General features: G+C 36.2%; 1 protein-coding gene across 1 annotated transcript; it reads right to left on the bottom strand.

The window, feature by feature from the left end:
• Positions 1 to 45672: 45672 nt before the first annotated feature.
• LOC141517930 (serine protease inhibitor Kazal-type 6-like) lies at positions 45673 to 56518 on the bottom strand. The gene is made up of 4 exons (XM_074229426.1): positions 56457 to 56518; positions 53852 to 53877; positions 46689 to 46804; positions 45673 to 45873 (listed from the first exon to the last, which is right to left on the bottom strand). The coding sequence occupies exons 1-4, from the start codon at positions 56512 to 56514 to the stop codon at positions 45828 to 45830; spliced, it is 246 nt and encodes an 81-aa protein (XP_074085527.1). The 5' UTR covers positions 56515 to 56518; the 3' UTR covers positions 45673 to 45827.
• Between the last annotated feature and the right edge of the window lie 15571 nt (positions 56519 to 72089).

Here is a 72089-nt window from a genome sequence, read left to right as displayed (position 1 = left end):
GCTTCAGTGATGAAGTCACAGATGCTATGAGATCAGATGAGTTTCAGTCACTTAATAAATTCTCAACAATTGGGTAGATACCTGGGTTGATTCAAAGCTGCTGATATATAATTATGAGGACCTAAAGAGACTTATTGGTGAGGACAAGTTTGCCAAAAGTTATAAAGGTGATTTCAAAGCATGAAGAGCTGGTTATATCACATGCTACACAACAGGCCTGATCCTGATAGATGTGAACTCATTAAAGTCATGACTATTGTGTGAATTGATCTGTCCAGAGAAATAAGACTGGTTGGTAAATTTTATTTGAATGATGAGGAAACTGAGACCTGGTGGGGGAGGAATTCAAGAATCTCAAAGTTGGAAAAGTCATCAAATAAATCTCATATAACCCATACCTGAAAAAACTCCTGTAAAACAAAGGATCAGAGATTTAGAATTAAAAGAAAAATTAAAGGATATCTTTTCCAACTTCTTCATTTTATAGATTATAAAAGTGAAGTAAAATGACTAGCCCAAGAACAAGTGGCAGAATTGGAATTTGAACCAACTTATTCTAGGAGCTCAACACATTTTTTACTATCCCACTCTGCCTCAGGAAAACCCCAATGATCATCCAGTTTAATGTGAATACCTCTGGGATAGGGAAATTTGTTACCTTCCAGGCAAGCCATTAGAACTGGAGATAGTTCTAATACTTAATAATGTTTTTCTTATATAAAACTAAATTCTCCTCTCTATAAGCTGAGCCCAGGGTTGCCGTCTGGAACCAACTAGCACATGTCTCATTCCTCTGTCCCACATTATTCCTTTAATACATGAAGACAGTCTTCCCCCTCTTCTTCCTTACTCCAAATAAAATTGCCTTATAATATATATATATAAATGACATTTTACAGTTTGCAAAAACAGTTTAATACTTGTTGTCTCATAAAATGCCTGAGTTGGAATGAATTTTTGAATCACAGAATTAACAGATTTCAGATTTTGAAGGACTCTTCATACAAATAATATTGAAATATAAATATTAAAACATAAAATGGGATATCAAAGCCAGAGGGGGATTTGAGAATAACATATCCAAACAATGTCAATGAAGAGATCTAAGCATGATAGAATAAAAATAATATATCAGAGCTAGAAGGGATCTCAGAACATTGAATGTCAAAGTATAGTCTCAACTTGAGTCATAGTCTTTCTCTATTGTATACCACTATGAGAGTTGGTTTAGTCATGGGAGCAAGAAATAATATAAACTCACAATTTAACATAAGCCTTTGACCTTTGCAATTCATGGGATCTTGGATTAATTAGTGAACTTAATTAGCTCCCTCATCTATAAAAGAAGGGGAGATGAGGTTGGATGAATAGTCTTTGAAATCCTTTCCAGCTATTAATCTATTATTCTGTGAATTTCCCATTGACCACACATGCCTTTCTATTCTATGGTGCATGTATATTGCCTTTCCTAATTTTGTTGCAGTTTGATTGTAAGAGCATTATTCTAACTATCCCTCTGCCCATTTCCCAAAAGGTCTCTGTCTATATAATCCTATCATATATATATATATATATATATATATATATATATATATATATATATATATGCCTTCAAGATAGCATAGTAAAATAATTTTTGCAATGTCTTCCTCACTTTGGAATCTAATTCTTCTAGGGTCAAGCAACTAAAAAGTATTTATTAAGCACCTACAATATACCCAGCATTATGCTGAGAGCTAGGGATTTAAAGGGAAAATGGGTATACAAACAGGTACTCACAGTCAAAATCTTCTTTTCTAGACTACTACTAATAAAGTCTTAGAATATTACTTTGTTCCCTACCAATAATCTTAGGGCAGCTAGGTGATGCAGTGGAAAGAGCATTGAGTCTGGAATCAAGAAGTAAGCTTCATGAATTCAAATCTGGTCTCAGACAGTACTAATTGTATGATCTTAGTCAAGTCACTTGTCCTTTATGCCTCAGTCTCCTCATCCATTAAGTGAACTGGAGAAGAAAATGACAAACCACTCCAGTATTTTTCCCAAGAAAACCCCAAATGGAATTATGAGGAGTTAGGCACAACTGAAACCACTGAAGAAAAACAATAAATCTTATTGTATGATCCCTTTCTCCTTTAAACTATACAGATAGAAATTTTTAAATATTTTTTTCTTATTCTGTCTAATCCTAGTCAATGGTTACACATAGGAGTTGGTGCCTTATACAGTGATGGAATTTAGAAATCTTGGACACAAATAGTCTAGTCATTTCATTTTAAAGATTTGGAAATGGATTCAGAGAGGGAACAGGTCATACAAGGAGTAAGGGGCAGGGCAGAGATTGAGGTCCAGATCCTCTGAGACTCAAGTCTCCTTTGCATTATAGCACAATCACATAGTCTTCTTTCCTCTTGTGAAATCAAGGAATATCCATCAACAATAGTGCTATGTTCCCAGGACTGGGCTAGGCTCATGGAAAATACAGAGGATAAGAAAGCATAGTGTGTTCTTTCAAGAGGATGTAATTTAGTTGGAAAGACTGTCATTTCTGAAGCAAGAGGTAGAAGGTGTCACGTGGATTTTCAGAATTATAGAATGAATCTCAGAGAAGATTGTGATCATTATGAGGTGGTATAATGATCAGAGTGCTTCTTAACTAAGAATGACATCACTGATTTGAGTCATCTAATTTTTTTGCTGAGTTAGAAAAGCTATTATGTACTGGAATGGGAGTAGAAACCAAGAAGAGGCACTTCCAGATTGTGGCTTTTTGGGGGGAAACCTTCAAACAGATGATGAACTGTGACTTCACTCAGAAGGTAGATGACAAGGTCATACTTTGGCATAATGGTAGGATTAACCAAATCAAACAGAGAATTTCTAGGCATGCTTTAATGAAACAGCAGGGGGAAATTTCACCCTGATTTAATTTATTGACTTGGTTACCAGACTTGTTAACGAGGATAATGGAGATATCATGTGAGAGAAAGTCACCAAAGGTCCTATGTTATCTTATGGAGAAGATGAAAGAATGGGAACTGGATGGTAATACAATGAAGTGAATTTTGAATTGTTAAACGAATGAGTACTAACAATTAAAACTAAACATTGTTTTGCAGTACATGACCTGGGAAGTGGTCAATTAATAAAACTATAGGTAATGTAAGGGACTTCTGGACATCATACTTCATTCAACAATTATTAAAGACAAATACTTAAAATGCAAAGAACTTTTGACAACACAGAAATATCTTGATTTTTCTATATTTTAAATGTGATTAGAAATATTTCAAAAAAATAATCCTGTTTGTTTCTTTCTCTTATTCTTATCAGGAATTCTAAATGATCCATAAAGAACATTCAAATAAAGATTTTTATAGAGACGAGAAAGTTGGCAAATGAATTAATAGCTACTAATGTCTTCTTGAACACACTTATTTGGGTATTATTACCTTTTGTGATCTTTGCTATTCTTTTGGAATCTTTGCTTTTTAAAATCTCTTGGATGTCAACCCCTGAGTAACTTAGCAACTGTGTCACTTCCAGCTTAGAGTTCCTCAGTATATATTTGAATAAGTCCATTCATACTATTCAAATTCATTTTCATAAATAATATTTCTAAATCTTCAGGTAGAATTCTGGTTACTGAAGTGTTTCAGTCCAAATGTGATAGGTCTAATGGTATCACCAAAATGCATGTTACTCTAGAGATAATAGAATAATTAATTTCATATCTAATCCTTTCAGGTTATTCTATAAATTATATAAATGCTCCTAGGATGATGATACTTAATTGAGTCTTTCATCAAGTTATCTGAATGTTTTTTCTCATTACTGCTTTTTTACTTTTTTAAGAAGCAATACTACTCATAGTCTTCTGTAACTTTTGTTGCCTAATATTTTGTAAATGAATCTGTAGCCTTCACAGGTTTTAATCAATATTATTCCAAGATGAACTGAGCACATATTCCATGAAATGATGTTTATTATTGTCTTTGGGTAAATAATAAAGCAAATTCAGTCAACTACTTTACTTTCTATTTTGGAGTAAAATTTGTGAGTTTTCATTCAATTTAATTGAAAATTTTTTTTATGTCTTATGATTTGACTTATAGAAAAAAATGTTGCTGTAGATATGGTCCAGTTCATCTTATAGTAAGTAAGTTCATGGATCATTAAACAAGAATATAAATTTCTAGAGAACAGCACTTAAACTAATGCTTGGAGATGGGCTTAAAATGTGTTTCTTAGCACCCACAAGATTAATGTTGACATTTTATTTAGTATAGTAAAATGCAGCAAAAATGACCTCAAATAAAGTGTCTCTATGCTTAAGTTAATGATTTCTCAAAACATTCCTAAAGTGATATAACTTGAATAATAACTTAATTTTGTGATCCTCTAGTCAGCAGTATCTAATAAGGAACAAAATAGAACATAGACTTAACAAAGACAATAGGCACAAAATGTAGGCTGCATCTTTCAAATGAAGGAGAAAACCTTCCTACATAGAAATATTTTCTAGAGGTTCTTGTTTGTGAATGACATTGTACTGAATAGGTTGGGACTTCCCTTGAATATCTAAACTCACTCACCTTAGATCAGTCTCCCAATCTACAGGAAAAAACGTGTTCATTTCATCTCTTCCCTTTTAACTCTTGTAATTCTTTGTTTCCCCCAAGATTTTATTCTGGTAGAATACTGGTCCTGAAGTAAGGAGGATATGAGTTCAAATCTGACCTTGGGCAAATAACTTTAACCCTACTGCCTTTCAAAACCAAAAATCAACCAACCAACCAACCAACCAACCAACCAACCAAACAAACAAACAAACAAACAAACAAACAAATAAATAAAAGATTTCATTCTGGAATGGATTCTGGAAAAATGACAGAATAGGTCAGAAATCTGTAAGCTCTCAAGATTTCTCTATGGACCGAAAACCACTATGAAATGAACTCAGAGCAACAAAAATAAATGGGTAAGCAGTTTTGTTTTTAGGACAACTTCAGGGGACCTCAGAAAAGACTAGGCATCCAGGGACTGAGCTTTGATCAGTGTGAAGCATAGATACCTTCAGGACAATATTATTTAGTCAACAAGTACCCCATCCTGGAGCATCTGGAAGTAAATTAGTCCTCAAACTTCACCTTACTCAGGGCTTCAACAAATTTCACCTCTGGAACTTTTACCTCATAGCCCCAGGAACTTAACCTCATAAATGTTCATCTAAGGGAAAGCAGACAGCTGAGACATACAGTGCTGACCAGGTCCCTGGTTGTGGTTGTGGGTGAAGAAGAACTAGCACATGTCAGGTGAATACAGTTTGGCAAAAAACAAGAACATTTTTGGAACACCATGGAGTCCCTGAGTTTGAGCCCTGAGACAGAATTTAAAAAATAACAATAAGGAAGACCTGAGGCCTAGGGTAGCATTACCTACAACTGAGGATTGGAACTTGATTAATATTAAGCTGCTAAAATTAAAAAAAAATAAAAATAAAAATGAGTAGGTAAAGAAAAAAGAACCCAACCTTAGATAGCTACTTGGGAGTAAAAGAATATCTGGGTTCATATTTGAAGTAAGCTTAGTGAGGTTTAAAAAAAAAAGCCACTCCTACCCCAAAGAATAGCGTCAAATGCCCAAACAGAGTTCTTGGGAAAACCCAAAAAAGGAATTCCAAAATTAAATGAGAGACTGACGAAAAATTAGGAAAAAAATAAAAGCAATCCAAGAAAATCATGAAATGAAAGCTAATCGATTTAAAAAAAGAGAGATCCAAAATCTCGAGGAAGAAAATAATTCCTTTGAAAACTAGAATTGGGAGAGAAGAATAGAATGATGTTATAAGACATCAAGAAATAATAAAACTAGAAAAAAAATAGAAGAGAATCTGAAACATCTCATTAGAAAAAACAGCAGATCTGGAGAACTGATCTAGGAGAGAAAATTTAAGAATTGTCAGGCTACCCAAAAGTTATAATAATAAAAAGTCCTGGATACAATTTTACAAGAAATTAATGGAAATTGTCCTGAAGTTTTAGAACAAGAGAGTAAAGTAGAATACAAAAAAAATCTTTGCTTGAAAGATATCCTGGGAGGAAAACTTAATGTAATGCCATAGATAAGTTTCAAAATTCTTAGGTTAAGGGAAAAATATTGCAAGCAAGAAAGAGAAACTAATTTAAATACTGTGGAAATAAAGTCAGGAAACCTCATAGCAATGGCTACTCTAAAAGATCATAAATCATGGAACATTATATTTCTAAGAGCAAAAGAACTGGGATTGTGTCTAAGAATAACTTAGCCAACAAAGTCAAGTATAACCTTGAATGAGGAAAAAATGGACATTTTGATGAACTGAAAGACTCAGACATTTGTAACAAAATGACCAGAATTCATTGGAAGTCATCTAGGGCATCCCAAATGCTCATCTAGAGTTAACCTGAGGACTCCCTATCATGGGGAACTATTTCTTGTTTTGTTTTTAGGTTTTTTCAAGGTAATGGGGTTAAGTGGCTTGCCCAAGGTCACACAGCTAGGTGGTACCTCAAAGAAGCTTTAATTTGCATTTCTCTAACAAATAATGATTTAGAGCAATTTTTCATATGACTATGGATTGCTTTGATTTTCTCATCTGTAAATTACCTTGCATGTCTTTTGACCATTTATCAAGTGGGTAATGGCTTTTTTTAAAAATTTGACTCAGTTCTCTGTATATTTAAGAAATGAGGGGCGGCTAGGTGGTGCAGTGGATAAAGCACTGGCCTTGTAGTCAGAAGTATCTGGGTTCAAAACTGGTCTCAGAAACTTAGTAATTACCTAGCTGTGTGGCCTTGGGCAAGCCGCTTAACCCCATTTGCCTTGTAAAAAAAACCTAAAATACAAAACAAGTCCTTTGTTAGAAACATTAGTTGTAAAGATTGTTTCACAGTTTACTACATTTCTTTTGATCTTGGTTACAGTGGTTTTATCTGTGCAAGAGCTTTTTAATTTAATGCAATCAAAATCATCTAGTTTGTTTTTAGTGATGTTCTCCTTCTCTTCCTTAGTCATAAACTGCTTCCCTTTCCATAGATCTGACAGGGAAACTAGTCCTTGATTTTCTAGTTTGCTTATAATATTGTTTTTTATGTCTAAATCCTGTATCTGTTTGGATCTTGTCTTGGTATAGGGTGTGAGGTGCTGGTCTAATCTAAGTTTCTTCCATACTAACTTCCAATTTTCCCAGTAGTTTTTATTGAAGAGAGTTATTATCCCAATAGCTGGACTCTTTGGGTTTATCAAACAGCAGATTACTATAATCATTTCCTGCTGTTGCACCTAGTCTATTCCTCTGGTCCACCACTCTATTTCTTAGCCAATACCAGACAGTTTTGATGACTGAAGCTCTATAATGTAATTTTAGTTAAGGTAGGGCTAAGTCACCTTCTATTTCACTTTTTTTCATTAAATCCCTGGAAATTTTTAACTTTTTATTTCTTCATATGAATTTACATACAACTTTTTCCAACTCATTAAAGTAATTTTTTGGAATTTTGATTGGTAGGGCACTAAACAGGTAGTTTAGTTTTGGTAGAATTGTCATTTTTATTATATTAGTGCAATCTATCCATGAGTCGTTTATGTCTGCCCAGTTATTTAAATCTGATTTAATTTGTGTGAGAAGTGTTTTGTAATTGTTTTCAAAAAGTTTCTGAGTCTGCCTTGGCAAATAAGGTATTTTTTATATTTTCCGAGGTTACTTTGGCTTTTTTTTTAGTTTTTGCAAGGCAAATGGGGTTAAATGACTTGCCCAAGGCCACACAGCTAGGTAATTATTAAGTGTCTGAGGCTGGATTTGAACTCAGGTACTTCTGACCCCAGGGCCAGTGCTCTATCCACTGTGTTACCTAGGCGCCCCTCTGAGGTTACTTTGAATGGGATTTCTCTTTCTAGCTCTTTCTGCTGTATCTTGCTAGTAATATATAGAAATGTTGAGCATTTATGAAGGTTTATTTTATATCCTGCAACTTTGCTAAAATTGCTAATTGTTTCCAGTAGTTTTTTGGATGATTTCTTGGGATTCTCTAAGTATACCATCATGTCATCTGCAAAGAGTAAGAGTTTTGTCTCTTCCTTCCCAATTCTACTTCCTTCAATTTCTTTTTCTTCTCTAATTGCTGATGCTAACATTTCTAAGACAATATTGAATGGTACTCGTAATAATGGGCATCCTTGTTTCACCCCTGATCTTATTGGTAATGCCTGTAGCTTCTCCCCATTGCATATAATGCTTGTTGATGGTTTCAGACATATACAACTTATTATTCTAAGGAACAGTCCATTTATTCCTACACTCTCTAGTGTTTTTAGTAGGAATGGGTGCTGTATTTTGTCAAAAGCTTTTTCAGTGTCTAGTGACATAATCATATAATTTCTGATAAATTTGTTGTTGATATAATTAATGATACTAACAGTTTTCCTAATATTGAACCAACCTTGCATTCCTGGGATAAATCCTCCTTGGTCAAAATGCATCCTCAAACTTGTAATCATTTGCTAAGATTTTATTTAAGATTTTGGCATCTATATTCATCAGGGAGGTAGGTCTATAATTTTCTTTCTCTGTCTAACTCTTCCTGGTTTAGGTATCAGCAACATATTGATGTCATAGAGAGTTAGGCAGAGTTCCATCTTCCCCTATTTTTCCAAAGAACTTATATAGAATTGGAATCAATTGTTCCTTAAATGTTTGAAAGAATTCACTTGTGAATCCATCAGGCACTGGAGATTTTTTCTTAGGGAGTTCAATGATGGCTCTTTGAATTTCTTTTTCTGAGATAGGGTTGTTTAGGTATTTAATCTCCTCTTCATTTAACCTGGGCAACTTATATTTTGGTAAATATTCTTCTATTTCAATTAGATTTTCAAATTTATTGACATAAAATTAGGCAAAATAATTCCAAATTATTACTTTAACTTCCTCCTCATTGGTGGTGAGTTCACCTTTTTCATTTATGATACTAGCAATTTGGTTTTCTTCTTTCTTTTTTTAATCAAATTGAACAGAGCTTTATCAATTTTATTGGTTTTTTCCTAATACCAACTCTTGGTTTTATTTATTAATTCAATGGGTTTTTGCCTTTGATTTTATTAATTTCTCCTTTAATTTTTAGAATTTTTAATTTGGTATTTATTTGGGGTTTTAATTTGTTCTTTCTCTAATTTTTTAGTTGCATATTTAGTTCATTGATTTTCTCTTTCTCTAATTTATTGATGTAAGCATTTAAAGATATAATATATTCCCTGACAGAAGCTTTGAATGAATCCCATAGGTTTTGGTATGTTGTTTCATTATTGTCATTATCTAGGATAAAATAATTAATTCTTTCTATAATTTCTTGTTTGATCCACTCATTCTTTAAGATTCAGTTTTCAATTAGTTCTGGGTCTTTATCTCCCTGGCCCAATATTTTGTATGATTTTTATTGCATTGTGATCTAAGAAACATGTATTCACTATTTCTGCCTTTCTGCAATTTATTATTAGGTTTTTATGCCTTAGTACATGGTCAATTTTTGAATAGGTGCCATGTACTGCAGAGGGAAAAGGTATATTCCTTTCTATCCCCATTCAGTTTCCTCCATAAGTCCATCATATCTAGGTTTTCTAACAATCTGTTTACCTCCTTAACTTGTTTCTTGTTTATTTTATGATTCGATTTATCTAAATCTGAGAGCAGGAGGTTGAGGTCTCCTACTAGTAGAGTTTTGCTGTCTATGTCTTCCTGTAGTTCTTTTGGCTTCTCCTCTAAGAATTTTGATGCTATCCCATTGGGTGCCTACATATTCAGTACTGAAATCACTTTATTGTCTATGGTACTTTTTAGGAGGATATAGATTCCTTCCTTGTCTCTTTTAACATTATCCGTTTTTGCAGCTGCTTTGTCTGAGATAAGGCTTTCTACCCCTGATTTTTTCACTTCAGGTGAAGCAAAATATATTTTGCTCCAGCCTTTTACCTTTACTCTATATGCATCTCTCTGCTTCAAATGAGTTTCTTGTAAAGGATTCTGTTTTTTAATCCACTCTGCTATTCACTTATATTTTAAGGGAGAAGTCATCCCATTTACATTCAAAGTTATAATTACTAACTCTTTATTGCCCTCTATCCTATCTTCCCTCTGTTTGTATTTTCCCCCCTTTCCCCCTTTATCCATATTCCCTAGTAATTCGTTTCTGAATACCATCCACTTCAGTATGTTTGCCCTCCTATATCTACCCCTCCCCTTTCTTTCCTCTTTCCCTTTTTCCCTATTCCTTTCCCTTCCTTCTGCTAGTCCCCCCTTTTTCTCCTCCTCCCTGTCTCTGTCCCCCCTTCCCCCTTTCCCCTTTTTATACTTGAAAGGTAAGATGATTTTTAAGTTAACTGTGTGTGTGTGTGTGTGTGTGTGTGTGTGTGTGTGTGTGTGTGTATAAGTTGACTTTAAACCAAATCTGTTGAGAGGAAGATTCAGGTGTTTCTCATCTCCTCCCTTCTTCCCCTGTACTACCATAGGTCTTTTGTATCTCTTAATATAATGAGATTTACCCCTTCAATTCCCTCCTTCTTCCCATCTCCTTCCTGTCTCCCTTGTTTTTAGGTTTTTGTGAGGCAAATGGGTTTCAGTAGCTTGCCCAAGGCCACACAGCCAGGTAATTATTAAGTGTATGAGACCGGATTTGAACCCAGGTACTCCTGACTCCAGGGCCAGTGCTTTTATTCACTGTGCCACCTAGCCACCCCCTGTCTCCCTTTTTAAGGAGGAAGTATTTTTAAATCATTATATCTGAGTGAGTCATAGAAAATTCTGAGTATCCATCATTTCTGGCTAAGTATATTCTCTCTAATAGAGATACAGTTCTTGTGAGTTATTAGTCTTTCTCCCAAGTAGAGTTATAGCCAGTTTCATCCCATTGGATAGCAGTCTCATGGATAAGTCATGAGTGTCCATCACTTCTGGCTAGGTATATTCTTTCTGTTAGAGTTACAATTCTCAAGAGTTATGAGAATCCTTTTCCTGGGATATAGCCAGGTCAATCTTATTGGATAGCAGTTTTTTTCTTTACTCCCCCCTTTATTTACCTTTTTATGTGTCTCTTGAACCTCCTGTTTGATGTCCAAATTTTCTATTTAGCTCTGGTCTTTTCATCAAGAATTTTTGGAATTCTTCCATTTCACTAAATGTCCATTTTTTTCCCCTGAAAAAGAAGGCTCAGCTTTGTGGGATAGTGGATTCTTGGCTGCTTTCCAAGTTCCCTTGCTTTTCAGAATATCTCATTTCAGACTCTTTGATCCTTTAATGTTGATGAAGCCAGGTCCTGTGTAATCCTTACTGTGACTCCTTGGTATTTAAATTGTTTCTGGCTGCTTGCAGGATTTTCTTTTTTATCTGATAGTTCTTAAATTTGGCCACAACATTCCTTGGTGTTTTCCTTATAGGATCTCTTTCCAAAGGGGACCAATATATTCATTCAATAACTATTTTGCCCTCTGGTTCCATGATAGCAGGCAATTTCCCCCCACTAAATCCTGTAATATTAAGTTCAGGGTTTTTTCTCTTCAATGTTTTCAGGAAGACCAATAATTCTCAGATTGTCCCTTCTTAATCTATTCTTGAGTTCAGTGGTTTTGCTGATGAGGTATTTTACATTTTCTTCTATTTTTTCTACTTTTTGGTATTGTTTAACAGTCTCTTGCTGTTTCTTGAAGTCATTAGTTTCTGAAGACTCCATTATTTATTTTTTAGAGAAGAGTTTTCTACACTTAACTTTTGCAACTCCTTTTCCAGTTGGTCAATTATATTTTTGAAAGAGCTTTCCGTTTGACCAATTGAAGTTTTGAGAGAATTATTTTCTTTTTGCATTTGCCTAATAAAGTATCTGAGAGAATTAGTCTCATTTTGTATTTGTCCAATTATATTTTTCAATGATTTGTTTTCTTGTTGCAAGATGTTAATCTTCTCTTGGGTTTCTTTTCCCAAATTTTCCAATTGATTTTTAAACTCCTTCCATATTTCTTTAGGAAAGTCTTACTGTGCTGGATACCAGATTATATTCTCCTCAGAGGTTCTAGGTCTCTCTGAGTTAAGGTCTTTGCCTTCCAAGTATTTTCTATGGATCCTCCTTTTCTCTGGCCTTTCTTCATTTTGCTAAGACCTTGAATTGGGGAGGGGTTGGTTCACAGAGGTTTGGTGTTATGATCCCTAGAGGCTTTAATCACTGAATGTAATGTCTCCAACTGGCCGGTAAGGGGTGCTGGTTGCTTTCTCTGAAGTGTCTGTGACCTTGATTGAGGCCCTCTCCCTTGGCCTGGAGGGAGTGATTGGAGCCTTAAATACTTTTGTCTTCATTCAATGGTGGGCTATACCCTGGGGTGAGGTCATTACTCTTCCTGTTGTCAGCTGAGCTGGTTCTGCTGCATAATCTTAGCCTGGGACAGAATTGTAATTGTGTTTGTTCTGGGAAAAGGCTTCAGCTGGAATTAAGGTATGACTGCAGCTCTCCAGCACTGGAATGCTCCCCCCAGCCCTGTTATCAAGCTTCCAAGAGTCAGCGCCAATAAACTGCCCCCACCCCCCACAACCGTTCCTATGTACCCAGGGAGACTGTGGAAGACAAATCTTGAGATACATGTTCTTTCTCCTGGCTTTTCTTTCTTGGTTTTCTTGATCAGATTTCTGTTAAAGATGTTTGTTTTATAACATATATAGGGAAAGATCAGGAGATTTTAGAAATGTTCCTGTCTTCTCTCTGCCATCTTGGCCAGAAGCCTGGAACTATTTCTTGAAGATAGCTAATTCTACCTTCCAATTATTTTATTTCTTCTTTTTATCTTTTTCATTTGTTCACTCATCCTTTAGTTATTTATTTCTTTCCTCCTCTCTTCTACCAGGTCTCCCTTTCACAAAGGTTGGATGTTCAATGACCACTTATGGTCTTCTCCTTAATAGTGGTTGGCAAGGAAACTTTAACCAGCTCCCATGGTCCCTTCTCTCTCTAGGTGGTCCCTACCACCTCTGCTCTATGATGCTTAATAGCTTTATGTTAACCTTTTTGGGTCTCAGTTTCCTTATATGTTAATAGATGTGTTTGGACTAAGTTCTGTTTCTAGGATCTGATAATTTACCTTGTATTGGAGCAATGCCTTCCTTTCTTCAAGTCATCCCTAGCTTGTGGTTCTTCCCTCCTGGGTGAAATAGAAAAAATTTTATCCCTTTTATTTCTTCAGGGTATTGTCTCCTCTTCCCTTCCCTGTCCTTGACTTTTGAGATCATACTCAACTTTCAAGACCCAACTCAAATAAATGTTACCTCAACTAGTAGAATTTTTATCTACCACCCAGATCAAAAATAATGGTTGTATGAAATGAAAACCCTTGATTAAATGTGTATTTTGTGTCAGGCACTGTGGTATGTGCTGGAGATACAAAAATAACTGAGAAAATTCCTACTCTGAAGTAATTTACATTCTAATAAATTTAGAATATAATCTAATATTTTATGAATTTTTTTTTCTGTTTCCTTTACACCACAATTTATACTTTCCCTTATATTTTGATACTTCAGGATATCATGATTTCCTTTGTGTGGGTCTTCATTCAATGTAGAGTCTAGCCCTTTGATACTTTGCTGATTATGTTCATAATTATAGCTGCAAACTTGTCACCATGTAGCCAGTTGGTGACAGAGCAATTCTCATGCTATTGAAAATATTATTTTGTGTCTTGTAGTTATTGTATTTTGGAAGGGGGTGGACAAAGTCCACCAGTGCAGATCCACAATTCATCTTAAAGAATTATAGGATGATGGGGAACATTCAGAGCTTAAGTAACTTATCTTTGGTAAGGGTCTCAATCCTCCCAGGTATGGTGGAAAAGGGACAACATTTTTTATTTCTTTGTGTGTGTGGGGGGTGTTTGGAAATCTAATGTTTATTTGCTCAAATTTGAAAATATTCATCATGAATTGAACTCTAGGTTTTGTACTGGCTTTACCAAGGAGGTTCTTTCCTTTTTAGCTTCCACTTCCTCATACCTTGGTGTCTCTGTATTACAGGAAGACCACCTGAAGGAAGAGCCCCAAGTGGTAGCCGAGTACACTTCACTTGGAATAAAATTTATCTGGTCCCAATTCTCAGATCTTCCATTGAGCTTATTTCAGAACTTAACTGCACCTTGTTTCCTTATCTGTTAAGGAGGATGGGGGATAGGGGGGAGAGTCTCTGACACATGTCCTGAATGTATGACTTGTGGGGAAACATCCCCTCTTAGGCCTTTGGGTTGCCCTGGCTATAAACTCTAGAAGCCTGTATACAGAAGAGCTGGTAAGTTGTTGAAATGTCCCATGATATGTACATCAGACTATGTCTGGGTGCCCTTCTGGTAATTATTCTGATTCTGAAGTTGAGAATGGGATAGAATGGTAGGGGACTTCAGTGCTAAGGTCTAGGAATACAAAAAGAAATCAAAAGACAGTCCTGCTGCTCTCTAGAAGCTCACAGAATAATGGGAGATACACCATACTATGTACAATAAGCTATATGCAGAATAAATTGAAAATAAATAATAGAGCGAAGGAACTAGAATAAAAGATATTATTGGGAAAAACTTCCTGTTGTGAGTCAGCTTTAGTCTGAGTTTTGAAGAAAAATGGGAGGTGGTGATGAAGAGAGAGAGGATTCAAGGGAAGATGAAATCTGGAGTTGAAGTTTCTTCTTCCAGGAAAACTAATGCCCCAGTCACTGAAACAAAGAGTAGGTGGGGGAGGTAGGAGTGCAATATGTAAGAAAACTAGAAAGGAGAGAGGCAGGTTTTGAAGGACTTTGAATACCAAAACAAAGGAATTTATATTTTATTCTGGTGGCAAAGGGAAGCCACTGAAGTTTCTTGAGCTAGGGAGGTAACAAATCAGATACATACCTTAGGAAGATCACTTAGAAAACTGAATGGTATATGGATTAAAGTACAGAAAAATTGGGACAAGGAGACCAACTTAAAAGACTATTGCAATAGACTAGTACTAATAGAGAAAATGAGGTTCAGAAAGAGAAATCAACCTGCTCCAGGTCTTATAGCTGGTTCGTGGCAGATCTAGGTTATCCAATCCCCAACTCTGGACTTTTTTTGCTAAACAGTTCCCTCAATGTATTGAAATCAGACTAAAAGTCAAACAAGAACTTGATTTCTATGGAATTTATTTTATTCACCAAGAACATGTCAGAGGACCTAGATGTATATTGGTTTGCATTAGACCTCTTCCACAGGTTTAAAATCAGTAGATGTACATCTATGGTGTAATTTCTTGAAGAAAAGTAAATGCAGAAGATGAAAAGGAAAGACATCAGGACAAGGAAGGAGTAGAGACTGGGAAGTGATCTGCATACAACACCAATCAAGTATCAGCATTTTCTATGATGCTTTAATATCAACTTTCCCCCATTTTTCCTGTGAAAGAGAGAGACACAGATATGACAGTCACATAATGGCAGGCCTGAAAGTGACCTTAGAGCTCATCTAGTTAAACCACCTGATTTCATAGATGAGAAGTGAAGGGACTGGACCAAGTTCACACAGAATGTAAGATTCAAACACAGATCTAGGAAAACTCAGGTCTTCCAAGACCCAATCCAAGGTCCTTTGGCATAAGACCATATCCCACAGCCACAGTAACAGGGTAGATTGTGGAGCTAACCATTTCCTCATGTAGTTTAGGTATCTGAATCTAGCAATACCCAGGTCTAAAACTCTCTATTTAATAAATGTATGGACCTACATGGATATCTGTATAATTAAGTTCAATGAAAGTTTTACTTTTATTATTTTAATATTTTAAAGCTTTTTCCCTGAAAAATTAGTTTGAATTATTCCAAATAATTCTCTGTTTGATAAGTAAGAAGTATGATGTTTTAGAAGGAACAGTTGATTAAGATTTAGGACTCCTAATTGTAAATTCTGGACTTTTCAACATGCTAGCTGTGTGATCTTGGTTTTTTCCTTATATTCCCTGTGATTTAACTTTGAGGATGCAGAAACAGATCTTCTTTGAAGATCCTTTTAGTTCTAACATAGCAGTCTTTTGCAAACTGTAACCTATGCTTTGCCCACCAGATGGCAGTATTATAATAAGGTTGACTACAGGAGCTCTTGAGTAAACTTCATGGAAAGTTTGAGAATTTTTTAACTGGATAGGGACTGGAATATAGGGTGTCAGAGCTGAATGTCAGACTGGAAAGAATGTAAGTTATCTAGTTCAACTTCCCACTTTACATTCGAAGAGACAAAGATCAATTACTTACACACTGCTTTGCTAGAAGATGCATTTATTATAGTTCTGGCCATCTTAACCAAAGTAAGGTTTTAATTCTCTGCTGCAGAATATCTTAGGGTCTCAAAATCCATGGCAGTGTACCTAAAATACCATAACAGAAAGGAGTCTCACAGCATTTCTAGAGGTTCCCTGCCACAAAGTCAATATATTTTCCATGAAACTAAAGTCATGCCCTTTATGTGCCAGTATTTATGGTTAAGTCATTTGGGAGTCAGAGTTCTAAAATCAATCAAAATAGTGACTATTGATCATAATGTATTCTGCTAATCAGTAATGCTGGGTCAACATGATGAGTATTAATGTCATATAGGGATATATGGTGAGGGTGAGGTAAAAGGAGGTAGTCTTTTTTCCTGTATTGAATGACCCCAAATTGCTGAGGAGCTATTATATGTCCAATTTACCTCAAAGATGCTTCTTACTAAGCCCATTTAAAATGATTCTGAATTACAGTTCTTGAATTCAGAAACAATAACCATGTTTAAATGGTTCAACTTGTTGACTGATATTGGGAAGGGACCTTAAGTTTAAGTAGTGATATTGAGGCCGGTCAGAACAGTGATTTATCCAAGGTCATAGAGAAAGACAGTGGCAGAATAGAAATCAAAACCATATTTCCTCATGTTTGGCCCAATATAATAGGTTGGGTTTTTTTGGTTTTCGCAAGGTAATAAGGTTAAGTGACTTGCCCAAGATCAAACTGTAGGTAATTATTAAGTGTCTGAGGCTGGATTTGAAATCACGTCTTCCTGACTCCAGGGCCGGTGCTTTATCCACTGCACCATCTAGCTGCCCCCGTTTTGTGCTTTTAAAAGATGATAATTCCATTGCTGCATCATGTAGTCTTACACTATCTTCTTGATACTAATATCCCTCCTGGAACTTTGAAGTCCATCCATTTTGACAGATGAATATTTGCCTTATCTTTCCTGGACCCAGGTTTCCATGTCATTTGTTATTGAACTCCACAGTATGCCAACAGATGCATGCATAACTCCTCATTCTGACCACAGTCCCCTCTGGTATTCCTTTATGTGTTATTATCTTCCATTACAATGGAAGTTCCTTGACAATAAGGACTGACTTGTTTGCTAATATTTAAAGCCTCAAAGCTTATAATAATGCTTGGAGTATAGTAAGGACTTAAAAATATTCTATCTAGCACTCCAAGTTAAAGCACTTTGGAACTGTCAAAAAAACTCAGAAAGGAAGGAGGGAGAGAGGAGGAAGATATTTATTTAAAATATTTTTAACTAAAACATGCAGATTTTTTTTGAAAAACTTAATTTTTACCCACTTCATTTTTCTAAAGAATGTAGAACTTTGCACAGATCACAAAATCATAATGTTTATTGAATTTTTTATTATTGTTGTTGATTATAAGTATATAATTTTTATATAATACCATAAAGCAAATTTCATTATTCTCATGAAATGGAATGAAGAAGCTAAGGCTCAGGAAATTTAAGTGTCTTTACCTAAAGTTACAATGTCTAAGTAGTGCTAGAGATGAGATATGAATCCAAGTTATAATCAAATTTTAATACTACTTGTCATTGTACTATATCATTCTCTTTCATTTTATAGAAGGAGAAAAAAGCTCTCAGAAAAGTAATGACCTGTATCAAATCTTACAGGTTAAATAGAAGACCTACAATTGTAATTGCATATCCAGAGTCATTTCAATAATACTAGATTCAAGTTGCTGACTTGAATTCCTTGTTGTCCCATCAGAGGTTAGGGAACAACCTGTGCCACCAACATCTTCCTCTTCTCCAAACACAGGTAAATACACATATATACAAACACAGAGACACACACACAAACACACAGACACACACAGAGATACACATACACATGTACACACACACATCTGATACTTAGAAGAACAACAGCAGATTAAACTTGTGAAAATCAGGTCTGTCAAGTGGATTGGTAGAGAATGAAGTCAATTAGCAATTTATAATTTGAGAGGACTTTTTAATTCAATTTATTCCTCATATATTATTGTTTGTGATATTTAGAACTGGATACCCTTCTTGATTCAGGTTTAGGCTTCTAGAATGAAGGAAAATCTTCAGTTCAAGAGGAAGATGAAACAATTTTTAAACCCAAAGAGAAGATTCAATATCTTTCATCATAGAATGTCAAAACCAGAAAGGATCTCAAAACATAAATTTTAACACAGTAGAGACAAAAGGTAACTTAGAGTCTATCAATCATAATCACTGAGTCATTCATTATTTTCCTTAATAACTGCCCAAGATGATGCATCGAATTAAGTCAAGACTTGAAAGCAGAGGTGCTGACTTTCTAAGTAGGTCTTTCTCTACTGCTTCATGGTAGCAGGAGGTAAATGGGGGAAGTGAAGAATCAAAAGGACTCAGTGAATTTACTGGCCTAATGTATCAAACCAATGTTTGTTTTCACAACAAGAATCACAAAATTATAGTAACTGATACTACATATGGGATAATGCTGACAGAGCAATATTTTGATTGGTTACACAAATACTGATTATTGACTAACCACATGCAGACAACAGCTCATTCCTTAACCAAGGAAATTTGAATCCCAATTGTTCAATGAAAACATTAACTATTTAGTGTAGATACAGAGAAAAGTACTCAGGAGGATAAGTGGAATAGAAACTGTGTGTTATCAGGAAATTAGAATTAGTCCAGAAAGGGAAGACTTTGGGGCATATATTGGTTGTCTTGTTAGTTATTTTTGAAAGAGTAGATGAGAGGTTGGATTTGCTTATCTTCTCAGAATTCAGAACTAGGATTGATAAGGAGGAGGTGATCCCCCTAAACTAGCTTGGCTGAAATGTGGATAGTTCAATGACACCATTCAGAAGTAGCTTCATTCTTTAATCCAGCAAATCTCAATCCATTGTTCATTTTACTAAGTGTCTACTATGTATCAGTCACTATGCTAAGCACTAAGCAAAGAAAGAAGGACGAAAGAAAATCTCAGGGGCAGCTAAATGACACAGTAGATAGAGCACCAGCTCTGGAATCAGGAGGATCTGAGTTCAAATTCAGTCTCAGATGCTTGATATTTACTTGCTACATGACTTTGGGCAAGTCATTTAACTCTGTTCCCTTGCAACTCCAGCCCCCCTCCCCCCCCCCAAAAAATTCAGAAAGTTTCTGTCTTCAAGTAACTTATAATTGTCTGGGGACCAAGAAAACTATAGAAAGCTTCCTATGCTTTAAAAGTTTTGGCTTAGTATTGAACTTAGTGCTCTAAATGAAGTCTGATCAAAATGGAAAACAGTGGGATGATAGCTTTTCTGTTTCTGGCCCTGATTCCTCTGTTATTTAAGTCTAAATTTTCATTAGCTAATTTGTCTGCCATGCTATTTTTTTGACAAATACTGACATTCTAGTCCATTAAGACACAATCACAGATACATGCATGCATACACATGCACACATATCAGGAGAGAGAGAGAGAGAGAGAGAGAGAGAGAGAGAGAGAGAGAGAGAGAGAGAATATTTGCAGTAGGAATTTTGACTTTGTACATCCACCATCTAAAATCACCACCAATACAGAAAAAATTTATTGGGGCATAGCAAAAATTTAAATTAAAATGATTATGAGCCATACCTTAGGTGTCATTCATTATGAAGATAAAAGCTTCAAGGGACAGTTAATATCCATTTTTTCTGAATAACAACCAGTTCTTTTCCCCAGACTTACATTGTTTTCAAGGGGGTGAGTCACTGGGGAAGGTAAGTCAATGGGGAAACTGACTGATCTCTGTCTGGAGATGCCCAGCTAAGATCCATTAGCACTGGTCTTAATGCTTCACTTTAGATTGAAGAATGAAAGGACTTGATGAAGTAAGTATGGGGTGTGAACTACACTTTGAAAAGACACTCAAAAATTAGAAAAAGAACAAATTTTAGCATAGCAAGTTATTATTAGGATGATACACCATGGTCAGGTAGGATTTATACCAGATAGGCAGGGATGGTTCAATAAAGGAAAAAGAAATTGAAGAAATTAGAATTGGCAATGAGGAAACAAACATTTCTCTCTTTGCAGATGATATGATGGTATAGTTAGAAAACCCTAGAAAATCATTCAAAAAACTATTTGAAACAATTAACAAAGTTCAGAAAAGTAGCAGGATATAAAATAAACCAACATAAATCATCAGCATTTCTATATATGAACAACAAAACTCAAGATCAAGAAATAGAAGGAGAAAGTCCTTTTAAAGTAACTGCATATAACATTAAATACTTGGGAATCTACCTCCCAAGACAAATCTATTGAGTGTTCATAAAATAGCCTTTTTTGGCAAGTGTACATCTGGCATTCCAACATCATGGCCAGCCCATCATAGTTGTGGCCTCTGTAGTAATGTTTGAATGCTTGGCAGTATAGCTTGAGAAAGGACCTCAGTGTCTGGTGCCTTCTGCCAAGTGATCTTCAGAATCTTCCTAAGAAAGTTTAAATGGATGTGATTCAGTTTTCTGACATGGCACTGGTAGACTGTGAAGATTTCACAAGCATACAAAAATGAGGTCACCACAATAGCTCTGTAGACCTTCAGTTTGGTAGGCAGTCTAATACTTCTCTCCCACACTTTTGGAACCTCTCAAATACTAAGCTAGCTCTGGCAAAGCATGTGTCAACCTCATTAGCAATGTACACCTCCCTGGAAAATACATTGCCAAGATATGTGAACTTATTCAAAGTATTCAAAATTTCTCCATTTGCTATAATCAATTATGTGGATGGTGTGGTGCTGGCCAATGATGGCTAACACCTGTTTTCTTTGTGTTAACTTTTAGGCCAAAATTATCAAACGTAGCAGGGAATCAATCCATATTTCATTGCACCTCAGCTTCAGAGGCTGCAATGACTACACAATCATCTGCAAACAGAAAAATCATGCCCAAACAATCCCTCCACTTTGGTCTTGGCTTGAGCCTTTTTCAAGTTGAAGAATTTGCCCTCAGTGTGCTAGCTGAACTTGATGCCATATTCATTTTCATTGAAGGTATTTGATAATATGGCTGAAAATATTGTGCTAAAAAGCATGGGAGCAAGGTCACATCTTTGTTTCACTCTATTGGTGACCAGAAATTCTTGAAAGCATCATCCATTATCCAGAACCATGCAAGCATGCCATCGTGAAATTGATGTACACTATTTCTCTGTGCAAACAAATTTTGACATAATTTTCCATAAGCCCTTACAACTGACAATATAAAAGATCTTGGTCAAATCTACAAATATTGGAATCAGACCTCTGGACCTCCCCCCCCACCAACCTTGTGGATCTGTTGGAAGAAAATCAGCACCCAGGTGCTTTTCCACTTGAAAGGAATTCAAAGGTATTCAAAACCTCTCTTCAGTTGGAACTTCAGCTAGGCATGGAATGACACCTACTTGAGTTAAATGGTAAATGACTTCTGAATTGATTGGTGATGGTCTGTTAAGAACAATAAGAAAGTGTCTAGTCCATCTCTCTAAGATCTTGTCCCTAACATTAATCAATGTGGCTCCACTGGAACTGAGTAGTTGAGATGCACCATATGTCTTTTTTTCCCATAAATAGCCTTCAGGGCTTCATAAAAGCACTTTGCATGGTAACTATCTGCATAAAAATGAATTTCATCTTCCTTCTTACTGAACATACCATCTTGCATCTCTCTAATCTTCACTTGTACTTTACTTTTGATGGAATTAAATGATGCCTTCTTAGAAATGGATGAATTATCCTGCTGGCAATCCTGTGGAGTTCCCATTTTTACATTAGCAGTTTCTGCATTGCCCTATCATTTTCATCAAATCAGTTTTGATATCTGAGAGTGTTCTGACCCAGATGAACAAACACAGTGTGGTACACCAGATCTCTGAAAGTTGCTCCTTTCTTTCTGTTCCGCTGTTTTCAACTGTATCTTAACTTTCCCTCCAAATTAACAATAAACATTCCTATTCAGAGAGGCACTCTAATCTCTTGACTTTATTCTTCTGATAGTCATTTTGCCTTGGGGCCATGGTTTTGGTTGAATGTGAATACCTGGTTTAGAAAGGATGATGAGCTTGTGATCAGTCCAGCACTCTGCACCACACATTGTTTTTGTCACTCACACATCCAGTTTGTCTTTTCTCCTTACTATCCTTTTATACCAATGTTTGCTGTGAGGATCTATCATTGAATTTAGGTAAAAGGAGGATAGTGTTTGTGATGAGAAGCTCATGAGATGCTCAAGTCTTTTGCTATTACTGCTTCCGGCTCCATCCCTCCTAAGGACTCCTTGGCATGTCTGGTAATCTGAGACTACTCTAGCATTAAAGTCACCCAAAATTATAAGCTTATTCTCTTTTGGAAGATTGATGATAAGGGTCTCCAGGTCTTCATAAATATTTTTCTTTCACTTCACCAGGCTTCATTATGGTGTGAGCATAGGAATAGAAGAGAATGGCATGACATTTTGTTGGAGGTGGCAATCTCATCCTCATAAACCTGTCAGTCACTCCTTTTGGTAGGCATTCAAGCTTGTTGGCTAGATGGTTTTGATTGCAAAATCTAGCCCAGCTCCACAGTGTTCCCTTTCACAGTGGTCACTCCAGAAAAACATGTGTCCAACTCTGACTTTAGTAAACTGACCTTCATTTGCCACCTTTATTTCACTCAAGGCTGTTATTTGAATATGATATCTGCCAAGTTCTCTTGCAATAAGGGTTGTTTGTATTTCAGATCTATTGGCTCTTGGGGTATCTATGAGTATGTTTGGATATAATATCTGCTGAGTTCTCTTGCAATAAGGGTTGTTTGTGGTTCCGGTCTATTGGCTCTTGTGTGTACTCTATGAGTGTGTGTACATTACATGTTCCAATGGTGAATGGAATCTTCTTTAAAGAAGTTTTTGTAGAGTGTGTGTGTGTGTGTGTGTGTGTGTGTGTGTGTGTGTGTATGTGTGTGTGTGTTTCAATCACAGGGTGTAATCCCCACTTGCCTCAGTAATCAGGTTAGATAAACAGACAATTTTTAGGGCACCTTTTCTAATCCCTTTCTCACATAAGGAGGTGAGCAGTGCCATCCTTTAAAGGACTGTTCAGATATCCAGGGGGCTGCCACATTCCACTGCTGCTTTCAGTGGGAAAATGATCCTATGATCTGGGTCAGTTGTGTGCAGGATTGTGGCTACAACTCCCAGTGTATCCACATTTGCTGCTTCATTGCTTGCCTGTTGACATAGGACTCTCAGATAGAAATGATAAAGTAGTATGGATGATGTCTTGATTAATGCATAAATTGGATTTAAGTAAGCCAGAGCTGTAATCTCTCTTTCAAAATCATTATGATCCAGTGATAAGACAGAGTCAAGACAACTGATGATGACTCTAGATGCAATGGATTGTCATGATGTCTTTGAAGTCTAATTAAGCTCTAAGCACTCCACAAGCAACTGCTTCAGCTACCTTCATGGTTGTTAGAATGAAGTGTGCTTATTTGCCCATTCCACTAGTGGAAGGCTTCACATTCTTTGGGTAGATACCCTCCCCCTAAGTCACCTATGATTTTGAGACTCCCATGTTACCCTCAACCTGGTTTAGCCCATCTGCTAAAATGGTTTCCTAGGATGTGCATTCTGCTGTGCATGCTACATGACTCAAGGGGACATCAAAGGTGGAAAGTAACCCTGAGGGGGATGGAGCCAAGATAACAGAGTGAAGATAGGAAATCCCAGAAGCTCTCCCTCAAAATACCCCAAATGCCTTTAAATGACGAACCAAATTCTAGAGTGATGGAACCCACAGAAAAACTGAATGAAACAACTTTCCAGTCCAAGGCAACTTGGAAGATCTTCAGGACAGGTCTGTTCCACTGGGGTTGGAAAGGGTCACAGGACAACCCAGGAGCAAACTGTCTCCTGTAACTCAGGAACAGTCCATGGAGTATCTGGGTGCTTGGGGACACTCAGTTCATGGCAGCAGGGTTGTTTCAAGACCTTTCAAGTCAGGGATTTCCAAGAACAACTTGGAAAATCAGTGGGGAAAGTTGCCACACCAAAGTGGAGCCCAGACTAGTGCGGGCCTCAGTATAGCCCCAGCCCCAGGAACCAGAAGCCGGCCTGTGGAACCACTCAGCAGCAGTTTCCAGAGTGCTCAGCTCATGGATGGTAATGGGATTGGGGAGACTGCTGAGGTCTCTCTGCTAACCCTGGGGTAGGACTCTGTTACTTTGCCCATACTCAGATCCAGGTCATAGTCTGGGATCCCATGCTGCCATAGTAGAGTAGGGACTATCCTCACAGTTCCAGGGCAGAGGGGAGTGCTTGTAGTCATCCATAGACCATAACAGAATCCAGAAGGACCTTGAAGGAATTAAGGTCTCTGGGGTGGGGGTGGGAGTTCCTTGAAAACTGCTGTAGAAAGCATCAAAAGTTTGGTAAAGTCAACCTTGGAAGCAGAGGCCTACCTTAACAAAGAATTAGAATCAAGTCATAGGCTAGGGAAATGAGCAAACAAGAGAGAAAAAAAAAATCTCATCATAGACAATTCCATGGAGGAAGATGACAAAGTCAATGCTTCTGTATCCAAAATCTCCAAGAAATATATGAATTGACCTCAAGCTGTGTAAGAACTCAAAAAAACATTTTGAAAATCAAGTAAGGGAGGTGGAGAAAAAAATTAGAAAGAGAAATGAGAGCACTACAGGAAAATCATGAAAATCAAGGCAGCAGTTTGGTGGAGACACAAAAAATAGAGAAGAGAATAACATTTTAAAAACCAGTATATGTCAAATGGACAAAACAGTTCAAAAGATCAATGAGGAGAAGAATGCCTCAAAAAGCAGAATTGGCCAGTTGACAAAAGGAGATAGAAAAGATCTCTGAAGAAAATAATTCCTTCAAATATAGAATCAACTAAGGGAAGCTAATGACAAAAGAATGAAAAATTAGAAGAAAATGTGAAATATCTCATTGGAAAACCAATTGATCTAGAAAACAGATCTAGAAGAGATAATTTAAAAATTATTAGGCTACCTAAAAGTCATGACAAGGAAAAGAACCTAGACTTCATTTTTCAAGAAATTCTCCAGAAAAATTTCCCTATATTTTAGAAGCAGAGGGTAAAATATAAATTGAGGGAATCACCTCCTGAAAGAAATCTCAAAATAAAAACTCCCAGGAATATTATAGCCAGAACTCTCAAGTCAAGGAGAAAATATTACAAGCAGACAGAAAGAAACAATTCAAGTACTATGAGGTTACATTCAGATTTACACAGGATTTAGAAGTATCTATTTTACGGGCTTGTGGGGTTTGGAATATGATATTCCAGAAGGAAAAAGGGTAAACAAGAATTGACTACCCAGCAAAACTGAACATCTTTTTTTCAGGAGAAAATATGAACATTCAATGACATAGGAAAATTTCAAACTTTCTTATTGAAATGACCAGAATTAAACAGAAAGTTTGATCTTCAAGTACAGGACTCAGATGAAGCATAGAGAGGTTGGATGAGAAGAGCAAATTATGAGGGATTTAATAATGTTAAACTGCTTGTATTCTTGAATGGGAAGATGATACTGATAACTTGTGAACTTTCTCATTTTTTTATGGCAGTTAGGAGCATATATAGAAAAGACACAGGAAAAAAAACAAAAGAAAAGACACAGGAGGGAGCTGAATATGATATTATAATATATTATAAAGATGGAGTCAATGCTCAAGAAAGAATGTAATGGGAGAAAGGGAAAGTAGAGGTAGAATGAACTGAGGTATTTTATATAAAAGAGTCAAGAAAAAAACTTTTGTAGTGGTGTGAAAGGGGGAAGATGAACGGGAATGAGTGAGTCTTCATTCTCATCAGAAGTGGCTCAGAGAGGAAATGACATGCACACTCATTAGGGTATAGAAATCGTTACCTTACCATAGAGGGGGGTAAAAAGAGGAAAGGAATAGGAGGAGGATCAGGGGGAAGGGAGTAAGTTGTAGGTGATAGAAGAGAGGGAAGATCATGGGAGAGGTTAGTCAGATCCAACACACTTTTGAGGAGGGACATTGTGAAAGGAGAGAGAGAATAGAATAAATTGGGTTGGAGGGACTAGGATGGAGCGAAGTACAGCTAGCAGTAGCAACTGTGGGAAAAAATATTGAAGCTATTTCTCTGATGGACTTATGATAAAGAATGCATTCCGTCCCAAAGACAGAGTTGATGGTATCTGATCACACACCAAAACACACTTTTTTTTCCTCACTTTATTTTTCTTAAGGTTTCTCTATCTTTGTTTGTGTGTGTGTGTGTGTGTGTGTGTGTGTGTGTGTGTGTGTGTGTGTGTGTGTGTATGTAGGGGGAGGATTATGCTTAGTTTTACAACAAGACTATTGTGATAATGTGAAAAAATAAATAAATATATGAATGAATGAATAAATAAATGAATGAAAGTGGCTCTAAAAGTGGGCGGAATCAGAAGAACATTGTACACAGCACCTTGTGTACCATAATAGCAACTTTCTGTGAAGATAAACTAGGATGGATTAAGCTCTTCTCAGCAATATACTGGTCAAAGACAATTTCAAAAGGCTTGTGATGGAGTATGCCATCTACATCCAGAATAAAATGTAGCAAAGCATACTATTTTAACTTTTTTTTTGTTCAAAATTTTTATCAGTAGAATAAATTACATGCAGAATGCACTGTCCTAAATGATCATAGTACTTTAGTGCTTGGCAGACCCAAAGATCCAAGCTTTTGAGATAAATATTCACTACTTGACAAAAAATTGCTAGAAAAACTAGAAAACAATTTTATAAAAAGTAGGAATACAACACCTCACACAATATATCAAGATAAGTTAAAAAATCATCCATGACTTAGACAAATTAGGGAAAACATGGAAAATTTTACCTCTCTGATATCTAGATGTGGGAAGTGTTTATAACTGAATAAAAAAATGATCAAAAGCATTGAATTAGATAATTTTGATTAAATGAAATTTAAATTTTTACATAAACCAGATGTAGTAAAAATTAGAAGGAAAGCAGGAAGTGGGGAAATTATAACAAGTTTCTCTGACTAAATATTTTATTTCTCAAATATAAAGGGAAATGAGTTAAATTTACAAAAATAAATTTACATATTTTTGCATAAATTTACATATTTGTCATAGATAGTAAAAGGATATTAGCAGGCAAGTTTTCTTCTTTTTTATGTTTTAAATTTTATTTTTCTTTAAAGCAATGGGGTTATGTGACTTGTCCAAAGTCCCACACCTAGGCTAATATTAAGTGTCTGAGGTCACATCTGAACTCAGGTCCTCCTGACTCCAGGGCTGTTGCTCTATCCACTGCATCACTTAGCTTCCCCTAGGTTTTATTAAAGAAACCAAAGATTTCAATAGTTGAATGCAGAGGCTGCTCAAGCGAATTTGGGGTCAAGACACTAGTTATGACTGGAAAACCTAAACTCTGGTGATCCTTGAGTTGAAAGCTTCCACAGAACTCTGATTTGATAACACAACTGTGTCATTCATGGCCTCACTTGTCAATAAGCCCTATTTCCAAATTTCTTGACTTGGGTCACATCCTGCTGGGTTAATTCCTGCCCATAACAAGTTATATCATTGTTTTTATCCTATATGCTAATTTTGTGGTTGTCTTCTATAAGAATTGTTTAATGTTTTCAATAGACTGTCTCTGTCAGATGTCCTGCTGATATTCCCCACCTGAATGTATGTGTATTTCTGTTCTTTCCTGATCTGAATGGATCCCCTGCTGGTCAGGAGATCACAACATTTAGCACCCTTAATTTGGGGCAGGCGTAGGACTTGAAGTCATCCAAAGGCTGAGATAGTCCTTCAGGAGAAGAGAACCCCTGTTAAAGCTGTGAAGGAATCCTAGGATCAGGCAATTAGGGAAAGGCTTGGGTGGTGCCATTTTGGCAGTGGCAGCTTTTTACTTTCTTTTTCCAAACAGGTACATGGGTGTAAAAGGGAAGGAACTTTTCAAGGAACTAAAAATAATTAAAAAACCAGGACAGTATGTAAAAAACTTAAAGAAACTGGATAAAGAGAAGAGCTTAGAAATTATCAAAAAATAAGTTTTTACAGACTGGTTATGATGTTCTCCATGGTTTCCAAGGAAAGGAGAACTGAGCTTTTAATGTACTTTGAATCAAATGGATAAATGTATATTAATATGACAAAATACCATTGAATTTTTCTCTTCCTGCTTCTTCAGTGTAATTTTGCAAGAATGTTCCCCCCCCAACTTTCTCCGCAGCTTCTCCTTTTTGCAATATGGCTTTTATCTTTTGACCATGGAGTTATTAGTCAGAGAGACAGAGAGAGAGAATTACTTCATGAAGATTTGGATAAATAATGTTAAAAAAAGAAAATTTATTTGGAGTTAAAAGAATCAGGAAATACAGTGTATATTATTATCAAATATGTTATATAAATATAAATCATAAAAAGAAATGTTATTTTTAATTTCATAATACATCCCATAAAAACAGGAGAGTCGGGTGAATTGTAAAGTATAGAATTTGGGTACTAGTAAAGCCAAAAATAAATAAATAAAAGAAATAAGAGGAAACTAGATAGTTAAGCTTTTATCAAGATGATATTGTCACAATGTAACTTCAGGAGTTTATCAATATAGATTCTGATAATGTTAATTATTACAGAAAATTATGGGTCAAATGAGGAATTAAGAATAGAAGGTTCCAACCCCCCACCCCCAAGAAAAGACTTAAGACTTGTTCCGTTAGAAAGAAGTTATTTGGTTTACTCTAAAATAAGGGGGACAGGGGATTTTCCAAATAGGCTATGAGATTTGTAAATGACTGTTTTGCCCTCTCAAAAGTTATACTAGTGATAATCCAGAAGTATTAAAAATATTAATACCTTCTTATAAAAATGTATTGTGATATATTAAATGTTCTATGTATTTCTTCTGTTGTGAGAACTAGGGACCTCTCTGGTTCAATGTGCTCTGATTCTGTTCATGTGTTTTCTATGTGTTTGTTTTAAAATCCAGGCAGAGGAAAGCTCTTAGCTCTCTCTGCATGGTAAAACTTGCTGTCATATCTTTGTGTTCTGATTGGCCAATTCTCTTTTTTTTTCTCTCTTTTCAAAATTGGATCTTTTTCTTTTTCCAAAAAATCCATGATTCGGACCCAAAAGAGATTTTCCTGGAAATCATGATGTTTTTGGGGAAAGAAGGGGTTCCATTAATTTGTCTTATTTTCTATTGTTTGTTTTCTGATCTGATTATCTAACAGAGTTTTACTTACTGATTTGGCAAATTATACTTATAAGGGATCTAGTAGAAATTGAGATTGTCCTTAAAATTATTTTTCTTGACTAGTCTTAATAAAAGAATTTATGGTAAATAATAATGGAACTGTACAATAATTACATGGGGATATGTTCAACATAGTATATTGACAATATGAGGAGCTTTGAGAAAATGATTTGAAAATAAAATAGGAACAGGAGAAAGTAAATGGAGATATGTGCTTAAATGAGATTGGGATAATCTGAAAATTGCATTAAACCACCTCTTTTACAATATCTGGCAGTGAATTGATTGGAAAAGTAATAATTCCCATAAAGTGAAAAGTTTTGATATGAAAGTAATTGTTAAGAAAATGTTAACTGCTTCTTCAAATTGGTTAAATCTATAATGTGTAATCTTGTGAACAAAATTATCTGAAAATATATGTAACTGACTTAAGGGGTTTGTAAAAAAAATTTTTTTGGTTATTGCTCTGGACCCAGCTCTGGACCTTGGCCACCTATGGGTTAGGAGACGCCTGGGGGTGTGAACCCGCCCATATGGGTGCTGGGAACACCCCAGTAACAGGAGTGGCTCCGCCCATGAGGGAGGAACAGGGGAGGAGCTCGGGGGAGGAGCAGAAGACTAGATAAGGGATGGGACTGGGGAAGAGGAGAGCTTTTTTTTCGCTGCTATGTGAGCAATAAAGACCTGCTTGTTAGACTGCAAGTGGGTGTTCTATCCAGTTATTGCCCTCCTTCCCCAAAGGAGGGTCCGTGCGTCCGAAGACTGGGGAAAGGTATGTATCCAGGCGAAGGCTCGGGATAGGTCCCCGAGGAGTTATTATACTTTTTGACTCCTCCAGGGTCGTAGGATGAAAAAGAACTATTGGGAATGCTAAAATAGATAGGGTCAAAATGGCCTTGATAGAGGCTGGGAGTCTGCCAAAAACTGTTGTTTAGCACAGACTTTGAGAAATTAGAATAGTACTGATACAGATAAGAATTTGCAAGCTTTTATATTTTGAAAAAAAAATTATTTGAGGTGATTTTGAACGTGAGTTTTGGAATTTGTAAGATTATTAAGAAAACTATAAAGAAAATCTTGTAATCATAAAATTTTTTAGAAATATCTGGTCTTAAGAATTTTTTTATTTCAAAATTATGGAGTAAAGGGAATATACTTTAAACTGAAGATGTGATTTTGTTTAATTAGTAAACTGTATAAGAGCAGATTCAAGCTTTCTTTTTGAAAATTTAAAATTGTGTTACAATAACAAAATATGAATGAATTAAAGTGTTATCCATCACATCTGTAAAGATTTCTTATAAGAAAATTAGAGAGAAGATGGCGACAAGAATGATCCAGTCTTAGGCGCTTTCTGATAAAACTCATAAACTTAGGACTCTAACTAAACTTTCAAGAGACAGAACCCACAGAGGGACCCAGTGAGGCAATTCTCCTACTCAAAGTGACCTGGAAAAGAGCAGAAAGGCTCTGCTCCCCGGGGTTGGAGGGGGGGCCTGCCAGAGGGGTGGCCCGCCAGAGCGAAAGAACTTCAGCCTCCCAGAGGCAGTCCCGGGGCTCTGGGAGCCGTGGTTCACAGCAGCATGGGAGTTTCCTGACCTGCATCCCAGGAGCACTGGCACAAATTGGGGGAACAGCAGGGGACCTCTGCCAGAGCGAACACCTGAAACCCAGCTCTCAGGGCACACAGGGAGCAGTGTGGCCACTACATTCCAGATCCAAGAAACAGAAGCAGGCAGAGCCAGTAAGCAGGGGCCGCTAGGGCATGAGTCCAGTGAACCTAGGGAGGGGAATGAAAAGAGAGAGAGAGACTGCAGAGCTCTGTCCTCTGCCTCTGGAACAGGACTCTGGGGCTCTGACCACATTCAGATCCTGATTGCAGTCCAGGCCCACCCATAGAACAGCAGGGCCCCCCCCACCTCAGCCCCATAGCAGAAAGGGGGGCTTGTGGTAATTCACAGACCAGAAGGGAGGACAGAGCCTCACACACTGAGACCCTTGTAGGAGTGTCCCAAAAGCTCAGGAAGCACCCCCAAAACAGGCTTAGGCTGGGAAAATGAGCAAGCAGAGAAAAAAGAGGAACAGCATTGAGAAATACATTATCTATGATCCCAAGAAGGATCAAAACACTCATTCTGAAGATGAGGAAACACAAGCTCCTGCATCTAAAGACTCCCAGAAAAACAGAAACTGGGATCAGACTATGACAGAGCTCAAAAAAGACTTTGAAAATCTAATGATGGAGCTAGAAGAAAAACTGGGAAAAGAAATGAGAGAGATGCAGGAAAAACACGAAAATGAAGTCAGCAGCTTAGTCAAGGAAATCCAAAAAATTGGTGAAGAAAATAGCATGCTAAAAACCAGCTTAGGTCAAATGGATAAAACAGTTCAAAAAGTTATTGAGGAGAAGAATGCTTTAAAAAGCAAAATTGGCCAGATGGAAAAAGAGATAAGAAAACTCTCTGAGGAGAACAAATCCTTCAGACAAAGAATAGAATTCAGGGAGATTGATGAATTTACCAGAAATCAGGAATCAATACTTCAAAACCAAACAAATGAAAAATTAGAAGAAAATGTGAAATATCTCATTGAAAAAACAACTGATATGGAAAACAGACTTAGGAAAGATAATTTAAAAATTATTGGAATACCTGAAAGTCATGATCAGGAAAAGAGTCTTGACATCATTTTCAAAGAATTACTACAGGAAAATTGCCCTGATATTCTAGAAGCAGAGGGCAAAATAGAAATAGAGAGAATCCATCGATTCCCCTGAGAAAGAGATCCCAAAAAACCAACCCCTAGGAATATTATAGCCAAGTTCCAGAACTCCCAAGTCAAAGAGAAAATATTACAAGGAGCCAGAAGGATACAGTTCAACTATCATGGAGCTGCAGTCAGGATCTCACAGGACTTAGCAGCAACTACATTGGAAGCTCATAGGGCTTGGAATACAATATATGGGAAGGCAAAAGAGCTTAGTATGCAGCCAAGAATGAACTACCCAGCAAGGCTGAATGTCCTCTTCCAGGGAAAATGATGGACTTTCAGTGAACCAGGGGTATTTCAAATGTTCCTTTTGGAATGGCCAGAGCTGAACAGAAGGTATGATCTTCAGATACAGGACTCAGGTGAAGCATAGAGATTGGAGCAGAGGGGGGAAATATGAGGGACTTAATGATGACAAACTGCATATATTCCTGCATAGAAAAATGACACTGAGAATAGTCATATGAACCTTCTCAGTCAATAGAGCAGGTAGAGGGAGCTATTGTAGTTGAAACACAGGAGGAAACTAAATTCAAATATAAAATATGGAGTAAAAATGGAGTCAATAGAAAAAAGGGAAATGTAATGGGAGAAAGAAAAGAGAGGGGGAATAGGCCAAGATATATCATGTAATAAGATCTTTCTTTATTACAATGAGCTATTGCAATGATATGGAAGGGGGGAAGGCAAGGGGGAATGAGGCAATCTTTGCTCTCATCAGAGGTGGCTAGGAGAGGAAACAGCATATATACTCAATGGGGTATGGGAATCTGGAGTAAGAAGGAAGGGGGGACAGGGGGAAGGGAGGGTGATGTGAGTGATAGAGGAGAGGATGGACCACAGGGGGAGAGTGGTCAGATATAACACATTTTCTTTTTTACTTCTTGCAAGGGGCTGGGATTGGATGGCCTGTCCTGGACCATAGGGCCAGGTGGATGCTGGGCCTAAGGGGTGGTATGGGGGCTCAGGGCCTCTTGGCCCCAGGGCCAGGGATCTGTCTGCTGTGCCACTCAGCTACCCTACAGCAGAGTCAGAGTGAAAGGAGAGAGAAAAATATAGTACATGGTAGTAGAGAAATCTGAAAGGAGGGAGTTGTGATCAGCAATGGCAACAGTGGAAAAATATGGAAATAACTTTTGCCATGGACTTATCATAAAGAATTTGACCTACTCATGACAGAGTTGTTGGTGTTGGACCAAGGACTCAAGCACATTTATTATTATTATTATTTTGTGGGGGTGCAGGGCAAATTGGGTTGGGTGGCACACCTGGGGTGGCATAGCAGGGTGATCATTGGGTGTCTGAGGCCAGATTTGGACCCAGGTGCTTCTGGCTCAAGGGCCAATGCTCTGTCTGCCAGCTATCTGCCCCTACTATTATTACTATTTTATTTTATTTTGGGTTTTTTTTTTCTTTTTTGGGTTTTGCAGGGCAGTGGGGTTCGGGTGGCTTGCATGTCACACGGTTGGGTGATTGTTGGGTGTACAGGGCCGAATGTGGGCTTGGATGCTAATGACTCCAGGGCTGGTGCTCCATCCATTGCGCCACCTGGCCACACCTACAATTATTACTATTATTTTTTTATTTTAATCTTTTTCTCTCCCCTTTACTTTATCGCTCAAGTGAGTCTATAATTTTTTGGGGGGAGGGGGTATTTTGTTTACTCTTAAACAAGAATATTTTATTAATGTATGAAAAAAATTGTACAAAATGAGAATAAATAAATATTTAATATAATTATTAAAAATCAATGTTGGAAGGGATGTGGGAAATCTGGGACACTAATACATTGTTGGTGGAGCTGTGAACTCATGCAACCTTTCTGGAGAGCAATCTGGAATTATGGCTAAAGGGCAACAAAAATGTGCATACCCTTTGATCCAGCTGTACCACTACTGGGCCTATACACTGAAGAGATGAACAAAAAGGGTAAAACCATCACTTGTACAAAAACATTCATAGCAGCCCTGTTTGTGGTGACAAAGATTTGGAAATAAAGTAAATGTCCTTCAATTGGGGAATGGCTTAGCAAACTGTGGTCTATGTATGTCATGGAACACTATTGTTCTATTAGAAACCAGGAGGGATGGGAATTCAGGGAAGCCTGGAGGGATTTGCACGAACTGATGCTGAGTGAGATGAGCAGAACCAGAAAAATACTGTACACCCTAACAGCAACATCGGGATGATGCTCAACCTTAACAGATACGTTCATTCCATCAGTGCAACAATCAGGGACAATTTGGGGCTGTCTGCGATGGAGAATACTATCTGTATTCAGATAAAGAACTCTGGAGTTTGAAAAAAGTTCAAGAACTGTTTCCTTTAATTTAGAGGTCAAGAGGGAACCTCCTTTTCCTTCAAAACAAAAGACTTCAGGATTCGCTGTGGAAGTGAAGGGGGTGGTGGGGAGGGAGATGGAAAACTAGGAAACGAGTTTTTGAACTCTTTTTCAGCCCTTCCTGATGCTTGGCTTTCCCTTAGTCCAAGGGATGGAACCCAGCCTACCCTTCCTACAGCCAATTAGTAACCTCCTAGGAGGAGGTGCTTATCTGAGGTGTGAGGGAAACCCCTAGCTCCTGGGCCTGGGGCTTAAAAAGTTATCTTACTATGTAATTTTGCGATCTCTTCTACTTTGTTTTTTTTTTCCTTAAGTATATGATTTCTCTCTCATCACATTCAACGTAGATCAATGTATACCATGGAAACAATGTAGAGTCTGGGGGACTGCCTTCTGTGGGGGGGGTGGGGTGGAGTAAGATTAGGGGAAAAATTGTAAAACTCAAAATAGATAAAATCTTTAAAATCAGAAAAAGTGAATAAATAAATCTCTATTTTCTTTTCAAAACCTGTAGAAAAATTAGAGAAATCCTTGCCAACAGATTATGTTTTTCAAGGTCTTTTTGGACCAGAGAGTTTGTGAAAAATTTTTCCATATGAAATTATATCTATTAAAAATTATATATGTATCTTGTAACACTGGTGTAAGGGGTTAATAGACAGAGTATGTGGCCATGAGGAGTTCATCCTGAGTGTCATTGATACCTGGGACAACAGGAATGTCCATACCAGAGTGCTCTGAACTCAGGAAGGAGCTCTGGCCCTTCTCTCTTGTTCTCCTGCCTTTCATCTTTATCTTGTTGAATATTCTCAGGAAGGACCTTATCCCTCTGCCTTTCATCCTTATCTTGTTGAAGATTCCACATATTCCAGTATACACTCCTTTTGTGGCATGCTCTTTACACTTTCACAGTGCCTGGAGATGAGGAATGCTGATACAGGGGGACTAGGCTTATATATACCCTTACTCAACTATGTGAGTCAGAGATGTAGCATATACATGCAATAAACTCCTTGCTTATCTCTCACTGGCTGACTTTCATTATTGAACATGAGGGTCATGTCCAGCAGTGCCCCGAAGAGCTGTGTAAATTAGGCTGATGCCCAGCTGCCCAGAGTGGACCTCAACAGAAGTGGTGTCTGAACAGGAACTAAAGGTACGGGCAGGAAAGAGAACCGGGACCTTGTCAGTAGGACAAGAAGATAGTGAATATGGTTCCCATTGTTAAGCCAGAGGAAAGTAAGATCAGGGCTAGACTCCTGTATAAAACCATTAAGAATAAGGAATTAATATACAACTGAAAGATTTACGGACATTCATTGAGAAAATACAGACTGTATCACCATGGGTCAAGAATATAGAAATAACAAAAGATAAATGGCAGGTAATAGGAAAACAGATGACTAGCTATGAACAAGAATGCCCTGATTATCATAAAGAACTAGATTTCTTGATAATTAGTATAGTGAAAAATGCTTTTGAGGGAACGGAGCAACATTTCTCTATAGAAAGCCAAACAGACAGTAAAACTGTACAAAAAAAAAAAAGAAAGAAAGTTATACAGGAGGATGAAATTTGGCCTCCTCCTCCCCCACCAGCTCCTTCTTACTAGTTTAAGAGAGAATCTCCCCTCAGGGCATTCCTGAGACATCATGAATTTGCCATTGCTCTGTTTGTGGATATTGTCAGTTTGGAAAATTCTGTTGTGTTTGTGTGGTCTGTGCTTGTACCTCATCTGTTTTTATGTGTTTAGATTGTCTGTTTCCTTGTGTGTTCGGGTTCTTCTATTGATTTGCTAGATGGGGAGAAAAGTTCCCCTAAAATTGTCCTTGGATTGCCTCATTTAAATTGCTGCTCTTCGTTATTTTGGCATCTAATGCCTTCATTGGCTCTCCCCTTGAGCATGCTTTCTGTGAGTAATCTGATGCCCCTCCTCTTGAGTACTTCCAAGAAGGATTTTTTTGTTTTTATTTTAAAAAAAGAATGGATTTTGGTATTAAATTGACTGAGGTCAAACTACTCACCCTGTTATTTTACTATTATGAGAAGCCCCCTCCCATTCCTTGTTTATGTTCCCTTCTCTTTCCCATTTTCCTGATTCTGTGCTGCCAGAGTGTTTCCCCCTCCCTCCCCCTTTCAGGAGGGAGAGCTACTTCAGGAAGAATTAGTAAAGTAAGTGTTTAAAAGGACCTTATTTTGAAGTTAAAGAAATAGCAAACATTACCAAATATGTTAAACAAAGAAATCATAGAAAGAAATGCTATTTTAATTTGAAAATAGGGAAAATAAATTTCAGAGAGACAAGAGAGTCAGGTTAATCCTAAAGTATATAATGTGGTTACCAAAATGCCTGTATAGGGGAAACGAAATAATGAATCTTTTTTTCCAGAATGACATGGCATCATTAGAGCCTCAGGAGTTTATCAATATAGATTCAGATATTGTTAGTTTTTACAGAAAATTATGGGACATGTAAGGGTTGAAGAATAGAAGACCAACCCCCCCCCCGAAAGAATCTAGGATGGTCTTTATAAAAATTATTCAGTTTACTCTATTTGAAGAAGGGGGGACAGGGAATATTCTAATTAGGCTAAGGGACTTTTGAATGACTGCCTTCTCCAGGACTTTAGCAGTTGTAATCAAGAAATGTTAAATATTAAAACCTTGGAATGAAAAATGCATTGTGAAAAGTGGAATCATATCTGTAGTTATATAGCTGCATAAGCTATGTGACTCTAGTTTGGAATAGTATGAATTAAAGTCAAGAAGAGCTAATGAAAAGGAATGGTGTAAAATGTGAGTTGTATAGTTTGAGTAAGAGATTCTGAAAGTACTGGAAAGAAAATCCAGACTTAGAGATAATTTGGGTTTCTTTTGAAACATTTCTTAAGTATGGAAAGGTTTGAACAGGGTTGACTTTGTATACAAAAGATGGATTTTGGGAACTTTGGAAAATGGTGTAGAAATCATTATAAGAAAAGAAGAAAGTATAGAATTGTAAGTCTATAGGGACATATGTGTTTATATGAGGTTGGGGTGATTTAAAATTGCATTAAATTGGTGCTTTTTGCAATGTTTGGCAATGAATTGATTAGCAAAATAATAAACCCCATAAAGTAAAAAGTTTGATATGAAAGAAATTGCAACATAAATTATGTTATTATTCATCCTATAGTGTGCTAATCTAAAGATACATGTAAATTGAATCAAGGGGCTTGTAAAGAATATGTTTGAGTTTGGATTCTGATGTTTTTATGGCTCCTCCAGAGTCATGGGAGTCAGGACAGACTTGTGAGTTAGCTTTAGATTAACTAAACAAGAGGAAGTTAATATTTTACATTGATTGGAGTATGGATCATGTATTTGGGAAGAATCTGGAAAGAGTGAGTAATGATAAACAGTAAAGGTAATGAAATAGTACATATCACTTTGACATATCAAATTGTGGGGAATCTCTCATTCCCAGAATATAGAATGTTCTAATAGTAAGAAATGTTGGTCAGTGAGGACAGAAAGTTTTTATAAGTGAGAGCACCAAGAAGTTAGTATTGCACTGATAAAGATAAAAAGAATTTGCAAACTTTTTAGACTTTTGAAAAGAAAATGATTTAAAACTAATTTGAATATGACTTTTGGAATTTAAGAGAAGTATGAAAAAATCTTATAGTCATAAGAAGGGATTTTTTAGCAAGAATTGGTCTTAAATCTTTGTAATTCAAAAGTTTTAGGGAATAAAGCATGCCACTAGAATTCCTTACAATCCCACATGTCAGGCCATAGTGGAACATGCTAACAGAAATATTAAGGCAATCCTCACTAAACAAGAAAGGGGAAGAGGATGTCTATCACAAGGAATTCTAGACAAAGCAATATATACATATAATTTTTTACAAATTTCTAAATTGGAAAATTTGTCTTCAGCCATGAGACATTTTATACAAATTAAGAAACAGTTGGAAAGAAAATACTTTAAAAATAATTCTGAAAATAAATCTATGATATTGGTAAAGGAGCTCGATGGCTCATGGTATGAACCTTACAGAATGTTAATATGGGGTCCAGGTTTTCTTTGTGTTTCCACAGATCATGGAGACAAATGGGTTTCTGCAAAAAGAATAAGAAATGTGGAAACTGAGGAAGAATAGATGAAAGAGAAGGCAAGGAAAGAGAGGAAGAAAGAATCATGCTCATAAAGGACAATTAAAGATACTCATAAGAACATGTATGATGATGCACTTGTTAACTGTAGGAAAGGCTAATATGACTGATCATTGATGGGCTTTCATTCTGTCTCCACTGTGGTTGAAAACACTATCCTGGACAGATACTATGCCAGAATTTATTTTACATGGAAATCTTTCTTGCATGTACGATGAAGGGAGTGTTGAAGAAATAACAAGTAATGAATCCATACAGAACTTTAACAAAACAATGACTTTCATGGGATTGATTAAAGGATTTCCTGTGTACTTCCAGAAACAAATGGGAGGAATCTGGTTGAGCACTGAATGGAATTACACTAAAAGTATTGTACCTGCTGATAGATGGTGTACTCAGATTGTGGATGGAAGGATATATTTGGGAGATATTGCTGTAAAAACAAATAAGAATTCTATACAAATTGACACCAGGATGTATCACTTATATACATGGAGATTAAATTGTACTGAGATACCTTTGAATGAAACTAAACAATATCAAGGGAATAGGTTAAGTTCTTATAATTCTATTCACTTATGTATCATTATCCTGGTTTCATGTCCTTTAAATATTGTCATACTCATCAGTGCATCAAAGTACCTTTAGACATTATGAATTATGCAGAATATTTAATATCTTGTCATAATACCACAAGAGACATGCAAGATAGAGGAGTAGTAAATTATCCTCGACTGAAATATACACATGGATCTGGAATAGAGGTTAAAGGGATAGAAAAACTTGTTGCATTGGTTGGGGGACATACTGTGCAAGGAATGCCTGAATTGGTAAATATTGATATAAGGAATAATATAACTAGTAATATCACTATTAGTGCTAGGGTATGCTTGGGTGAGGAATATGCATTTTTAGTAGAAGGAAAATCTAATATTACATTAACTAAATATTCTGATAGGGTGTTCAATTTAACCTGTATAAATTGTTTAGTAATAACCTGCATGGGCCCTAAATTTGCTGTAGGTAGAAAAGTTTTCATAGTAACACGACCACATTATGCATTTACTATTGTAAAAAACAAAAAATTTTTATAGAACACATAGTGATTGTATTTTTGAGACAATTAATGAGAAAATATTATCCTTTCAACAGAGAAACAGAAGATATATTTCTTGTGTTATTTTGGGCATTCCATTACTGGTAGAAGCCATTGTGGCCTCTATGTCAATATCTATTACTCAAAATCGAATAGTTGAAGCACAGGGATTACAAGAATTAATGCAGAATGTTTCAGTGGGATTTAAACACCAGCTTCTGGTAGATGAGCAATTTTATAAAGCATTATGTCAATTGCAGAAAGCCACTATGTTTTAGGGAGAAGAAGTACAATATTTGGAATTACAAGAAAGGTTACAATGTGATTATAGATATAATTGATATTGTTTGACCAAAGTGCAACATAATGAATCTCAAGTAGAATGGAATGTTATTAGAGCCCAGCTACATGGATTGAGTATGGAAAATGTTACATTTAGAATTCTCAAAATTAGCCCAAATAGTTGATTATATTGACCAGGCAGCAGATTCTGATCTACAACCTAATCAGGTTTCAGATAAGCTGATTCAGTTCTTTCATACTTGATCTGGTGGTCTGTTGCATGTATTGTTACCTTATATATTGTTTCGTATTGGACTTTTATTATTTTGCTTGTGTGTGCCCCTTGTGATGCAAGTCCTCATCTCATGCATAAGAAAGATTTTGACTAATGTTTTTGTCGATCCTCCAAGACAACCCTTTTCTGGGAATCTATAGGGCACTTTGCGCTTAAACAAGAAAGGGGAATTGTAAGGGCTTAATAGACAGAGTACCTGGCCATGAGGAGTTCATCCTGAGAGTCATTGAGACCTGGGACAACAGGAATGTCCATACCAGAGTGCTCTGAACTCAGGAAGGAACTCTGGCCCTTCTCTCTCTTTGTTCTCCTGCCTTTCATCCTTATCTTGTTGAATATTCTCAGGAAGGACCTTATCCCTCTGCCTTTCATTCTTATCTTGTTGAAGATTCCATATATTCCAGGATACATACCTTTTGTGGCATGCCCTTTACACTTTCACAGTGCCTGGAGATGAGGAATGCTGATACAGGGGGACTAGACTTATATATACCCTTACTCCACTATGTGAGTCAGAGATGTAGCATATACATGCAATAAACTCCTTGCTTATCTCTCACTGGCTGACTTTCATTATTGAACATGCGGGTCATGTCCAGCAGCGCCCTGAAGAGCTGTGTAAATTAGGCTGATTTCTGGCTGCCCAGAGTGGACTGCAACACACTGACTTTGGAAAAAAATTTACATTGGGTTTTTTGAAATTTATATATATATATATATATATATATATATATATATATATATATATATATATATTTAAAACTTAATTCATAGAAAATCTTATTTTCTTTTTGAAAATAATGGTATATTTGGAATAAAAGGAAAATAAGCTTGTAATACTGAAATGTGAAAGAAATTTGAGTGAAAGATATTCAAGTCTAAGGTTAACTTTAAGAGAACTTGTTTTGTTTTTGCTTTAAGAGAATGAAATGGCAGCCTGGGAATATTAAGTTTCACATAGGTTAAGAGTTAATAATATCTAAGCCTAGAATTAATAATTGTATTGCTTTGTAGAGATAATGAGGGACAATATTAGAAGTTATGATCCTCTGGGTTCCCTGAAATTTTTAAACAACGTAATGGACCTTATTCTAAACCTGTAGGTACAAGCATATTGCAATAATAGAAAAGAAATATATATTCCTTTTACATCTATGTGAAAAATTATGTGCTATATTATTGGTATTAAGAGAATGACCACATCTCCTTAATTTTTTACAGATAGTATTATTATCATGTCATCAGATGCATAATAACAGCCTTTATTAATCATAGCACTGATATAGTATATCAACTCTTTAAAGAATTACTAGAAGTTATTAGAAATTGATATAATTGTTTTTTTTATTGAACATATAAAATCCCATCCCAGATTACCTGGACTTATATATATGAAGGTAACCATAGGACCAATCAATTAATCCTTCCACTCCTTATAAGCTTAGAAGAAGAGTTAGCTAAATTGTTTTACAAAAAATTTCATCAGAATGCCTCTTTTACTAAGGAAAAAATTTAATATCACCAGAGAGCAAGCTAGGAATATAGTAAATTCTATCCATAAAGGGGTATTTGCCTGCTCCTCCAAATTATTTTATGAATCCTAGAGGCCAGACTCTTAATGAGTGATAGCAGATGGATATGACTCATTATGCACCTTTTGGAAAAATGAAATCTATAGTGCATACACAATGGCAACAGCACAAAATTCAGAGGCTACTCTAGATGTGATTGATCATTTATTCTATTGTTTTGCAGGGATACCAAAATCTATAAAAATAGATAATGGCCCTGGATATACTTCTATGGCATTTAAACAATTCTGTCTATACAACATAAAACATATTACAGGCATTCCTTAGATCCCACAGATCAACTCTATAGTTGAGAAGAAAAATAGGTCATTAAAAATGTTCCCACACAAACAGAAAAGAGGAAATGTGGGGAAGTAGATAACAGACTATGCCTAAATAAAGCTCTGTATTCATTAATTATTTGACTTTGGATAATAAGAATAAAACCTTGGCTGAGAAACACTTTGGTTACAAAATTACCATAGATAACATAATAAACATCCCTAAGAGCACTCATAGAGTAATGTGGAAGAATACAAAAGATGGACATTGGAAAGGATTTGATCAATTACTAACCTGGGGTTGAGGATTTGCTTTTGTTTTTTCCACAGATGGAGAAACTGTCTGGATGTCAGAAAGAAACATCAGACCAGGCAAGACCAGATGAATCAAGTAATACAGAAAATGAGCAATTTATATTTAAGAAATCAAAAAAGAAAGCATAAGAGGAGAAAGAAGGACAGACCATGTAAAAGGAAAACACAACAAAGACAAGTTGTGATGCTTATATTAATCATGAACAATTTGGGGACTGCAAAAGTTACTGAATATTGGACTTATATGCAAAACCCTCCATGGGTAACAACTATAGTATGGAGAGAAAAATATGACTGAAGTTATTTTGATAGGGGAAGCTGAAAATTTATTTGGGAATATAACAAAGTTTCTATTGGAAATATTAAAGAAGAGATGCTGAGAAGTTAGGTATAATTTTTCTGGCTTAAATAGTATCACACCCTATATAGAGGAATTTATGATCATTACTGAGAAAAAGAGGGAAATAATGTTGTTACAACTGCATTATTTGAGCATGTGTATGTAAAGAAGCTATGAATAAGGAAAAGACAAGCAAAATTTACTCAAGATTTGTCAGAAAATGTTACTAGAACATTTAAAGCTCAGAAAAAGACTTTATGAAAATCTTTATTATTTGATTAATGCATTACAAATTTCTGTAATAAACAATTTGTGTTAGGGAAGAATATATAGATTTGAGCAACAAATTGTATGATTGTATTCTCCACCTGTAATTGGTACATGGTTACATGGTATTATAGAAATAGAAATAAAAATAATAATTTCAGTTTTATTGTAATTATGAAATTGATCATTTGTTGTTTGTCTCTCATTTTAAAAACTATCTTTTGGTATTGATGATTTGTATATAAGTTAGCTAAAGAAGCCTCCCAGTGAGACTTAATTCCTGAAGAGACAGCCAATGAGATAATTAAATGGTTTCATCATCCCACCCTTTTTGGGCATTAGACCCAGAGTATTATACAATTTATGCTTCTCTTTTTTTGTTTATCAAGTTTTTTCAAACTTTTTTTCTGTTACCAAAGTCACTTTATATGCTATTAATAGATTTCAGGATTGTGTTACCCAGGTTGAACATCAGGTTGGGCAGTTGTGAGTTTCTTGTGTAAACAGAAAAGCAGGAAGTGAGGACCCTCAAGAGATTTTGGGGCCAAGAGGCCAGCTATTGCAGGAAAACCTAAGCTCTGTGACCCTTGAGTTGAAAGTTTCCATGGATCTCTGATCTGATAAGACAACTGTGTGTTATTCGTGGTCTCACTTGTCAATAAGCCCTATTTCCAAACTTCTTGATCTGGGTAACATCCAGCTGGGTTAATTCCTGCCCATAACAAAGTTACACCATTGTTTTTTCCTATATGCTAATTTTGTGGTTTTCTTCTATAAGAATTGTTTAATGTTTTCAATAAACTGGCTCTTTCAGATGTCTTGGTAACATTTTCCACCTGAGTGTATGTGTGTTTCTGTTCTCTCCTGATCTGAATTGAATGAATCCCCTGCTGGTCAAGGGATCGTAACAGTGAAATGAAAGGCATTACCTATACATTATTATTTATATATTATCATTCTGGAGACCTTCAAATTATATATATCTCAATTAGACATATAAAAATCTTTATTTCCTTTCTCTAGTCTATATTTCTAGCCTTATTGCACTTTTCACTCCTCTTTGGGACAATCAAATATATCTTTTTACCTTTTCTTTCAGAGAATAGTCTATCATCTCTGGACATATCTTAAGACTTTGAAAATAATCTTTGCTTCTTCAGCACAGTCACTGGCAAATACTAGATGTAAACAAACATTTGCTGATCTCAATGCAGTGTAAGATCAAATTAGTTTCTTTGGTTGACAACTTATCGTTAGCTCATGTTTATTTTGCAATCCATTTCATACTCCATGAATTGTTAAATGATTGGCTAGACTCATTTGCCCTATCCTATTTTTAATTTTTATTGATATCATATTCATACCACTTTAATTTCTAAATATATTCCCTACTTTCCCCTACCCAACAATCTATCTTTCATTAAAAAAATGTTTTAAAAAAGAGTAGGAGGGAGCAGATTCACAAAACTAACCAACATATCAACTGGGTCTGTAGTTTTCCTGTTCCACACCCATAATCCCTCTCTTCTACAATTAATTTTTAAATAAAATTCATTATTATATTCCATTCTCTTAATTTTTACTCATTCTCTGGTTTGAGACTGTCAAGATCTTTCTTAAAATCATGATTCATTCATTTTTCCCCTGTTAACTATAGTTTGATAAGTATAAAATAACACATCAGGCTTCATTCAAGTTATAGAAAATAGATGTTAATTTATGTTAATAAATGTTAAATAGTACACTTCTAATATCACGTAGAATGCTTGATTAGACCCCTCCAACCATGTTGACATTCATCTAAAAATCTCTTATTCTTTTGGTTCATTCCATCTACTTTTGAACCAATCTCTTTTTTCTCTCATTTGTCAATAAAGACATCATTAGAGACTTTGCCAAATTCTCTGGTGAAATTCAGAAATGTTTTAACTATGAAAGTCTTATCTATTATGTAGCAATCCTATTAAAAGAGAAAATTAATTTGTTCTAATGTGACCTATTATTGGTGAACTCTTATTGCTTTAGAGTGATGATTACTTTCCTTTCTAAGAGTTCATCAATCATCTTTTCAATAATGTTGCACAGATAGAAAAAAATGAAGTTCAGAAAGAGAAACCAATTTATAACTGTTTCTATATCTGATTGGTGGCAGAGTTGGGATTTGAACCAAGATCATCTGTTGCCATCTCAGTATTCTTTCTATTATATTGCATATCTCTCTATGCATTGACATCAGTTGAAATGAAAACAAGATTCAGGCTTCTGTGGAATTCACTTTATTCATATAGTATATGTCAAAGGACATAGATGTAAATTGGTTTAGGTTGAACCCCTTCCCCAAGCCTGATGTCAGTAATAGATGAGTATCTGCATATGATCCATCACTGGAAAATAAGGCAGAAGAGGAATAAGAAACAGAATCAGGACAATGGAGGAGAAGAGACTGGAGGGCTGTCTGCACACAGCACTAGTTAAGCTTCAACATTTTCCTTGATGCTTTAATGTCACCTTTCCACCACTTTCCCTGTGAAAGACACACACACATACACACACACACACACACACACACACACACACACACACACACACAAACACAAAGATAATAGTTAAAGGAGAGCAGAGATTATCTAGTTGTACCCTCTTATTTCATTGCTGAAATAACCCATGTCTATGTGGATGAGCCATCTGAATCTTACAATATTCAACGTCAAGCTTATGCCAGCTATGGGTCTAGACAGGTGTTGCACAATTAAGTTGAATGAAGCCTTTACCTTGATTATTTTAATATATTGATTAAATAGGTTTCCCTAAAATGAATACTTTAACCTGAATTATCCAAATAATTCATTGTCTGATAAGAGTAGGAAATATAATAATTGATTTGGATATGGATAGTGTGAATTCTGAGCTTTGCTACTTGTTAATTGTGTGATCTTGGGTCAGTCCCTGATCTTCCTCATCATTTCACTTTCCTCATCTATAAAATGAGAACATGGAAGCAGATCATCTTTGAGATTCATTATAGCTCTTAACATTCTTCAGTAGCATGAGATTCTGTGTCCTTGGTATTTTTGTAGGTATAAATATATTTTCTATCCCTAACTGGGAGAATTAAAACAAGGCTAACTCTCTAGATCATTAAATTCTATAAGAGTCAATAAATAAATTTTGTGGAAAGCCTGGGATTGTCTGACTGGATGGGACCTTAAAACATACCACATAGAATATAGGATCTGGGAGGAACCTTAGAACACAGAATGTGACACTCAAAAGAATCTTTGAGTTGTCTAGTTCAACCTCCCATTTTACATATGAAGAAACCAGAGATCAGTTACTTACACCATTGCTTTACAGAAGGAACACTTGTTGCCATAAGTCTGTCCATTGGAGCCACAGTGAGGATTAGATTCTCTGGTGCAATATACCTTGGGGTCTCGAAATTCACCACAGTCCACCTAGCATAGTACAATAGAAGGATGTCTCACAGAATTCCCAAAATGATCATGTATTAAAAGTCAGTATATTTTCCATGAAGCTATAACAGTTTTATTCTTTATGTATCTTTTATGCATCATTATGTATCAGTTTTATCCTTAAGTCATTAAGGACAGAATTTTCCACTGTATTATCTTTACCTTTGTAAATAGAAGTTAACTATAATTTAATATTCTTATCAACAGTGCTGAATTATCATAAGCATCAAATTTGGAACAATGCTGTCAAAAGGAAATGGGGTGGGGGTGGGGCACAGAAGGAAAGAAATAATCTTTCCCCTGTACTGAATGGCACTATTGGGAGCTGTCAAATGACAAACCTACCTCCAAGATGATATTCTTTGGTAAGTCCCTTAAGATAATACTATATAATAGCTCATGAATTCAGTAACAATCATTTATTTAGGTGCTTAGATTTGTTGATTATTATTGGAAAGTACATTATAGAACATATACTGCAACCTTTAATTTGACAGAGAAACAGAATTCCAGAGGGAACAGTAATTTCCCCAAGACCATAGAGAAATATAGAGACAAAATAGGAAATAAAATCTAGATGTCTTTATGTCTAGTCCAATGCTCATGTCTTTATAGGAGGATAAGGTCATCTCTGCACCATGCTGTCTGCATTCTGGACATATTCCTATCTCTGTCCCACTGAAAATGCAGAGTCTAGCCTGGGACACTGGGATCTGACATGAGTGTTTGTTTTATCTTTCCTGGAACCAGGCTGCTATGTTACTTCTCGACCATCCCCTTAGGATGCCTAGCTAGTAGTAGGGATGAGGCATGAATTCAAATCATTTTCAGATTCTAATACCACTGGTCTTTCTACTACACTTTTCCCTCTCTTTGGAAAGAAGGGAAAAGGAAACCTGAGAGAGATAATAATTTGCCTCAAAACTCACAGGTTATGTAGAAGACCTGGGGATACTGTTTTAAATTAAAAGCCCTTTTGAGTAAGAAGCTGCATATTTCAATCCCTTTTGATCCAACCAGGGATTAGGGGAGAAATTTATGCCACCAAACTTCTCCTCCTTTTGCCTCATTCCCCAGTAATACATACACACATACCTACACATTCAATAGTGACAATAAATTGAGTGGATGAAAAAGTGAACTTAATCCCTAATTAAAGAATGTATCACATAGTCCAATAAGCACAGTTTCTGTGGGTCCCTATTATTCCTACTGCCTATCAAGCTGTATTTTGTCCAGGACAGACATTAAGATTGAGCTCAGAACTCTTTGAAAAGGTCAGTTTGACCAAATGGATATAGTTATTAAAAAAAAGAAAGAAAGAAAATTAAAAGTCCCTTACGTGAAAAAGATGAGTCCTTAAGACATCTTTCCCAAACACTCGACCCGATAACCTTGGAATCCAGTTTCTTTTGTCCTTTAGCAAAGGAGATAAGGAAGAGGCACTAGTGGCCTTGTCTTAAAACAGTCTTGCTTCTTGCCTAGTCTATAGGCTAGAACTTTTGCTAGAAATCTGGAATCCTCCCACAATTCCCTGGGGAAGGATGTAGCGTGAGGGGTTTGGGCTATTGAGGAAGAGCAAGGTAGAAAAGAAAGTTGGCGTTTTGGGGGGGGTTATCCAAGTGATTTGACTTCACCATCCATTAAATTCCCCAGAGGAAAACAAAATGTCTTCCTCTCTGAGTCTCTGTATTAGTTAATATGTAATGACCACTTTCAAGGTAGCCAGGGTTTGTTTTTTTGTACCAAAATTATCCCTAGCAGGAAACTACTAATCATGGTTTTGTGGGACTAAAGACAAAATATAGAAAATAGAATGTTAGATATAAAAGAGAATATAGAACTCAGAATGCCATAGCCTGGGGGGAGGTCACTTAATCCAAACATCTATTTTTACAGATGAGGAATTTCGAGAATTGAAATGTAAAGTGTATTTCCTAGTGTGAAAGTGGTAAAGATTTGAACTCACATCCTTTGTCTCCTAATCTAATACTTTTCTCATCATCAATTAAGGTAATACCAGAGTTGGGCATTTTACAAGATCTTTATAAGTTGTGAACTTTTTAAAAAGAACAACTCAGAATTTGACCTTCCTTTTTCAGAGCAAACTGAGATTTGTTTGTCATTGAACTTCACAGGAAAAACAGGTTCAGTGCTGATTAAGCCTTATATCACAATAGTTTACATTTCATTATCAGGCTACAATTTATGAAGTATTTTCCTTAGAATAAACATTATGACATAAGAAATGATATATGACTGAAATTCAAAACAGAAAAAAGCTGGTTGGAGGAGTAGAGGATGGGCTCTTTGCCCTCATATTCCTAAAGGAAGCCACAGTCCCTTTCTTCTCTACCCCCCCCCCAGCTGAAGGCCAGTGTGACTTTCCTAGACCTTTATAGAAAGGGCGGACCATAGGGATCCATTTCTGTTTGAGTATGACACTACTTTCTGATTCAGCCCTTTCATCATTTAGACAAGAAAACTAAGAGAGGAGAGAGAGAGAGAGAGAGAGAGAGAGAGAGAGAGAGAGAGAGAGAGACCAACCTTCCTCAAGGTCATATAGCTAGAAAAAAGGAGATCTGGGTCTTCAATTCAGGTTCACTGCTCTAAAAATAATGTTTTTAAAATATTTCTAATTTTAAAACATTGCACGCTGGTCATTACTCTTCTTTTAACCAACCCATCCTGCCTCCTCATATATATTTTCCTACAGATGGATGGAATAAATAGGTCCTGAAATTTATATCAATATCCAAACTGGAGTGTAGGTTTTCTTAAACTTTTTATCATCCAGTCTCTGAGGCCATTTGAGCAACCTCTTCCCCATCAAAGAAGTGATCATGTAGATCACATAGAGGGATCAGGATGATATCAATGTCTAGGAGTTGATGATGACCTGATCTCAAATTTCTTTTCAATCTTGGCCCCCAACCTCAACTCTAATAAACAGCCCTCTCCATATAAACCTTGTTTTTAAATACCAAACATTTCGAATTTAGGACCAGTACCTATTCCTCCTCTATAATTTAATGAAGTCTGATATTCAAAATCATTTCCTATCTGACCATAGCTCCTAAGCCCTTTCCTATCAAATTCTGTTCCCAAACCAGATTTTCAACATTCTCATATAATCTTAGTCCAAAGCCCATTATCTCTCATTTCATTCCTGGTCCTTCATTCAAACCCTGAATCCTAACTATCCAACTCCAACCTTGATTAATAATATTTCCCAGGTATCAATGATCCCCGGTTCATCTCTTTTTCAGCTGTGATCCAATTATCTCTATAACTATCCAGATAACTTTGGTACCTAATATACATTATCCAGACTTGCTTTTTCCTTCTACCTCATCCAATCTAATCATCAAGCAGTTAGGTGATACAATGGGTAGAGCATTGGGCCTGGAATCTTTACTCATCTTCTTGAGTTCAAATTTGGCCACAGACATCTTCTAGTTGTATGATCTTATGCAAGTCACTCAACCCTATTTGTTTCCATTTCCTCATCTGTATAAAGGGATGGAGGTGTAGCTAGTTGGTGCATGGATAGAACACCAGTCCTGGATTCAGGAGGACTGAATTCAAATCCAGCCTCAGACATTTAATACTTACTTAGCTGTGTGACCTTAGGAAGTCACTTAACCTCACTGCCTTGCAAAAAATAAAATAAAATAAGATCTCATTACCTGATCTGGAACCCAGAAAACTAAAGCTGATGACATTTCTAAAAAAAAGGACTTAAAAATGGCAAGACACTCTAGTATCTTTGTCAAAAAAAATCCTAAATGGGGTCATGAGGAGTCAGTCATGACTGAAAAGTGATATTCTGGTCCCCACAAGACTCATCCAGTCTTGATCTTTGATCCCTAATCCTCTATTCTCCCATACCCATCTTACCTGGATCATTAACTTCAAACTGCTCCTGAGAGACTTCACAAAGATTCCCAGTAGTGTGTTAGAAAATTAGGATAGCAACATTTCCCCTTTTTGCTTTGATTTATTTGGTTTAAAAAAACTTCTTGTATTTCTTAGATGTCTCCAGGAATTACTGACAAATGATATCTAGCAATAATCCTTTACTCCTGACTGATAATTAGAAAATCTTGAATTATTCCAGTTCTTTCTCTGAAATAGTATGTGACTATGAGCAAATAATAAACACCCCAAGTCCCATGTTCTCTTCTGTAAAGTGAGGACTTCAGATGCTATGGTCTTTAAGATCTCTTCTAGCTCTAACATACTATGGAAAAAGTTGGCAGAAGCTCATTTTGATGTTGCAAGACCCAGGTTAGACTCCTGACCTTAACTGTGTGATATTGAGTAAATCTCTAAGTATTAACTTTGCTATCTTACAACCCAGTTTTAATAAAATTGCTTGAAGTCTTAGTGAAGAATGTGTTGTTTTTGCCAATAATAGTGCTATGAATAGTAATGTTAACTATCATTTCAGTTCCCAGACAAATTATTGGCACAGGTTGGACATGCTAGCCTAAGACTATGTCCCATATATACATACATACATATATACATTTATATATATATATATATATATACATATATATATGTATATATATATATACACATATATATGTCAACAAAAATTATTAAGTACTTACTGTGTATTAAAAAGATTTAGCATGTTTGCTGTGTCAATGAGGTTATAATAAGATTCAGAATGAGCTAACCTATACAGAAAGGGCAAATTTCGGTAACAAATTCCACCAATTCAAGACATTTTACCACTGTGCCTCAGTTTCCTTGCTTGTAAGTGGTAAAGGGGGAGTTTGATTAGATTATATATCTAAATTTTTTATTAGTTTTCTCCTATGTAGTTAATAACCTTGTCAAATATCAAAAAAATATTTGTGGTCCCTTGAATCTTCCTTATTCTAGGAGGTAAGGAAGCCAAACAAATTCTGAAAACAAGAAATCTTTGAGGTCTAGGCCAACCCAAATTTACTTGGGAGAACAAAATGATAGTTTTATATATTTTGAAACACTGATATATGTGGATAATTGATGGACTAATCATATATGGATAATTGAAGGGCTAATTATAGTTCATTCAGATCCATTCATTAAAACAACTCCTGAGAACACTTTTGTACTCTAAGAATTTAGAAGCAATTAGAGAATGCATCTATTTAAATTGAAATTATTCAGACTTTTCAATATAACTTTCTTTGTTCTCCCAAAGTTTATTTGTTTGTGTTTAGGTTTTTCAAGGCAATAGGGTTAAATGGCTTGCCTAAGGCCACACAGCTAGGTAATTATTAAGTGTCTGAGGTCAGATTTGAACTCAGGTACTCCTGACTCCAGGACCAGTGCTCTATCCACTGTGCCACCTAGCTGCCACTCTCCCAAAGTTTAAAGTGAAGCATTAAGGATTTTAAGATCATAGGACTGAAAACTGGAAGGCATCTAAAGAATTCTCTAGTCTAAACCCTCTCATTTGAAAGAGGAGAAAATCAGGGCCAAAGAAGTAAAGTGACTTGTTATATAGGAAATCTGTTGTGGTAGAAATGTCACTGAGCTGAGACTCAGAGGGAGGACCTAAACTTGATTTAATAGAATTAAACAAACATTTATTCAATACTTGCCATGCAAAAAAATAAACTTGGTGCTAGAGCTACAAAGACAAAAAATAATCTGCAAAAATCAGTTTATGTTCTAGAAGGTGGGACAGGACTGTGAGGAAGGAAGGAGGGAGAGAATTAAGAGAGGCAGAGACAGAGAGAGAGACAAAATCAGAAGCAGACACAGGGAAAAAGGGAGGGTGCAGAGAGGGAGAAAAAGGGATGCTAATAGAAAGAGACAGAGAGAGACTGAACACAGAGAGAAAGAAACAAAATCAGAAGCAGAGACAGAAAGAGGGAGGTTGAAGAGGGGGAAGGAAGAAAGGAGACAGAGATGGATAAAGAGACTGAGACAAACAGATAAGGAGACAGAGAAAATTAGAAGTAGGAATACAGAGACAGAGAGAAGGAGATTGTGGGGCGGGGGGAAGAACAGACAGACAGATACGGAGATAGAGAGACAGAAAGAGAGGGCATTCCTTTGAGATTCAGATGATCCTGGCTTATAGTCCTAACCCTATCCCTAAATCACAACATAATCATTTATAAAGGGAAATCAATACTCCAGGTTAAAGTTGAATCAATTGACCAATAAGATCCTCCCTATTCCTAAAATGTTGTTATTTCTATGATATATCTATCACTTTGCTTCTTTGAGAGGGGTAGCAGAAGGAGATCTAACTAAATGATAATTAAGGTCCCTATCAACTCAAGTTGAGTCAGGATTGAAAAGTAGGTTACTTCTAACTACAAACTCATTGTTCTTTCCATGATCCCCAAAGTAAATCTGGGATTGGATTGAGGGAGATTTTTTATGATTACTGTATTGATCAACAGCAATATATGTTAAAGTGGATGGTTTTGCCCTCTCCAACACTACTCAGGAACCAAACTTGCAGGGACAAAGATGACTTTAATGTGTTCTGAAAGGGAGGTTTTGTCCACTGCTTTGCAGATATAGATAATGTGAATCTCATCCTAACAGAATATGCCTCAGTCCATCTTTTAAAATAGAATCAAAGACTCAGACCTGGAATAGATCTTTGAAACACACTGAGTCCAATCCAATAACTTTAAAGGGGGAAGAAACTGAGGCCCAAAGAGAAGTGATATCTAAAATTATATAGTAAGTTGGTGATTAATGGAGCTGCAACTAGACCTCTTGACTTTCTAGTGAGGCCCTTTGACATTACATCATCCTACCTTGCATAGCTGTGTTGTCATATGGATAAATTGGAGGATAAGTTGTAGCTCTTCTCAACCCTACCCCTAAATCCCCAGTTTATACACAGTGGCAAACTATCTATATTGGGAAGGTTCACACATCATTGGTCTAGTCTCATTTCCTCTGTGTTCCACCCCAAGCCAAGTTCCATAATTTCAAAGGGGTTTTGGGATTACTGAGTCACTGCATGGCCTGGAAAAAAAGGGAAAATTAACATATACTGACCTGCCCTCCTCCTTGACAGGTGACATCTGGAAAAACAAAAACATAAATGCATACAATGAAATCCCAAACTTCAATGAAGGGAAAGCTTGGTGTCTGTCTGGTAAGATTTCCTGCCTTAAAGTCAGTAAAATCATAAGTTATGACTATATCACAGTGATGAATTTTATGACATTTCACTAGCTTTTATTTACCTCAAGGCTACTAGAGATGAAATCATTCTGATAGTGGTGAAGGAAAAAGCCATGGTCAAAAACTGATTGACAAGCCATTTGGCCATGTTTAAAACATCCTGACATGAAAATGAGACTCTAGGTTCTATTTCATTTTGCCACTGTATGTAACTTCGCTTAAGGTGCTCTCCCTCTTTGGACTTCAAGTTCTTCCTCTATAAAATAAGTTTAATTATTTTAACATTCTTTCTACTATGACAGCAAAATTCTGGAATTCTCAAATTTCAGAACTGGGTAGGAAAATCATGTCCCAGAGATTTGACATCTCAAAATAGTGTGAGAAAATCAGTTTTTCTAAAGGAAGGTCATCACATTAGGAGGGGATTTAAAACTATATCATACAAATTAGAAACTAGAGATCTTTCTTTTGGGGAAGAGAAGTCTTAAGGTAAAAAAGGGGGTAAGCATTTGACTTCAAATTTTTTAAGCACTGCTATTAAGAAAAGAATTAAATTTGTTCTGTTTGGGTCAAGAAGGCAAAACTCTGAACAATGATTGGGAGCTACTGAAAAGCACATTTCATTTTGATATAGGGAAAACATTAGTGAAAATTAAAGCTGACTCCAAATAGGATGAACAGCAGTGGTAGGTAGCGCATTCCCCATTACTACAATTCTTTAAGTAAAGACCAGATAACATCATGCTTATCAGAAATGTTGTAGGTGACTGGGAGTCCCCTATAAGTCGTGAAATTCAATGATCACATTTTGAGATAGAAAAACTAATGTCCAAAAGGGGAAGTAACTTCTTCAAGCTAATCACAATGTCAGGATGTCTGAACCCAAGTCTTTTTTACTATAAATGCTAACACTAATTCTCTCCAATAGATCATAGATGCCTAATATTTTAGGGAATTAAATTCATTAACCAACTAAATAATTGAAAGCATAGTTAAATGCAAAGAACTTGGGAACAGAAAGAAGGGACTAGGAAGGCAGTTCATTAAGTATTTACATAAGTGAGATAAAGCCAATTAGTGATATAAAATTTGAGATTTTTTTCTAATTGGTTTCCACTATACTACTGACTGGGCTGTTTAGGACTATATGACCCTACTTGTTCCAGCTCAGGTCACAAATATAGAGCAAATTCTTAGGAACACAAGATGAGGATGAAATAATCTTTAAATCTAATGAAATGTTTCATTATCTTTCTTCACAGAATGTCAAAGCTAAAAATGATCTCAGAATATACTCTATGGAATGATTGAGCTAAAAGTTAACCTTAAGAGTTCATCTAGCACGACCATTGAATCATTCATTTAACTTCCCAAGAACTTTACCCAAGGTTGCACATCAAATTATTGGCAGAGTGGTGACTTGAGATACTTACTCTTAGTCTAAGTCTCTTTTTACTATTCCATAGTTGGGAGAGGACGATCAGGAATAACGAATAATTAAAAGATTTTAGCATACTAACTAGCTTTGTCTAGCAAAAACAAACTTTGTTCTCATGACAAAAACTATAAAATTGGAACAGTTGATACAGGGTGTGGGGTAATATTGATACAGCAATATTTTGATTGGTTATATAAATGTTGATCTTCAAGAGAGTTCCTAATACTACTTGAGCTGACCATATGCAGCTATACAGATTAGAGTTCATTCCCTAATCCCCAAGGAAAGCCCTGACAAACTGGAATAGTTACAGAGGATGCTAAATAAAATAAATCCTATATGAGGGAATCAATGTTGAACCTGGAGCAGGGAAGGCTATAGTGCATACATTCATTGACTTGTTATTTATTTTTGAAGTATTATGATGTAGATGAGAGATTAAGTTTATTTGTATTGCCCCCAGAACTAGGTATCATAACTAGGAAGGATGGGTAGAAGGTGACTCTCCAAAGTCATTTGACTGAAAAGTTAACATTTCAATATTAACATCATTCCCTAATCCAATAAATCTGTCATTCCTGTGTCCAAGAAGTAAACTTCCTTCTGTCTTGAAAATTTTGACCCAGGAATGAACAGGGTTTTTTAAAGTGATGTCTGACTAATATGGAAGATAGTAGAAAATTAACTTGTCAAATTTTTGCCCTCAGCATTCTATTAGTGCTGCTTAAGATTTCATTAGTTAATTTGACTGCCATGTTACAGTGTTGACATTTCTTAGCAATTCTTGTACATTAAGACCTCACCACACACCTTCCTCAGGAAATTTGAATGCTAATTATTTGTCTAGCTACATTTCCTCCCAGACTATCCTTCCAAATGAGCTTATGCAGACAGAATAACCCCTCTACCATTTTTAAAAATGCTTATTCTTTTAAAGATGTGATCATTATTTGGCCCTGCACTTCCCAGAAAAACAGAGTTGCTAAATAAATGGAACACTTACAAATTATTAATATGCCCAATAATATTGCAACTCACCTGAAATAAAGTAGAAAAGGGTCAGAGAAAGAAGTACAAAAGCACCTGTTGCTTTCATGACGGTCAAGTGAAGTTGGTCCAGCTAAGCGTGCTATGATGAAGTGTTTCACATACCATATGTATATATAGACATGGTATTGGGAGTGGGAATCCCCACCTTGTTTATAAAATCACCTTCTAAAGTCACCTCCAATCCTAAAAAGGGAAGATATTTATTGGAGCATGTCATGAACTTAAAGGAATGTTTTATGCTCCACATCATTGGGAGAAATTAGACCAATTATAAGAGTCGCGCCTTAGATCTCATTCATTAAGAGGATATAGCCTTCAAGGGACAGGTAATCGCCATTTTTTCTGACCAACCTGTCCCTTACCTGAGATTTCCACTGCCTTCAAGCAGGTGAGTCACTGGGCAAGGTGAATCACTGGAGAAGCTCTGGGTGATCGCTGTATGGAGTTGCCCAGCTGAGATCCATTAACATTGGTCCAAGTCATTCACTCTAGAATAATGAAGGGACTTGATGAAGTAAATATTGAATGTTACTTAGCCTTTGGAGGACTTTCAATCCATTCAGGAGTGGTGGGAGATGGGAAGTAATTCTTTCTTTTTTTTCATTGTAATTACTGAAACATAACTAGGGAAATAGAAGCAAGCATCAAATAATGATCAGCTGATCTTCTAATTTATTACTTAGATACACTCTCAGTGTGGGATTAGATTAGAAGTAAAGAATAATGAAAATAATACTAAAGGGGGAGAGAGGCCAAAGGATCTTAGATCCTAGATTTTATAGTAGTAAAAGACATTAGAGATTATCTAGTCTTCATTTAACTGAAGGTAAATTGAATCTCAAAGAAGAAAATTTAACTTTCGTGAATTACCCAAGATGATTAAAATTTTAAGTAGTAGATGTTGAGTCAATGTTCATTAAATCCAAGTCCTTATGTGTTATTTAAGGGTAGCCTTGAAGAATAGGCGGCATTTTAATTAGTCAAGATAGTTATGGGGTGTAGGATGAGAAAGAATATCACAGATAAGGGGAACAGAGTAAAATTCTTTCCACTACACTATCCTTGGAATACCTGAAGCCAAATCCAGATTTTATAATTTACTAGCTGTGTAAATCTGAGCAAGTTACCCACTATTCTATGATTCAGTTTCTTAGTTTATAAAATAGGAACTTGCACTACCTAACATATGTAATTCCTACAGTTGTTTTGGGGGAAAAACTTAGACACTATAGAAATTTATTTTTATTAATATTTATTTTCTGAAAGTGAAATCCTCTTCTGTAATTAAGGTCTAAATGCAAGTCATATAATTGTCTCAATATTTGTATTTTTTTGCCATCCAATCCTTTCTTTGTTTAATTCAGATTCTTACTCTTCCTCAAAGCTTTACCTGACTTCTCCAGTTAGAAACAATCTTCCCATCTGATCTCATAGCACATTTTATTACTTCCCTTTTATGTATTTATATTTTGCTTTGTAACATGTGTGTATGTATATTGCTATTTTGTTGTTTGTTCTTTGTTCCCAAAGAAAATCATGACATTAGGGAGTTGATGCCATAACTTGCAAGTGAATTGGATTTGAGTGAGGACTGTGCTAAGTCACCAACCTCATTTCTCCGGTGGAGTCATTTGGTCCAATGGCTAGATATGGATCAGGATAACTGAAGATAGTCCTGGATGCAGTACAATAGGAGTCAGGTGACTTGCCCAAGATCACACAGCTAATAAGTGTCAAGTTTCTGAGACCAGATTTGAACTCAGGTTCTCCTGACTCCAGGGCTAGTACTCTATCCATTGTAACACCTGGCTGTGCATGTATGTGTATATTGAAATATACTTTTCTAGAGTCTGCTAAGAGTAGTAGATAGAGAGATGGAATGGAAATCAGGAATAATAAAAAATTTAATATCTAATAATCTTAGATCTCTTCAAGTTTCCAAATTGCTTAAACATATATTATGCATATTATCATTATAAAAAATGAGATGTAGATGCTATTATTATCTCCATTTTATAGATGAAGAAACTGAGGCAAAATAATTAAGTCATTTGTCCAAGATTACCCAGCTTGTAAATGTTTGATGGAGGATTCAAATTCTAACTTTCCCAACTCTAAGGAAAGAACCTTGAAATAAAAAGTCACATTCTGATATATGCTTAGTTATGTCATACTACTAAGTCACTTAACTTCTCAGGAACCCAGGGGATTCATTTAGACTATAAGTTTTCAAGAACATGCTGACCTACATTGGTAAAAGGAATTTCCTCATTAGAGATTTCAATGCCTTTCCTTATCCCCTAAGCTCTCTTACTTGATAAACACTCTAAGGTTTGGATTGTCTTCTTTACAATATTTACCTTCTTCCTCAGTGCTGAATACAAACAGAAATATGCAAGAAAAATAATAAATGAAGGAACAAGTTAATGAAAGAAAAAATCATTTATTAAATGTTCACTATAATACAAACACCTTACTAAACTTAATAAGTCATTGTTCAATGAATTAATAAATGAATCTTATTACTCCACCACCCCCCCAACCCCTTGCCTTGCTCTAGCTTGTGCTGATGTTTAAACAAAACATTGCTTATGGTATAATTATAGACTCCTCAGTCTGACAGTCAAAGCTGACTGTGATCTGGTCAACACCTACCTCTTTGACTTTAACACATTTAACTCTCACATAATTCACATTCTAAAGTCAGCAAAGTGCTCACCATTCTTCAAACATGCTACTATATTTTCCTATCTCTGTATCTTAACTTACCCTGACTCTCACACCTGGGATAGCCTATCCCACTCAGAAACACTGAGGTCTATTAAAATTCTGACTGCCTTTCAAAATCTATCTCAAATGTTACTTCTATTTCTAAACTTCTATGATTTTCCTGAGTTAAAAATGATTGCTTTCTCACAGGAAAGCATAGTAGCCTCTTATTTGCTTATCAAGCTTGATTGCTAATATATTTGTCTATGAATATATATTCATCCTCTCAAATACTGTTAGTTGAGGGAAGAAATTTTGTCATTTTGAGGTTTATATTTTCTCAAGTACTCAGGAGATGACTTGACTCTAGCAGGTGCTTATGAAATAAATGTTTCTGGAATCTGAGATAGGACTCTAGAGGTTGTACCCATTGTTTTAATGATGCTATTTGCAGTTGGAGTATTGTGCAATTATTGTCTCACAGTTTTAGGAGAGACTGGAATATTCATTTGCTATCCATTTCCTTTATAGGACTATATATGTTATTTTCTTTGATAGAATGTAAACACTTGAAGCTTGAAGCTTATAAGCTTGAGGGTAGAGAAGATTTCATTTCTGTGCCTGTAATTCCAAAATCTACTATTGTGCCTAAAACATGTCATTTAATTAGGCAGCAAGAAGGAATAGTGATGAGAATATTGGACTTGGACTTAAAATGAACCAAGTTCAAATACTGACTCAAACACTTACCCGTTGTATAATATTCTGAAAAGAATCACTTTGTACACAGTTTCTTCATATATAAAATGAAGGGTTTAGACTAGCTAGCTTCTCAGATCCCTAAAAGCTCTAAATCTATAACTTTGAAAATCTGACAAAAAATATGGCCAGGTAATACTTCCAAATACCTAAAGTCAAAGGAAAGTGAAATGGGTACGTTGAAAGGTGATAAGTTTCCCATCATTGGAGGTCTTCAAGGAGAGGTTGGATGACCATTTGCTAAGTAAGCCAAATGGCACAGTGATAGAGCACTGGTCTTGGATACAGGAGGATGGGAGTTTGAATCCATCCTCAGACACTTGTCATTTACTAAGTGTGTGGCTTTGGGTAAGCCACTTAAACCTAACTTTCCCACATCCAGGGCCATCTCCAGGCATCCTGATTTACATATAGCTATTGGACCCAGATGACTCTGAAGGAGAAAGTGAGACTGATGACATAGCACAATACCCCCTCAATCAGATCCAGTTCACATGCTTGTCATGGCATCATCTCCTTGATGTCATGGATTTCTTCAAAAAGGAAGGACAAATATTATAAGCTACATGAGTATTGTTTCTAGGTCTAGGTTGGGGTAGCATGGTAGAACAGTGGATAAAATATTGACCCTGGACTCAGGAGGACCTGAGTTCAAATTTGACCTTAGACATTTGACACTAGTTATGACTTTGAGTAAACCCTTAACCCTGATTATCTCACATCCAGGGCCATCTCCACTAATCCTGATTTTATATCTGGCCACTTGACCCAGATGGTTCTAGCTGAGAAAGTGAGATTGATGACTTAACACAGCACCCCTCACTTAAATCTAATTCATGTGCTTGTCATGGCATTAACTTCCTGATGTCATGATCTTCTTCAAAATTAAGGACAAGCAATGTTTCTACCTAGGAGCTAAACTCAATGACTGCAAAGGTCCCTTTCAATTCCAAAATTTTATAACCTTACAAAATAAGGGTTAAGAAGATAGAAACCAATTTTAGTACCAAAGGGAAACTAGAGTGATCCAATAATCCAAGAAATACAAGGCTCAATCTAGCTATATTCATGAGGACCAATTATTGTTTTGTCCAACAGGTTCCAGTTAAGATAGACTGATGAGCTCCTCTCTCCTTGTGGTCAGGCTATTCTCTCCCCTGGATAAGGAGAAGAGAGAGGGAAAATTTCTTTGCCTCTTCTGAATAATTAACAAAGTTCTGAGCTGTGCAGGAATCCAGGCAGTATGGAAATCTGAAAAGAACCCTGGATTTTGAGGCAGAGGACCTAAGATCATATCTATGCCATAATACTAATTGGGTGAAATTGAGAAAGTCACTTCACCTCTCTGGATCTCAATGTCCTCATCTAAAAAAAATAAGGATTAAATGAAACCTCATATTCATGCACTTTGAGGTATGCCAAGGATCTTACAGAGATGATCTCAGTTGAGCCTCACAACAATTCTATGAGGTAGGTGCTATAATTATCTGCATTTTATTGATAAGGAAACTAAGGTTTATAGGGGATAAGTGACACAGCTAATAAGAATTTGGGGCAAGAACTGAACCAAAATGTTCCCTGACTCTGTTCCACATTCCACAATGATATCTAATTCCGACTCAGGTCTTATTCTATGATCCTATGAACTATATTCCATTCCTTAATTTATACTGTAGGCAATATTATCTCTCTCCTCATTGAATAAATCACTCTCAGGCACTTCTAAGGGCAAATCCTTAAGTGGTCCCATCTCCTACTCTTTTTTTTTTAATCGAGGAACAGGAACTTCTTTGGATTGCTGATAGGAAGAATTCTATGAAGGTTGTTAATCAGATCAAAGAGAGGAATAGCATCACTTTATTTCTATCAACTTATAAATAATAAAGAACATTTGAGTGGTATTGTGAAAAAAGAGCTCGTCTATTAATAACTCTGTAAATAAGACAGAAAAGAGAAAAATCAGAGTGAGATGTGTAAGAAATCTATAAAAATGTTAAACAGTCAAGATAATTTCAAAATGAGAGGTAAAGATCCTCATTTTAACAAACATACCACAACTTTTGGGTATGATCCTTCAAATGATTAGTGGTACTTAGGAACTTCCCTTTCCATAGAACTTTGATGTTTACAAACTATTTCCTTCATATTAGCTTATAAATCTAAGTAAACCATAGAATCTAAAGCATGAAAGGACTTTAAAGACCCTTTAATCCCGTCATTTCAAAGGAAAGAACTGAGGCTGAGACATTAAAGGACTGACCCAAAGAAACGTAGTCAAACTCTGAATTGTTCTTCATATTCCCCACCCAGTATTTTTTTTCTTCTCTTCTCCCAAGCAACATAGACCAGTAGAACTGGGAAAACTCTTCATGATCAACTCTGAATCTGTTATTGTATCGATGAGAAAATGAACACCATAAACGTTTAAGTGATTGATATCAAAACCCATAGCCTGTGAGTAGTAGAACCAGGTTTCCAAACCAGATACTCTTAATTTCAAAATCAGGGATTTTCATATCTCTCTGTTCCATCTCTTACTTTCCATTCACATCACACCCACTCTGATTCAGGCCCTCATCACTTCTCTTCTGGTCTATTGCAATAGTTTCTTCATCAGCATTCCAGCATCTAGATTCCTTTGCCTCCAATTTCACCTCTGCTTAACTGCTAACTGAATAAATAGTTCTGGCCAGATCACGTCATTCCCCAGCTCAATAAGCTTCAGTGGTGAAGAATATACTTTTCTCTTTGAGAGCTAAAATCCCTCATAGCTGGGAAGCAACCTATGTCTTCCTCACACTCCTCATACACATTACGTTCCAATCAGATTTGCTATTCCAGAATCCTGAATTCCATTTCCCTTCTCTATTACTTTGTACAAGCTGCTCCCTATGATGGCATCCTCTCTTTCTTCACTTCTACGTCTTTTAACCCTTACCTCTATTAAACCTGGGTCACTTTCTATAAAAAGCCTTTCTTGATTCCTGAAATTACTAATGTTTCTCATACTCGGTTTTCTCTCTTTGAAAATAAATATATCATGTTATATGTGTTTTGCATATACTTTTGTGTTTTCTTATCTACGTAGCTGTTGTTTACTTCCCCCTATAATGAGTAATTTGAAGCCAGTGACTTTTTACTTTTAGGAGTTAGTGCAGGGTCTGACACATTATATTGATACATGATTTCAACTGGATTGGATTGAATTCCCATGACTCTCCATTGCAGTTGATCTTATGTACATTTTATAGATGAGAAAAATTAGGATCTTTACTTTGCACCTGGGTTGACTACAGAAAATTCACTAAACTGACTAGGCTTAGAAACACAGAATACATCTTTATTGTATATAACAGGTTTAATATGTCATAGAAACAATCTTATATATCAATATTAGGTTCACCAAAATCAACCCCAAAATACCTAACCCATAATTTCTTCAAAGGATAGTAGACTTCTTGCTTGGTGAGGCATGGAAGGAGATTTTTGTTTACAATGTTATTTATTGCTAATAAATGTGTGTTTTTATCTCTACCATCATTAACATTATTACAAAGTGCATTAACATTTATTGTTCTGGCTCTGACACTGGTTTAGAGATTCATCTCTACATTTAGTGTTGAAAGGGACCTTAGAAGTCATTAAGTACACTCACCCCCATTTCATTGATGTAAGAGCCAGGATTCAAAATTGTGAAATTGTTGTTTTGGAAACACTAGACAGAATACAGTAAAATCCTGTGTCTTTCTATAGTAGACTATATCATGAGCTGTGCTGACCTTGAGCAAAGGAGATTATAGAAAAATGATTTTAACCCCATGAGAAAAGCTTGCTACCAATCCTGAGAAAGTCCTCGCTTAATCTAGACCTTGAAATGATAACAGCCAACTGTGTACCCCATTTCTGCCAAATAGATAGGAACCTCCTACCACTAGGAGGAGTCTACAAGGAGGTTGTAATAGAGGCAGAAGTCCAAGATTATAACAAACTGTCAACTTTTTATTTCCCAAAATGAGCCTTTGTTATCTTTGAATGCCCTAATATCATGTCTGATATTTATGGCCTGGGTGACCTTGGACAAGTCATACTTCATCTACCTCCCTAGAACTCAGATTCCTCATCTATAAATTGTAAAGAATGGACTAGATCCCTTCCAGTCCCATATTCATGAGATTACTAAATTTTTACTTCAACAAACATTTATGGGCAGCTGGGTGGTGCAGTGGATAGAGCACGAACTCTGGAGTTAGGAGGACTGGAGTTCAAATCCTAGTTGAGTTCAAATTACCTAGCTGTGTGACTTTGGACAAATCATTTAACCCTATTGTCTTGCAAAAACAAAACAAAATTTATCAAGTATTGATTACATATCATGCACTGGAAATTAAGGGGAAAATGATATAATCCGTATCTTTAGGGAACTTTCATTATTTTGTGGAGAAAACAGGGCACAGGTCTGATTAGGAAGTTTGATAATTTAGGTTCTCAGCCTCTAAATCCAACATTCTTTGTAACAGGGGAAAAGTCTGATCCAGATTCCCAGATTATGCTTAGATCCCAGATAAAGAAGGAAGTAGTTGGAGGAAAGGGTTTGAATTGAATTCCTATTATTCCATTACAATTGGTCTTATTATGTCCATTTTACAGATGAGGAAAATTACTTTCCTCTTCACTTTGCATCTGAATTGAATACAGAAAATTCACTAAACTGACTAGTCATGAAAACATAGAATACAGTTTTGTTTTATATAACTTAGATTCATTATGCCATATGTCATCCTCAAAATAACTAACTGATAATTCCATCAAAGGAGAGAAGTCTTCATCCTTGGTGAGGTTTTGGGGAAAAATTTGAGAAAGATGGCCAAAGAAAATCATAGAACTGAAAGGAGAGGAAGAAAGGAATGGAAAAGGGAAAATGGTATATGAGGGTAGGTGGGAGGGAAGGTGGTAGGAAAGGTAACAAAAAGCAGAAGAATGAAAGTGTACTTTATTATCTTAGGCTAGCTACTCACTCTTTTTGGTCTTATTAGCTTCACCTATAGGAGAGAACTATAGGTCCTTCCTATTCTGACGATCTATATTCTTGCGACCTTGTGTCATTTTCTTCCCTAATTCTGAAATCAGTATGTTTAATCTATTGTAACACTATTTTAGAGATTGTGTGTAATCCCCAACTCATTATTCCCCAAACACAGGGTCCATCAGACATATGAAAGAAGTCTTATCCCAACCAGAAACACAAGGAGTCCAACTTGGATTTCTTATTCCTATTTATGCTGTGGAGCTCACCAGGAACAGACAGGGACCAAATGCCACCAGTCTGGGATAGTTTAAGATGAAATCAGGTTGGTAGTTGGGAATGAAGGGAAACCCTAAATAAACATTATTCATTTTGCTCCACTGCTGCTTCACTTCTCCCAGCTATGATTGAACTATCCTGATTGATGGGTGGGTGAATAAAAATTCTCCTAATCCATTCGATGCAGTCAACCCTAGACCATGTCTTCACTTCTCGTTATGTTTGTCCTTCATTCTCAAAGAGCATCATGACCTCAGGAAAAATGATGCCATGACTTGCAAGTGAATTGGATCTAAGGAAGAGAGGACTGTTCAAAGTCACTAGTCTCACTCTCTCCTCTAAGAGTCATGTGAGTCCAGCAGTAAGATATATACACCAGAACACTAGGATCTACTCAATTTGATTATCTTGCATTTTTCCATCAATTTTGTCACCACCCTATCCTTCCATTTCTTGCTCATGCTCTAAGAACAACAATACAATCAATGCTAGAATTGCTACTAGAAAGAGCTTGTCAATCTACTGCTCTACTCACAATCTCTGTAATTGCCTAGACTAACTCCCTTTTCTGTATAGCTATTCAATGATTATCTATTACATCTCATTCCCTTATTATAATTAGAAACTTCTTAAAGCAAAGTTATCTTACATTTATTTTTATGTTCCCAGAGTTCATCTGTTCCTGGAACAGATGCTTAAAAAAATGCTTTTTGATTGTGTGATCTAAGTACTTTGCTACATATAGGAGGGCTAGGGTCAGAGTTATGATACTAGAACTAAATTTCAGGCTGAGAAGCTATTTTGGCATTACTGAATTCCCAAGCAAGGGTTTTGGGACCCTCAACATGAAATGTCTTCCTTTCTCTTAGATGACCTTTCATCTACTTACTCTGCTTATATCTTTACATACCTACTTATTTACATACTCTGTCTTCCATCAAAATGACTTCCATAAGCTTAGGGACTGTTTTGAACTCTTTTAAATCCAAATGCTTAGTACAGTGCCTATGGAGCATAAACATTTAATAAATATTTTTTGATTGGTGGGTTGAGTCTGAGTTGAGATTCATCTTTAAATAAAACTTTAAGGAACTTAGAGATAATATGGACAATCCTCTTCTTACTTTGTATGCTAATACCAGTAAAATATTAATGACAATTAGTATTTATATAGCAGTTTAATATTTGAAAGTAAAATTTAACAAATACTTTCTTATTTTAGCCTCACAACAACAACTCTGGAAGGCAGGTGCTATTATGATTCTCACTTCACAGATGAGGAAACTAAAGCAGAAAAAGTTTAAGTGACTTACTCAGGGTCATACACCTGAGGACAGATTTGAACTTAGCTTTTCCTGACTCCAGGAACTATCTATTATCTACCTAGCTACCTCATTTTTCATATGTAGAGAAACCAAAAAAATGTATGGGGGAGAGACTTATCTAGGGTCACATATATAATAACAGAGTTTGCATATTTAACATTTATCTCATTTCTAAAAGCATTATAAAGTTTGCAAAAGCCTTTGAGGAAGGTAGTATAAATATTATTATTCTCATTTTAAAGAGGAAGAAGCAGAGGTACTAGGATATTTAAAGACTTGCTCATCACACAACTCATAAATTCCTGATTTGAGATTCTAACCCAGAACTTCTGACTCATTTTTAGCTACTGTGCCTACCAGACGTGAAGGGCCATTTTGATACTGCTATGTTAAATTTGCAGTATACTTAAAAAAAACTCTATAGAGAAGATTCAGAATTTCATCTGTCATCCTCTTTCTGTCAACTTAAGTATAATTGACTATGTGCAAGATTTGTTTAAAACTTTAAAACAAAAGTAAAACAAGTTTAAAACAAAAAAAATTATTGGAATTTTTTTTTAAGAAATGATACTTTGGATCTCCAGACATAGGAGAGTTTTGTCTATAATCATAAAGGGTTATAGGATAATGTGTTCAATATCATTGGTTCTCTGATCCATTGATCAAAGCTTATGATGCTGTAAACATATTGAGGGAAAAGCCTGGAAGATCTGTGTGATAGGATACTTTCTTTCAGAAGAAAGTGTTTTGGGTTGGAAATCCTGTCACGTAAGAATCAGTTGAAATAACTGGAAGTATTTAGCAGAATTAGAATTAGTAGGTAGCACATGACTCAGAGATGTATAGCAATTTTGTGGATAGAACCCTGTACATGGAATCAGGAAGAGTAGGGTTCAAAACCTACCTCAGACCATTTATGAACTATGAACCCTAGGCAAATTACATTCTCTCTGTGATTCAGTCTCCTCTTCTGTAAAAGTAAGTGACTAAAGCAGATGACCTTTAAGGTCCTTTCCAGTTTTTACATCTATGAGCCCATAATTCAAATAGCACAGGTTATATTCTTCCCCTTTCTCCTCCCAGGATGGGCCACCCCAATCTGATTTCATCCTCAATTTGATCATTCAACTCCATGCCAGACCAGGGAATTCCCACTATAGAGGCTGTTTGGGGTTACCTGGAAGAAGACAATACACACAGGCTGTGGTCTCCCCTTTCTCTGACCCATTCCATGGTAAATTCAGCTGTATAACTCCCTAGTTTCTCTCCATGGCCTTCCATTTCCACTCTGGAAGGAAGGTGCTATTATTATGCCCACTTGACAGGAAGCTACAGAAAGAGTTTAAGTGATTTACTCAGGGCCACCCACCTAGTTAATGTGTACCTGAGGACAGATTTGAACTTAGCTTTTCCTGACTCCAGGAACTATCCACTACTTCCTTAGCTATCTCATTTTTTATATGTAGAGAAGCTGAAGAAATTTATGTTGTATTGGGGAGAGGTCATTTGATTTAGTCAGAAGAACAGTTCTGTCACTTACTGGTAATGTGACCTTGAGCACATCCCTTTACTCTTCTCTGAAATTCAATTTCCTTGGAGTTAATGGAAATTTGAATACATAGTTTCTAAGTTCCTTTTCAATATTAAAGCTACAATCCTATCTCTTCTTCCATTTCTTCAATTCAGGTATACACTAAAACTTAATTTCCTCTCAAAGAAGACTTAAGAATAGTCTCACATTAGTAATGATATGAATATTTTCTGATTCTTAGTCTCTAAATACTGAAAGATATCTTAGAGATCATCTAATCTAATTCCTATTGGAATCAAAATTCCCTAATAGGAGACCATTCAGTCTCTAATATTTGCAGTTACAGACAACTCTACTTGTAAAGTAGTTCATTCAATTGTTGAACAACTGATTATTGTTAATGGCTTATATTTATTTTTTATGGTTACAAGGTATCATTGCTCATGACAACTCTGTGAGTTATGTCTCTATGTTTATGTCCTTTTCCCAAATAAGGAAACTGAGATCACAAAGAGAAAGAAGGATTTACTCATGGTGAGTTAGTAAATGACTAATATGGATTTGAATCTAGGTCTCTGACATGGAAAACCAGTTCTTTCCACTGAACTTTATCTGGTAGACATTCTTTTCTTTATATTAAAATCATATTGTCTTCCTGGAAACTTCTATTTCTCTTACTTCTGAGAAAGTAATTAGTGTCAAAGACAAGCTAGTAGTAATGGGAAAATAGGATATATTTAAAACATAGCTAAAAAATTGGGTTGGCCTTTCCTTTTTGAAATATAATTATAACTGTCATGAGGAGCCAGGAAGCCTCTTAAATATCTGTGAAGACGCCGCTCAATGAGAGGGGAAAGTTTGCCAAAATCTATAAACCCTAGGGAAGCTCAGAACAAGTCACTGTTGAATATATTAAAAACTAGAAAGATGTCATTACAAACAATTGCAAGTTCAACTTCAGTCTGAGTCACATAGCCATTCAATCCCACCCAGATACTCCCCACCCTCTGGGCCAGAAACACCTCTGGCCCAAGACATCACGGGCATGATGGAAATGCAATAGAAGTTATACTAGATCAGTGATAATAATAATGATAATAATAACTTTAACTATAATTTCTATAGACTTAAAATTTTCAAAGTCTTTTTCATTATAGTCCTGTGAAGCCAGTAGGGTAGATGTCATCATTCTCAGAAGAGACTTCTACAGCATCACACAATTATTAAGTATATGAGCTAGTATATTAACATTAATATTACAATAATACGTTACTACTCTAGTGCTTTGATACTGAAGTCAGAGGACCTGGTGTTGGATGTAGGATCTGCCACTTAATATCTATGTGATCTTGGGTAACTTCCTTTCTTTCTGGGTTGTCTTTCTTTTTCTTTTTCTTTTGTTTTTTTCCCTGTATAAATTAAAGGGGTAGATTAGATATTCTCTAGGACTCACAACAAGTTGAAAACCTGACTCAGTCTTCTTCTTCACCCTTACTCATAATCTCTTTGAACATCCTGGGCTCTAATTACTTAATCTCCCCAAAACATGTTATCTGTTTCTTCCTCTCCTCTACCTCAAGCATCTGCAGGAATGGGCGTACTTTATTTTTTTTTGTTTGTTTTTTAAGATTATTTATTTTGAACTTTACAAATTCCCCCTATACCTCCTTTCTTCCCCTTCCCTCCACCCCGCAGAAGGCTTTAGTCTTTAAAATGTTTCCATGATATATATTGATCTAAGTTGAACGTGATGACAGAGAAATCATATCCTTAAGGAAGAATAATAAAGTATAAGAGATAGCAGAATTACAGTCTTTGTCCAAACTCCACAGTTATTTCTCTAGATACAGATGGTATTCTCCATTACAGATAGCCAAAACTGTCCCTGATTGTGGCACTGATGAGATGATCAAGTCCATCAAGTTGGTCATCACCCCCATGTTGCTGTTAGGGTGTACAATGTTTTTCTGGTTCTGCTCAACTCGCCCAGCATCAGATCAAGCAAATTCTTTCATGCTTTCCTGAATTCCCATCCCTTCTGGTTTCTAATAGAACAATAGTGTTCCATGACATACATATACCAGAGTTTGTTAAGCCATTCCCCAATTGAAGGATATTTACTTAATTTCCAATTCTTTGCCACCACAAACAGAGCCGCTATGAATGTTTTTGTACAAGTGATGTTTTTACCCTTTTTCATCATCTCTTCAGGGTATAGACCCAGTAGTGGTATTGCTAGATCAAAGAGTACGCACATTTTTATTGCCCTTTTGGCGTAATTACAAATTTCTCTCCAGAAAGCTTGGATGAGTTCACAGCTCCACCAACAATATAATAGGATTCCAGATTTCCCACAACCCTTCCAACATTGATCCTTGTCCTTTCTGGCCATACTGGCCACTCTGAGAGGTGTGAGGTGGCATCTCAGAGATGATTTAATTTGCATTTCTCTAATAAGTAGTGATTTAAAGCAATTTTTCATATGACTATGGATCACACTGATTACCTCATCCATAAATTGCCTTTGCATATCCTTTGACCATTTGTCAATTGGAGAATGGCAATTCTGTATATTTTAGAAATAATAAATAAATAAAAATATAAATATAAAATAAAAATATAAAATTATAAAAAAATAAAAATTGTCAGAAATACTAGTTGTCAAAATAGTTTCCCAATTTACTACATTTCTTTTGATCTTGGTTACAGTGGTTTTATCTGTGCAAAAGTCTTTTAATTTAATGTAATCAAAATTATCTAGTTTGTTTTTAATGATGTTCTCCATCTCTTCCTTGGTCAAAAACTGCTTCCCAAGAAGGGATCGAGTCTTAGGAGATCTCTGATAAAACTCATCAGCTAAGGACTCCAACTAAACTTTCGAGAGACAGAACCCACAGAGGGACCCAGTGAGGCAGTTCTCCTACTCAAGGTAACCTAGAAAAGAGCAGAAAGGCTCTGCTCCTCCGGGTTGGAGAGGGGCCCGCCGGAGGGGTGGCCCACCAGAGCTAAAGAAGTTCAGCCTCCTGGAGGCAGCCCCAGTCTCAGCTCACAGCAGTGGAGGAGTCTCCTGAGCTGCACCCCGAGGAGCACCAGGCACAAAGTGGGGGAACAGTGGGGGACCTCTGCCAGAGCGAGCAGGTGGAGCCCAGCCCTCGGGGCACACAGGGAGCAGCTTGGTCTTTCTGCAGCCCAGAGCTGGAAACAGAAGCAGGTGGAGCCATTAAGCAGGAGCCTCCAGGGCATGAGCCCATTGAACCTAGGGAGGGGAGTGAAGAGAAACTGTGAGCTTGGTCCTCTGCCCCTGGAACAGGACTCAGGGGCTCTGACCACATTCAGATCCTGATGGAAGTCTAGCCCCCCCCATAGAACAGCAGCCCCCCCACCTCAGCCCCATGGCAGAGGGAGGTGCTTATGGTCATTCACAGACCAGGAAGGAGGAGAGAGCCTCACACACTGAGACCCTTGTGGGAGTGCCCCAAAAGCTCAGGAAGCACCCCCAAACCAGGCCCAGGCAGGGAAAATGAGCAAGCACAGAAACAAAAGGAAGACTATTGAGAAATATTTTGCAAATGAGCCCAAGAAGGATCAAAATACTCAGTCTGAAGATGAGGAAGCACAAGCTCCTGCATTTAAAGACTCCAAGAAAAAAAGAAATTGGGCTCAGGCTATGATAGAGCTCAAAAAAGATTTTGAAAATCAAATGAGGGAGTTGGAAGAAAAATTGGGAAAAGAAAGGAGAGAGATGCAGGAAAAATATGAAAATGAAGTCAGCAGCTTAGTCAAGGAAATCCAAAAAAATGCTGAAGAAAATAGCATGCTAAAAACCAGCTTAGGTCAAATGGACAAAACAGTTCAAAAAGTTATTGAGGAGAAGAATGCTTTAAAAAGCAAAATTGGCCAGATGGAAAAAGAGATAAGAAAACTCTCTGAGGAGAACAAAAATAGAATTCAGGGAGATTGATGAATTTACCAGAAATCAGGAATCAATACTTCAA

Source organism: Macrotis lagotis, chromosome 1 (genome assembly GCF_037893015.1).
Source record: "Macrotis lagotis isolate mMagLag1 chromosome 1, bilby.v1.9.chrom.fasta, whole genome shotgun sequence".
Lineage (NCBI taxonomy): Eukaryota > Metazoa > Chordata > Mammalia > Peramelemorphia > Peramelidae > Macrotis > Macrotis lagotis.
Note: the sequence above shows the minus strand (reverse complement) of the source record. Positions and strands in the feature narration are given on the sequence as shown.

Excerpts from the sequence above, each read along its gene's own strand:
- LOC141517930 (XM_074229426.1), bottom strand. The coding sequence starts at position 56,514 with ATGAAAGCAACAGGTGCTTTTGTACTTCTTTCTCTGACCCTTTTCTAC. Across the intron at positions 53,878-56,456 it reads CCTTTTCTACTTTATTTCAG|ATGTCACCTGTCAAGGAGGA; the intron begins GTGAGTTGCAAT and ends TTGTTTTTCCAG. Across the intron at positions 46,805-53,851 it reads CCTGTCAAGGAGGAGGGCAG|GTGGACTGTGGTGAATTTCG; the intron begins GTCAGTATATGT and ends GTACTATGCTAG.